This window comes from Hordeum vulgare, chromosome 3H, assembly GCF_904849725.1.
Source record: "Hordeum vulgare subsp. vulgare chromosome 3H, MorexV3_pseudomolecules_assembly, whole genome shotgun sequence".
In the NCBI taxonomy this organism is placed as follows: domain Eukaryota; kingdom Viridiplantae; phylum Streptophyta; class Magnoliopsida; order Poales; family Poaceae; genus Hordeum; species Hordeum vulgare.
Window position 1 is genome coordinate 335138061 of NC_058520.1, and position 72089 is coordinate 335210149.

Consider the following 72089-nt stretch of genomic DNA (forward strand, 5'->3'; position numbering starts at 1 on the left):
TCATTGGGGCGTTTTTTCAACCAAAGTAGATTCATATCCAGCCCCTCCATCAATAGGTTTGACATGCGAAAACAAAGATTCATGAGGAGACACACCAAGCACTTTAAGATCTTCATGATTTGCATCACAAATTTCAGGTTTAGCTTCCGTCTTATTGACTAAGGTAGCCTGCTTGTCAGAAATTTGGCCCACCAATTTTTCAAGGTGAGCAATCTGAGAATTAAGTGCAAGGAAATCATTGGCCATATCATCAACCTATTTATTCAAACAGACCAAAAAGGAATTTTGCTCTTTTAATTCCCTACGGAAGTAACTATTTTGGTCAAACTGAGAAGACATGAAACCTTTGACATTAGTTTCAATCTCCTCCAATTTTCTGAAATAGTTTGGTTTGGCCATGAGGAAAGGTCTCTCACGAACAAACCTAAGAGCAAGCGGGCGAAAAGGGAACGGCAAAAAGGCAAAAAGGCAAATGAAAACGGCAAATGTGAAGTGGGGAGAGGAAAACAAGAGGCAATTGGCAAAAAAGTAAATGCAAGAGATGAGTTTGTGAGACCTACTTGGATAGATCTCTCCTCCCCGGCAACGGCGCCAGAAATACTTCTGCTACTGCAAAAAAAGACCTTCCAATGGTGCCAGAAATAGGTGTGTCGACGGCACCAGGAATCCTTCTGCTACGGCTACGCTTTAAGGGACTTCCTAGGAAAATATGCAAAGGATTTCCCCCATGGCCTTGGATCCTTGCGTTGGTGTTCCCTCAAAGCGGAAAGGGTAATGTAGCACAGCGGTGGTAAGTATTTCCCTCCGTTTGAGAACCATGGTATCAGTCCAGTGAAGGAGTACCACAAGAGCCTGCACAAACACAAAAAGCTTGCTCACAACGCTATGAAGGGGTTGTCAATCCCTTATAGATTGTTCGCCAAGTAAGAACTGAAAGCAACAAAGTAACAAAGCAAAGTAAAAGCAAAAGTGGAAACGATAGGTGTGAATAGACCCGGGGGCCGTAGTGTTTACTAGTGGCTTCTCTCATGAAAGAAAGTAGACGCTGGGTGAACAAATTACTATCGAGCAATTGATAGAACCGCGCAAAGTCATGACGTCATCTATGGCAATGATTATATCTATAGGCATCACGTCCAAAACAAGTAGACCGATACTTTCTGCATCTACTACTATTACTCCACACGTCGACTGCTATCCAGCATGCATCTAGTGTATTAAGTCCAAAACAACAGAGTAACGCCTTAAGCAAGATGACATGATGTAGATGGACAATCTCATATCTACGACAGATCCCACCTTGTTACCCTTGATGGCAACTACACGATGTGTGCCTTGCTGCCCCTATTGTCATTGGGAAAGGTCACCACACGGTAAGAACCCAAAACCAAGCACTTCTCCCATTGCAAGAATCATAGATCTTGTTGGCCAAACAAAACCCAAGACTCGGAGAGACTTACAAGGATATCAAATCATGCATATAAGAAATCAGCAAAGACTCAAATATATATCATAGATAATCTGATCACAAATCCACAGTTCATCGGATCTCGACAAACACACCGCCAAAGAAGATTACATTGGATAGATCTCCATGAAGATCATGGAGAACTTTTTATTGAAGATCCAAGAGAGAGAAGAAGCCATCTAGCTACTAACTACGGACCCGTAGGTCTGAAGTGAACTAGTCACGAGTCATTGGAGGGGCGATGATGATGATGAAGAAGCCCTCCAACTCCAAAGTCCCCTCCGGCAGGGCACCGGGAAGGGTCTCCAGATGAGATCTCGCGGAAACGGAAGCTTGCGGCGGCGGAAAAGTATTTTCATGGATCCCTAGATTTTTTTATTTTTAGGGAAAATATAGGCGCAAGATCTAGGTCAGGGGGGCACCAGGGAGGCCACAAGCCTGCCCACCGCCGCCCCCCTGGTGGCGGAGTGGGGGCTTGTGGGCTCCCTCTAGCCCTCCTAGCTTGGCCCACAAGCCCCCTGATCTTCCTCCGTTCGGGAAAAAATCATTTCGGAGATTTTATTCCATTTGGTCTCCGTTCCAAATCAGATCTGAAAAGAGCTAAAGACACAGAAAAAACGGGAACTGGCACTTGGCACTGAATTAATAAGTTAGTCCCAAAAAAGATATAAAAGGTACATCAAACATCCAAAGATGACAAGATAACAGCATGAAACCATCAAAAATTATAGATACGTTTGAGACATATCAATAGGCAACCCCCAAAATCCAACTGTTACACCATAATTGACCAACTCGGTGACACCGACGTTACAATCTCAATGGTACCGACTTGCTCAAAAGGTAGGAACTTTTGAATTTCGGTGTAACCTATATATGAATCTTGCTGGTACCAATACGATGACCAAGACTGGATTTCCAAACTCGATGAAACCGACTTCAAACTCAGAATTTCCGAAACTTGAAATTGGCTTAACCGAAAGTTGGTCACCCAAACTCGGTGGCACCGATAGGAATCTTGGTTGTACCGAGATGGTGGGTTGGCATAGGATCTGTCTAAGTGTAAAATCGGTATGGCCAAGTGAGAAATGTTGGTTGCACCGATTTTCAATATTTGGCTTGGGACAGATATACTTTGTGGAAGAGTGGCTGAGTATCTTTGGTGGCTATATCTAAGCACTTGAGCAACCAATTCATCATAATACCTCATCCCCTTTTAATATTATTGGGTTATCTATGTACTCAAATGTGATTTCTCACAAAGTGTGAAATGAAGAGTCTTCTTGCTTGAAGCTTTAACCAATCATATTCCTTCCTTCATCAAAGGTGCATCTCCGCACATTCATATAGCCAAAGTATCTTTGAACTTTTCTGAAATGTACTTGGATAAATTCATTAGTCCAATGATGCATATGTTGTGATTAATTACCAAAACCACCTTAGGGGGCAATTGTGCTTTCAATCTCCCCCTTTTTGGTAATTGATGACAACATATTGATCAAAGCTTGATAAAAGATATAATCAATGATTAGCATCAACGCTTTGAGAGGTATGTGAAAAGTAAGAGCTCTCCCTAAATTTGTGCATTATTTTAAATTCGCGTTTGAAAGCAAATGCACAACCAATTAGGATCATGGGTTACTCTTCCATGTCACATACAACTTGGTGGTGCGCATAAAATATAAGAATGAATAGTAATGCACATAGCACCAAAAACAAGTGAATGATCGTGATGTAGATAGCTCAAAAGTAATAACGTGGTAGCATCAAACAATCAAAGCGCATGATCAAACACACATATAAACAGATAAACTCATCCAAAAGAACAAATCAAGTTTTGAAAACCAAACGAGAGCAAATAAATTCAAAAGCTCTCCCCCTCTCAAAGCCCTATTGATCTATACACTTCTCCCCCTTTGGCGACACGTACAACAAAGCTCAAAGGTCTAATCTAAGCGTCTTTGTGGGCATGATCTCCTCCGATAGAAGATGTTGGAGTAGGCAAGAGAGCATCGACAAAGGCTTCGGCTAATGTCGCTGGAGCAGGAGCTAGAGGTGTAGACACTGGAGATGGTGGAGCAGGAGCTGAAGCTTGAGCTAATTAATATGGTCTATCTTCTGGTACTAGCACGGCCGCTGACTTGGTCTGGGTCGAGAACTGTGTGGTAGTACGAAGAGATGAATCATCATCATCATCATCATCATCATCATCTTCATTATCTCAGCATGGAATCTGCACTGAGTCAACTTCATGCTCAAGCTGCTTAACTCTGGTGGTCAACTATGTAACCTTCACATCGAGGTCATGGAACTTTGTTTCCACGATCCTCTCTAGGCTCTTATGGTTTAGCAAAATCTCAGAAATATTATTCTCCATCCCTCGGATGGTGCTGACAAAGAACGACATATGTTCATCTCTGGTTTTTAGCTGGGGTGGTGGAGCTCGAGCATTCTTAGCGGACCGAGCTGCTGCTACCTCTGCAGCTCTCTAGCTATAGCTGAGCTTGGATGAGTGTCATCCATCACAACTTCATTGTCCTCGAACTCTGGTTGAAGTGGCAAATGGGGACGATCAAGATGATATGCATGCTTGGCAATCTTGGAATTGATGAGCATCTGAATGTATGGTGCATATCCGCAAGATCTCTTCTAATCTACAGAAGTTCTCCTTATAGTCTCAGCAATCAAATCCTTGACTTTGAAGCGGGTGTGGGTGTCTAAATGAAGCAGCATGTTGATGGAATAGCCTCTAATCAGTTTTTCATCACCTGATTTGGGCATCAGGGTATGCCTCAAGATAGTGTTGGTAGTGGCTATTCCACCTTGTAAGAAATAGACAGACCCTAGCTTGTGAGATGGCAGGTACTCACTAGGCACTGGCTTGTACATATTGGAAAGGAGTTGTGATTCTTCTTAGGTTCTGAATACCCATCCAAGTCCTCTGCTCGTGACTTTGGACCACCAATGTTAGTAGCCCATTCTTCAATTGTGGCCTCATATCTGTGGCCATCAGTCATCCAAACAATTGTGCCATCAAAATAGAAATGAACTATTGAATAGAATTGCATCATCATTTCATCATTTCAAGCAATCATCTCTCTGCCAACAAACTCTTCAATGTCAACAAGATTCAAGTTCTCTCTCACATGAGGAAAGAAATCTTCATTAGCTTTGATGTAATTCCAGTCGACATATCTCATGTCACTGACTGCTCGACATTTGTCATACAGAAACGTCTCATAGAAGTCTTGTTGTTCTCTTGTATGAAACCTGGGGTCAACTGTAGTCCTTATCCTCACATCATAAGGATCAATAGCTCACCACTTCCTCAACCTGCATCTCTTATTTTCTTCATGTCTCCAGCTATTGGATGAGCCTCAATGTGAAGTGGCAAATGAGGCCTCAACTTCATGAGAATAGGTGTATTCTCAACATCTTCCTCTGCAGCAAAGGCTCTGGAAGCAGTGTCTTTCTCTTTAGCAGCTGTAGGTATGTCCTTTGTAGTCCTCTTGGGAGCTACATGCTTCTTTGGAGCTAAAGGCTTTGGAGCTGAAGGCTTCATAGCATCTGCCATAAGCTTCTTCTTCTTCTTTGGAGGAGGGGCCTTAGCTGGTACTTCCTCTTCCTCTTCCTCAGCAGCAGCAGCAATTTCTGTTGGGTCTTCATACATGTAAGTTTCTCTACCAATGACATGAATAGTTCTGTTCCTGGCTCTCTTCACACCTAACTCCTTAGGAGGTCTCTCAAGGGTAAGTGTCATCCCTTGCCTTACAGACTCTAGAGATCTCATGTTAGAAGGTTTAGAGTACTCCTTCCTGACAGTTTTCTTGACAGCGAGCTTCTCTATCTGCTTCTGGGGAGCAGACTCTACACAATCAAAATCTGAATCTTCTTCATCTGAATTTAGCTTCCTGCTGGTCCTTGTGGCAGCCTTGGGCAAGCTATTGGAGCAGGGGGCGCCTGGATCAGAAGCGGTCCTCTCAGGACTAGTGCCTCAATCATACTCAGTATGGGGCTCACTGAAATTGTTGTGACTGTCATCGAAACCTGACATCTTGCAAACCAAGCAGACAAGCTAACACACAAACTGGCTGACCCTATGGAAAGATATAGAAGAGCTGGAAAAGATAAGCATCACAAAATTGCAGAATTTTTCAAAATTTTAGCTTAGAAACTTTGAGGATGATCTATTGCAAAATAAATTTCGGTAGCACTGGGTTGAATTTTTCGGAGTCACCGAGACTGGCCACTTGTATTAACAGATACTTGGGCAGCCTTTTCGGTGTAACCGAAAAGAACTACTCGGTCTCACCGAAGCGGTTCTCAGTAACCCTAAAAGCTAAATCGGTGGAACCAATTTTATCAACTCGGTATCATCGAGATGCATGTAGCGGGAGATCAGATCCAAAATTTCTTTGTTCTCTATTCTATGGAATTTTTAGTGGCGAAGAATAGTTTCACAGTGTGGATTGTAGATGGGAGTGGCCTAGTGCGCATGAATCGGATAGAGGCGCACATAAGGTGTCGGATTCATACCCTTGATCGGTGATGAATCCGCTAGGCGACAACGGCGGCAAAGATTCCGTCTACGGTGGCGAATCCCAATGGCGAAGGCACACGGGGATGCAATGGGGCGACCAAGGGGGTCCTGGTGCAGTAGTTTAGGGTTGCGAACTCGACGTCTGAAGATTGAAATTCAAAGCGTCGGGTCCTCAGGTATAAATACCCCTCAGTGTCGCTAGGCCTGGGCATTCAGTTAACCCGAACCGATCGGTTCGGTTCTCCGGTTTAATAAGAATTTCAGTTTTGCAAAATTGATGACCGATCGGTCTTCTAAAATTGTGCTAACCGAGAATTCAGTGGACCGGCATTTCGGGTCGGTCTTCGGTTTCAGACCGAAGAGACCAAGAAAAAGTCAAACACCATATGGAAGAACACAAGCACTCATCATCAATGGAATGAACGGCTTGCCAAAGAAAACCATGAGAAAATACATGCATGACTGAAAGGAATACGAGAGGAGATGCAGATGTAGCCTATATAGGAGCATCTCGGTAGACAAAAGTTCAGCTTGCGGGTGGGAGAAGTACGAGGAGGAGGAGGGAGGAGATGCTGCGGTGCCGGCGGCCCGACGTCGGCACGGCAGGATCAAACAGGAGCTTGGAGCATCGGCTGGTTGGCAGCTTCTCTAGATCTAGAGGTGTCTTTTTTTTAAGAAAGATCTAGAGGCGTCTGGGATGTGGATGAGTGTGGCGAGGGAAACTCCATTTTTAGCGGTGAGGACCAGCGTGAAGGCCGTTACCTTAGTGGATGCTAAAACGAACGCATGTACGAGAATGGGCTATGGGTCTAATGCATGAGTTGGCATGTTACTAATTTTTCTCGGTTACTTGGGTAATTCGGGTACTCGATGGTTAAAACCGAAGCGAACGATGCAATTTCGGTTATACAAAGTTGCTGACCGAATTTAGTATAAACATTTTCGGTTTCGGTCTATTTGGCTTCGGTCTCGGTTTTTTCGGTTCGGTAATTTGGTCTTCGGTTAAAATGCCCACCCCTAAGTGTCGGTGTCACCGATACTAAAATTTTGGAACCACCGAGTTCCACTGCTGTGTGTTGACACGGAAACTCGGTGAAGCCGGCATTATGGTATCGGTGGTACTAATATGAAAACCTAGATTAGCTTTGAGAATCGATGGAACAAAGAATTTTGGGTTGGTTACACCGATATTCACAAAGAGGTTTTCTAAGGCAGCCCATATCGACACGGAACTCCGAGTGCTCCTCGCACAGAGGGATCTTGAAGTGCTTTTTCAACTTTTGTGATGTATCATGAATAGAAGTTGAGACGAGAAAGTGTAAATAGATAGGGAAGGGTCCTAGGCATTCTTGTCTATCCAATTGGCAAAAGATAAATCAAAAGCCAAATAGCAACAATTAGATATCCTCGAATGAGAAAAGATATGCAGACCAACATGCACGAACATCCTAGCATCTATCAAGCACTTTGGCGATGATGAAGTCATCTATATATGAGTATATTGACTTAGGAGTGAAGTAAGAATACTTGATCACAGGTCATACTCATTGATTAAGCACAAATGGGGTTACCACTTTTACATAATGCATTAATATGTTCACATCATTTAGGAGACGCTTGTACTCAAGTCTTAGAGTAAAGCTCCCCCTACATGTCACATCCCCCCTAAGAGGGATCAACTAACCTAAGGTTTTGTCGTAGAAGACTTCAAGTAGGTGAAGTAGTGGTGGATGCTCATTTTTATGAAGTTCATCTTGATTTGGGAGCAATCCTTGTTGTTTCTTACTCTTCTCAACTACATGGGTTAGTCCCAAAGCAAAAGGAACAAACACAAAGATATCTATGGACATGGAGTGAAATACATGGGAGGTGATGTCCAAAGATGCTTTAATTACCTTGTCCCTTGCTCACCTCTGAGGGAATGTGTGACTCCTTGAACTAATGCATATGGTTGAGGTTGATTGCATGTAGTTCTTGCCAAAATGAATGGGGGTGAATTTCATTAGCGGAATCACCTCTCAAGAACTTTCTAGTTCTTCCTCTTGGTGACCCACATCACCTTGATGGGGATCCTCGGATTTGTGGTAGCACTATATGAGGTAGTACTAGAAGTGTCCTTGGGAACCCACTCAACCTTGGCTTGGGGTTCTTCAAATGAGTCAATGTCCTCTTGAAGCTTCCCCTTGCCCTTGTGGTCTTGTGGTAGAAGGCCATCTTGTGAGCTTGTTCCCCTGGAAGGAGTAAGATTATACTTATCCTCTTGAGGAACAAACTTGGGAATGGTATATGGATCTTCTTTCCAAACATCTCTGTTGACGTTGAAGTAGCCAACACCTTGCTTCTTCCGATGTCCTCCTTGCTTGTGCACAATTCCCTCAAATTTCTTACTTCTCGCAAGACTCTTGAAGACACCTCTCTCTATAATCCCTTTCAATAAATTGTTTTCTTGCTCAAGTGTAACTTGGCTAAGAGAATCATTAGTGGAATCAAGAGAGCTACTAGCAACAATATCATTTGATTTAGCTTTAGCATTGTCGTTACTATATAAAGAAACTTTCTTGCCTTTGCTACTAGTGTTCTTAGGTTTAACTTGTGGAACAAAACTAAATAAGAGTAATCGTTGGGATAAATAAGAAGAACTCTTCTTCCAAAGATCATCATTGATTGCTTTTAGAAACTCATGCTCTTGCTCTAAATTTAGCTTCTCATGACTTCTTGCAATCTCTCTATGATCTTCTAGTGTAGTTTCATGAACTAACTTAAGAGTGTTTAATTCTTTGGTTAGGCATTCAATATCTCCCTTATCATCATCACTCAATTTCTCTTGACTAGCATGAAAATTAGCAAGTTCATTTTCAATATTATCACTAGTCTTATCAAGGAGCAATGCATCTTCTCTTAACAAGTCATCCTCATCACTATCAAAGTCAAAATACTCGGGGTGTGATACCTTGGGGCCTTTTTCCATGAAGCAGTTTCCAATCCATTCATTTTGTGAGTCAAATAAGGCATAGGAGTTGGAGGAAACAAGTGCAATGTCGGAAACAACTTCATCTTGGCTGTAGTCAGAGTTCGAGTGATAGCTTCTATCAGAATGGTTGTCAGACTCGACATCAGAAACCCATTCACCAACATGAGATTGATGTCTTCTTCTAGAACTGCTCTTGGTGTACTTCTTCTTCTTGTCCGATTCTCTGCTTCTCCAGGGAGTGTCTTCGTTCATACTGATCCTCTCTACTCTTTCTCTCCCTGTGAGGTGACTCATCTCTTGAGCTTCGTCTTCTGGGTGACTCTTCTCTTCGTTGGTGGGGAGCCGAGCACTCATTTGAAAAGTGTCTAGGCTTTCCATAGTTGTGGCAGTTTCGGTCACGACTAGATGAATGATTCTCATCATATCTTGAGCATGAGCTTCTCCCTTTGCTCTACTCTTGTAGAACTTGTTGAACTTTCTGACCATGAGGCCGATCTCTTCATTGGTAACAAGGTTGTCACTTGAAGTAGTGGGAGCACGACTGAAGCTTTGTAAGCACCGTTTGACTTGTTGTGCAACTCATCTTTGTCTTTTAGAAACATTTCATGAGCAGCAATCCCTCCAATGACTTCAGTAGGCTTGAGATCTTTGTAGTTGGGCATCATTTGGAATAATGTGCACACGATGTCGTATCTTCCATCCAAATCTCTAAGTATCTTCTTGATGATGAATTTGTCGGTCATCTCTTTGCTTCCTAAGCTGGCAATCTCATTTGTGATGAGAGCTGGCCTAGAGTACATCTCAGCGACTCCTTCACCATCCTTCATCTTGAACTTGTCAAACTGACTTTGAAGGACATCCAACTTAGATTCTCTGATGGAATCAGTACCTTCGTGCACATCAATCAGAGTATCCCAAATTTCTTTTGCATTCTCAAGGCGACCGATTTTGTTGAATTCTTCGGGACACAAGCAGTTGAACAGGATCTCACAGGCTTGAGCATTGAATTGAAGCATCTTCAATTCTTTCGTTGTGGCATCACGATCCGGTTCTTTTCCTTCTCTGAAGAAATCACCTTTCACACCAACACGAACAACAACCCAAACGGCAGGATTATGACCAAGAATATGCATTTTCATTTTATGCTTCCAACTAGCAAAATTAGTGGCATCAAAATATGGACCTCTACTAGAAGCCATACTCTCCTAGGTTGTGAAACCAATGTAATGGATACCAAAGCTCTGATACCACTTGTAGGATCGAAAGTATGTATATAGGGGGTGATTAGACTACTTGACAAGATAAGAACTTAGCCTTTTCCCAATTTTAGTGTGGGCTAGTTTTAGCAACTATGACTAGTCAAGTACACCATACACATGCATATATAAGAGTATTGCAGTGGAAAGTAAACATGCAAGTGTAAATAGAGGGTAAGGTAGGGAGATCAAACGCAAAGGTTGGCACGGCAATTTTTGGCATGGTTCCAATAGGTGGCGCTATCGTACATCCATGTTAGTGGAGACTTCAACCCACCAAGGGTAACGGGTGCGAGAGTCCATGGAGGGCTCCACCCACAAGGGGTCCACGAAGAAGCGGCCTTGTCTATTCCACCATAGCTTCCGTCCACACAGGACTAGCCTCACTAACAATAGATCCTCACGAAGTAAGCGATCTCCTTGCCCTTACAAACATCTTGGTTCAACTCCACAACACGGAGTAGGAGTTTCCCAAGCGACCCCTAAACAATTTAGGAGGCACCACCCTCCAAAAGGTAATAGATGTGGTAGAACGATGAACTCCTTGCTCTTGTACTTCTAAAGATAGTCTCCTCAACACTCAATCACTCTCTCTCAAATTTGGCATGGGTAGGAGAGATTGATCTTGTGGAAAGCAACTTGGGGAGACTAGAAATCAAGGTTCAAATGGTAGGAATGGAATCTCTTGATCTCAACACATGAGTAGGTGGCTCTCTCTCAGAAAAATGGATCTGGCAAGTGTAAGTGTGTTCTGAGTGCTTTCTCTATGAATGAGAGGTACGTGGACGGGTATATATAGGCAACCCCAAAATCCAACCATTACACCATAATTGACTAACTCAGTGACACCAAAGTTACAAATTCGTTGGTACCGACTTGCTCAAAAGGTAGCAACTTTTGAATCTCGGTGGAATCGATATATGAATCTCGGTGGTACCGATATGATGACCATGACTGGATTTCCAAACTCGGTGAGACTGACTTCAAACTCATATTTTCATAAATTTGAAATTATCTTAACCGAAAGTTGGTCACCCAAACTCAGTGGCACCGATAGGAATGTTGGTTGTACCGAGATGGTGGGTTGGCATAGGATCTGTCTAAGTGTAAAATTGGTATGGCCGAGTGAGAAAGGTGGCACCGATTTTCAATATTTGGCTTGGGACATATATATTTTTTGGAAGAGTGGCTGAGTATTTTTGGTGGCTATCTCTAAGCACTTCAGCAACCAATTTATGATAATACCTCATCCCCTTTTAATAGTATTGGCTTTCCTATGGACTCAAATGTGATTTCTCACAAAGTGTAAAATGAAGATTCTTCTTGCTTGAAGCTTTAGAAAATCCTATTCCTTCCTTCATCAAAGGGGCATCTCCACACAATCCTATAGCCAAAGCATCTTTGAACTTTTCTAAAATGTACTTGGATAAATTCATTAGTCCAATGATGCATATGTTGTGATTAATTACCAAAACCACCTTAGGGAGCAATTGTGCTTTCAGTGGATCACAAACCTTAATATAATTATTCTTACTAATTAATTTCCACAAGCTAGTAAGCGTCCCTGTTATAAACCGAATACCGTTGATCATACGTTTCGCATTTAGTGATCTACATGCAAGTTTTTATTATATCCCTCTTGTATACCTATCCTTTTCCGACTAAACATATAACTAGTACAAATTATCACTTCCTATTTTAAAGACTATCAAAGAATTATTTAGGTGAAGCATGAGAGTGCTAAATATTTATACAAAATATAATTTACGTAGATCTCTAAAGATATAAGTGAAGCACATGAGCATAATTGCCTTAACTCAAAAGATATAAGCGAAGCATAAAGAGCATTCTAATAAATTATGATGTGTGTTTGTCTCTCTCTCTCAAAATATGTGTCCAGCAAGCAATGATTTTGGGAAACCAAAAAGCAAACAAACTATAATACACGATGCTTGAAGCAAAACTCATATCATGTGATGAACAAAAATATAGCTCCAAGTAATACACCGATGGATTATAGACGAAGGGGTGGACTCCATATGGGGAATCCCGAGCTTAGATGCTTGGGTCTTCCTTGGATATTACTTAGTGGTGCCTTCGGAATCCCCATTCTTATGGTCTTACCGCTCCTTGTTTCTTTATCCATTGTGATCTCACCCAAAACTTGAAAACTCCAGCACACAAAACTCAACACAAACCTCATGAGGTCCGTTAGTATAATAGGTAAATCATAAACTTTAGGCACTGTTGTAAATAGTTTCATATTATTCTTGCATAATACATACTGAATTCTAACACTTTCATGACTTATACCCCCTATGCAATCCATAGAATCATTAAAATAAGCACACTATGCAAGCAAAAATAGAATATGTCTAAAACGGAACAATCTGTAATGATCTATACTAAAACCATATTTACGTACCTCCATTTTTTTGAAACAATAGAACGTCATGGAAAATTTGTATAGAAATACTCTGTATAAAATTCATATAAAAAATACGTCCAGCAAAATCATGGAAACTAATTACTTGATTTAAAAGTTTATGTTTTTGCACCGTATCAAGTATATTATCACCCAAATCATACCAAAGGCTTTAATTAGCACAAGCAATAAATAAAACATAAAAACACAATAACTAAAGCAGAAACAATCATTTCATCACACAAAACAAAAAGTAAAAGAAAATAATTAAGTTAAATATTTTGTTGCCTTCCAACAAGCGCTATTATTTTATGCCCCTGGGTAGGCATAATGCAAAGTTTCACGTTTTTCATTCTTCAAGTTAATTCCATAGGTGGATATCATAAAAAAAATAATAAGGTGTTTTAATTATCTTCCGTATGAAGTGTTCCATTCCTTTATTTATTGTAAGTTGGAACGTTACGTTTCCTTCCTTCATATCAATAATCGCACCTATGGTTCATAGGAAAGGCCTACCAAGTATTATAGGACAAGAAGGGTTTCATTCAATATCAAGCACAATGAAATCCACGGGCACATAATTTATATTTTAAATTATGAGAACAGCATTAATTCCACCTCATGGTTTCTGAATAGTTGAATCTTCAAGATGCAAGTTAAGTGAACATTCATCCATATCGGTGAGACCTAGAACGTCACATAAAGATTTTTGGTATAGTAGAGACTCTAGCACCTAAACCACACAAAGCATTGCATTCATAATCCTTAACTTTAACTTTAATAGTAGGCTCCCATTTATCTTGTAATTTCCTTTTTATAGAGACTTCCAACTCTAGCTTTTCCTTGTTGGATTTTAGGATAGAATCAACGATATGTCCAGTGAAGGCTTTATTTTGTTCATAAGCATTAGGTGAATTTACCATGGATTGCAATAGACAAATACACTAAGTTAAATAACAATTATCAAAATTGACTCCTTTACAATCCAAAGTGGTGGGCACATCACTATTTGAAGTCTTGACCTCTTCAAACCCACTTTTGATAGTTATTTTCATTAGAATCATCACACTCCGAAAAATACGAACGCCTATCTAGATAAAGTTGATTCGTCTCCAATCCCCTTTGATCAAATTTATATTACTAAACAATGATTCGATAGGTGAAACACTCATCATTTAATATCTTCATCATGATTACAATAAAAATCAGGTTGATATACTTTTTAGGAACTCTTGCTTAGCTTTCAACATAGCGGTTCTCTCTTTACTTTCATTACTAGATACTTGGGTAGATTTTATTGACTCCTTAATATAATGCTTAGGTGGTAAAATTTTAATTTTAATAGTTTCCACATCATGAGCAATTCTATCCATGTTTCAAGCCATGTAATCCATCTTGTGAAGTTTTTCTTCTACCATGGCATTAAATATCTTTTGAGAACTAATAAATTCTTTAACAATGTTCTCAAGTTCAGAAGGTATCCTATTATTATTATAAGAATTTCCATATTAATTACCATAATTGTTAGAGGGATTACCGGGATACGGTCTAGGATATTATTGTTGTTGAAATTATTTCTAGCAACAAAATTCACATCTATAGCATCACTATTTTGCTCAACTAAAGTAGATAAAGGAACATCATTGGGATCGGCATGAGCATTTTTACTAGCAAGCCTATTAATAAGAGTATCCATTTTGTCACTCGGAGTAGAAACTTCTTCAACGGAGTTTACCTTCTTACCAGTTGGAGCTCGCTCGGTGTTCCACTCGGAGTAATTTGTCGTTATGTTGTCGAGAAGCTTTGTGGATTCTCCGAATGTTACTTCCACAAATGTTCCACCTACAGCTACGTCTAGAAGGTTTCTCAAAGCAAAGTTCAATCAATCATAGTAGTTTTGTATAATCGTCCATAAATTCAAACCATGAGTGGGACAATTTATAATCATGAATTTCATTCTTTCCCATGATTGTGCAACATGTTCTTAATCAAGTTGTTTAAAGTTCAATATTTGATTCCTAAGAGATGTTATCTTGGCAAGAGGGAAATATTTAGCAATGAAGGCATCCTTACATTTATCCCAAGTACCAATACTATTACGAGGCAAGGACGAAAACCTACTTTGACCTTTATCTCTTAGTCACAAAGGAAATGATTTAAACTTCACAATATCATTATCCACATATTTTTCCTTTTGCATATCACATAATTCGACAGAAGTATTAAGATGGGATGCAACATCTTCATTAGGATTTCCACCAAATTTTTCTTCCAAAACAAGATTTAGCAATGCGGCATTAATATAAAGACTCCGCACTAGTGGCGGGTAGTATAGCGCACTCCAGCTGGTCATGGCAAGGGCTCTATCAAATCACACTCGACAAAACTCTCCTCTCACATCTCTCTTCTCAAAGGTTTAGTGGCCCTAATATACCCAGATCATGCAAATCGCACAAATCAATTGCTTCTCCGAATCCACTCATCTGGGACATGTCTCTTTCTTTTGGTCCCATCGGTCCTTCCCTCCTTAGAACTTCATTAAAGTAACCAATGCAAATCCAAGGGACGGTAGATTTCCCTCTTAGTCAAACCATCTCGTCCCAAGTTTGTTGACGCAAGCTACGATTGGCTTCCCCATAGCAACATGTAAGGCAACAATTATCTTTTCCTTGCTCAAAAACCCAAGTATCAATACGATCTCTCGATAATATTTTAACATGTCAATTAAAGTAACTAATTTTTGGAGATACATACGTACACTTTTTAAATAAATTTATACACACTATTCTATTTGGATAGATTTGTGTGAAAGTTTTGTTATCTACTTATCCTAGAGTTTTCATGGCTTATATTACTGGAAATAAATTGTGGAAATGATAGTATACACTACCTAATGTTTGAAAACTATATGCAACATGTTTTGGCAGTAGATGAAATGTTGATTTATTCTTATGTGTACTAACCTATCTCACGAGTTCTTTTCAAGTTTTGAGAGGGTGAAGTTTTTGAGACTTAGGTGAAACCAGGATTTGAGAGGATTGAACGAGATACAAAAGCTCAATCTTGGGGATGCCCAAGGCACCCCAAGTAAATATTACAAGAATTTTCAAGCATATAAGCTTAGGGATGCTATGCATCCCACCTCTCTTCATCAAGAACTATCGGTTAGCCAATGTTGATCCTAAGTTTTCATTTGTTCACATGTGCTATTCTTGGAGCAAATTTTGTTTTTAATATTCCCTTTTGTTCTATGCACCATGCTGGTATGATATGATCTTTGGTTGATTTATAGAATGCTTCATGTGCTTCACTTAAATCTTTTGAGTATGGCTTTATAGAATGCTTCGTGTGCTTCACTTATATATATTGAGCTTGGATATTGGTCTCTCTATATTCACTAAACAAATGCTCTATGAATTTCACTTATATCTTGTTGAGATTAGTATGATTATCACTCTTTTGCTTCACTTATATCCTAAGAGAAAATTTTAAATGAATTGAATGTCATAAAACATGAAATTATATATGCTTCATATGCTTCTCCCGCTGGGAGTAGTGACTTCACATACTAAGAGTATAAGCAATAAAATGTATTGGAGGTTAACAAACCTAGCATTAGTCACTTGAACAATTCATTAAATAATATTGAAGGGAGAGAGATTTCACGTATAAATATACTATCTTGGACATCTTCTATGATTGTGAGCCCCCATTAATTATTTTCAAACTTGATCAAGTAGTTGATGTTGTACAAGGAAGAAAACGTAATTGTTATGTTTGCTTATATTCACATAGAAGTTATATTGTCATGGATCCTCTAACATGTGGTGATTTCTTTAGATCCTTTGCTAGCCCAAAATTTGCACTAAGTAGAGATACTACTTGTGCATCTGTAACACTTAAACCCAGTTTCTTGCCATGAGAGTCCACCATACCTACCTATGGATTGAATAAGATCATTCAAGTATGTTGTCATTGATGCACAAGGCAATAAAAATTGCTCCTAAACATGTATGATGTTTTTATTTTTGGCAAAACAATCTTTGTATGATCTTGTGATGGCAAAGAAATATAAGTTACGGTCTGCATAATAAAGTTTACTATCACAAGGAGAAATATAAAGTGGCGTTACTTTTCATTAAGAGATTGCACATACAAAAATAAAAAGCGCATGACAACCTCTCCTTCCTTTTGCGAAGGGCCTATCTTTTACTATTCTGTTTTTACTTCTATGCAAGAGTCAATCATGTTCATCCCTATTCCAATTTAGTAATTATTTAGTTAGAAAGCGTCATGTTGTGGGGAAATATCCAGGCATATATACCCAAATTGATGTAGGTGATCATGATTCATTATTATTGACATTATCCCTCTGATAAATAAGTTGGGAGGTGAAACATTAAGCCCCTATCTTCCTATGTGTTTGATTGAAACCCCTTGTTCTAAAAATATGCCTTGAGTGTCAACAATCATGGAAGACTAAATGATAGTTGATTATGTGGAATTTGCTATATCAAAGCTCTTACATAGACCCTTCCTGAAAATAAGATGAATTGTAATTGTTTGAGGACTGAAAATATAGTTTGCTAGCTTTCAAGAAAGTGTATGGTATATACTTTAACATGTGAATAGCTTGTAACTTGATCATGAGAAGTTCTACGAGAAAACAGTTTTGTCTTATAATGTTATAAAAAGTGATTGGAAGTAACATTGGTCAAACTTATATACTATGCTAGCATTCACACTTCATAAATTATTTGTTTTATCATTTACCTACTCGAGGACGAGTAGGAAATAAGCTTGGGGATGTTGATACTTCTCCAACATAAGGATAATTTATGAAGTATTCATTCCATGTTTTCCTATGTTTACAACACTTCTACATGGTTTTTATGCACTTTATATGATTTATTTAGAACTAACCCGGACTGACGCTGTTTTCAGCACAATTAGTGTGGTGGTGTTTTTATGTAGAAAATGAAAGTTCTCGGAATTGCCCAAAACTTTTATATATTTTTTCTGGAGGAAATAAGCAATATTGGAGTGAAGAACCACCGGAGGGGAGCCACGAGTAGTCCACAAGCCAATAGGTCACGACCCCCTCCCCCCGGTCGTGGTGAGATGGCTTGTGGGGCCCACATGACTCCATTTGGCATGATTCCAACACTGAAAAATCCTATATATATATACAAGAAACTCTAGAAATAAGGAGAGACCTTCTGCTTCACTGTCGCGACTCTTTGTATCGATGAAAAACCAACATGGAGAGAAAACAATAGCGAAAACTTGAGAGAAAGAGAGAGAGAGATCCAATCTCGGAGGGGATCCTACCCCTCCGGGATCCATGGTGGCCAAGTACTAGGGGTATAATCTCTCCCCATCTAGGTAGAGGCCATGGAGGAGGAAGCCCAAGGAGGGAGACTCTATCCCCCTCTCTTCCGACGACGCTGAGTTCCGCTGGAGGAACCATCACCGTAGTGATCGTCTTCATCAACATCACCGTATCCATCACCTTCCTTCACCTACCTATGGATGTCCACTCTCCCGCACTTCAATGTAATCCCCTACTTGAACATGGTGTTTCATGCCACATATTATTAAGCAATGATGTGTCGCCATCCTATGATGTTCGAGTAGAGTTATTTTGTCCTTTGGGTTGATTAATGGTCTTGATTGATTTGAGTGTATGTTTTATTTTGGTGTTGTCCTAAGGTGTCCTAAGTGAGGCACACACGTGAAGGATTCACGTTGGAGACTATTGCAATATATTTATGATTCGCTTACAGTGGGTGGCTAGAGTGTCAGAAGCTTATACCCGAGTAAGGGGTTGTTTACGTATGGGAGTTAAGGGGCCTTGATGTTTAATGCTATGGTTGGGTTTACCTTGATGATTTCTAGTAGTTGCGGATGCTTTCTAGAGATCCAATCATAAGTTCATATGATACAAGTATGGAAAGCATGCTAGCACATGCCTATCCCTCATATAAAATTGCAAAAATGATTACCAATCTTGTTATTAGTTGCCTAGGATGATTCCGCACTCCATACCATCATTATTGCACACTCGCTATTCTTACTCTATTTTTTGATGCAACTATTTTCATATTTTAGTTCTCCAATACCATGCAAAGCTATCCTCTTTATTCCCATAATGCAATTTTATTTCTCATTACTAGATAGAAGAAAACATTCGATGTATGTAGAGTCATATCGATGGCAGATAGGACTTGAGAGAATATTGATCTTACCTTTAGTTCCTTGTGGGTTCTACACTCCATACTTACCACTTCCATCTTTGGAAAGTGCTACAATGATTCCTTGCACTTGGAGATTATCAAGCTCTTTTCTGGCGCCGTTGTTGGGGAGCAATAGCGTGGGGTTAATATTTTCGTGTATGCTTGTTTGCTTCTATCACTAAGTAGATTTTTTTGTTTTGTTTCTATTTTCTTGCTTTATTTCTTTAGTTGTGGGTCAAACAAAAAAATACAAAAAAATACCAAAAAAATACTTGCCTTTTATAAGAGAAGCGATTGGAAAGTTGTGCACTGAAGAAGTGAGGATCGACCTTGAACACGTGTGTTCATGCTCATGGAAACAATGTATAATATTTCATGGAAGCTTCTCATAAAAACAATTATCCCCTTTTATTTACCATTGTACCATAAAAATAATGTGCTTGTCATAATATTCATGATTCTCTTTTGCATGTTTCATCAACTATCCTTATGTGAGCATCATTGAAATTATCATGCCTAGCAAAAAGGCTTTAAAGAAAAGCACTTGTTGGGAGACAACCCAACACTTATACTTCCTGTTTTTGTGTGTTCACATGATTAAACTACTGTGTGAATCATGTTTTGTGTCTTTTATTTCAATAATGTCCCAAGTAAAGCCTTTGGGATAGTGTGGATACTTGCTTGTTTGATTCTTCGCAAAAACACAAACTTTTATGTCCAGTGCAGAATTTCTTCGATTTTACTGGTGCGTCAAAAAATTCTGAACTTTTTACAAAGTTTTGGTATGCGTATTCTCTGCGTTTTCCTAAGTTTTCAGAATTTTTAGAGTTAGGGAATTGTGGTTTTCATTCTCATCTTCATATACTGTTCTATTTTTGACAGATTATGTTTTGCATGCATAGTTTGCTTGTTTTAGTGTTCCCATAGAATATATTGATTGATATAAATTATGGTAATGATAGGATAAAGTAGGTATTATGTGAGTAGAATTATTAATATTGGATTGGCATTACCTAAGTGAATGATCTATATTTATCATACTGACCCATCTCACGAAGTTCCGTTAAGTTTTGTGTGGTTGAAGTTTTCAAGTTTTGGGTGAGATACCAATATGAGGATAATAAGGAGTAGCAATAACCTAATATTGGGGATGCCCAAGGCACCCCCAAGGTAGTATCCAAGGAATACTCAAGCGTCTAAGCTTGGGGATGCCCCGGAAGGCATCCCCTCTCTATCTTACTTGGAGCTATATTTTTATTCATCACATGATATGTGTTTTGCTTGGACCTACATTTTATTTTATTTTTATTCTATGTTATATGTTCTTTATAATCTTATTTTTCAACGAAAGGCTTTAATAATTGCCTTTAGAATAATTGAATTGCATGTGTGATGTGTGTTGTACAAAAACAGAAACTTTTGTTGTAGTATTTGAATTATCAGCTTTTACTTGGACATGGAAAGTTTCCAAAACTTTTAAACAGTACTTTCATACAATTTATTTAGCTTGTCCTAAAATTTCAGATTTTTTGGAGATACATAAGTACATGTTTTAAATAAGTTTCTATAGATTGTTCTGTTTGGACACATTGTTGTCATAGTTTTGTTATCTACTTATCCAAGAGTTTTCATGGATTATATTAGTAGATATAAATTGTGGAAATGATAGTATGCAGTACCTAATGTTTGAAAATTATTATGCAACTTGTTTTGACAGTACATGAAGTATTGATTTATTCTTATGTGTAGTAACCTATCTCACGAGTTCTTTTCAAGTTTTGTGTGGATGAAGTTTTTGAGACTTAGATGAAACCGGGATATGAGAGCATTGAATGAGATACAAAAGCTCAAGATTGGGGATGACCAAGTCACCGCAAGTAAATATTCTAAGAAGTTACAATAATCTAAGCTTGGGGATGCTACACATCCCACATCTCTTCGTCAACAACTGTCGGTTAGCCAATGTTGATCCTAAGTTTTCATTCGTTCACATGTGCTATTCTTGGAGCATATTTTGTGTTTACTATTCCATTTTATTCTATGCACCATTATGTTATGAGATGATCCTTGGTTTATTTATAGAATGCTTCATGTGCTTCGCTTAAATCTTTTGAGTATGGCTTTATAGAATGCTTCGCGTTCTTCACTTATATATTTTGAGCATGGATATTGGTCTCTCTACATTCAGTAAAAAATGCTCCATGAACTTCACTTATATCTTGTTGAGATTAGTTTGATGGTCACTCTTGTGCTTAACTTATATCCTAAGAGAAAAAGCTGTATTAATTGAATGTCATAAAACATGAAATTATATATGCTTCATATGCTTGTCCCACGGGGAGTAGTGACTTGACATACTAGGAGTATAAGCAATAAAATGTATTGGAGGTTAGGAAACATAGCATTAGTCACTTGAACAATTCATGAAAGAATATTGAAGGAAGAGAGATTTCACATATAAATATACTATCTTGGACATCTTCTATGACTGTGAGCCACCATTAATTATTTTCAAACTTGATCAAGAAGTTGACGTTGTACAGGAAGATGACATAATGGTTATGTTTGCTTATATTCACATAGAAGTTATGTTGTCATGGATCCTCTAACATGTGGTGCTTTCATTAGATCCTTTGCTAGCCCAAAAATTCACACTAAGTAGAGATACTACTTGTGCATCTGTAACCCTTAAACCACTTTCTTGCCATTAGGGTCCACCATACCAACCTATGGATTGAATAAGATCCTTCAAGTAAGTTGTCATCGGTGTATAAGGCAATAAAAATTGCTCCTAAGCATGTATGATCTTTTATTGTAAGGGAAAATAATCTTTGTACGATCTTGTGATGGCAAAGAAATAAAAGCAACGGACTGCATAATAAAGTTTACTATCACAAGAGGCAAAATAAAGTGGCGTTCCTTTTCATTAAGAGATTGCACACTACTTCCATGTGCGAAGGGCTTATCTTTTGCTTTTCTGTTTTTACTTTTATGCAAGAGTCAATAAGGTTCATCCCTATTCCAATTTATTAATTCTTTAGTTCTCAAGCATCATGTGGTGGGGAAAGATCCAAGCATATATATCCAGTTGGATGTAGGTGATCATGATTCATTGTTGTTGACATTATCCCTGAGATAAATAAGTTGGGAGGCGAAACATTAAGCCCCTATCTTCCTATGTGTTTGATTGAAACTCCTTGTTCTAAACATATGCCTTGAGTGTCAATAATCATGGAAGACTAAATGATAGATGAGTATGTGCAATTTTCTAAATCAAAGCTCTTACATAGAACCTTCCTGAAAATAAGATGAATTGTAATTGTTTGAGGACTAAAAATATTGTTTGCTTGCTTTCAAGAAAGTTTATGGTCTATACTTTAACATGTGAATAGCTTGTTACTTGATCATGAGAAGTTCTATGAGAAAAGAGTTGTTTAATAATGCTAGAAAAAGTGATTGGAAGTAACACTGGTCAAACTTATATACTATGCTAGCATTGACACTTCATAAATTATTTCTTTTATCATTTACCTATTCGAGGACAAGTAGGAATTAAGCTTGGGGATGCTGATATGTCTCCAACATATCGATATTTTATGAAGTATTCATCCCATGTTTGCCTATGTTTACAACACGTTTATATGGTTTTGATGAAATTTATATGATTTATTTAGAACTAACCCAGACTAGCATTGTTTTCAATAGAATTGTCGTGGTGTTGTTTTTGTGTAGAAAATGAAAGTTCTCGGAATCACCCGAAACTTTTATATATTTTTCTGGAGGAAATAAGCTATATTGGAGCGAAGACCCACCGGAGGGGAGCCACCAGTGGGCCACAAGCCAACAGGTCGCGACCCCCCCCCCCAGGTTGTGGTGAGATGGCTTGTGGGGCCCATCTCGTTCCATTTGGCATGATTCCAACACTAAAAAATCCTATATATACTAGAAACTCCAGAAATAAGGAGAGATCGTCCGCTTCACCGCTGCAATTGTGTGTACATACAAAAACAACAATCTGGAGAGAAAACAGTAGCGAAAACAGGAGAGAAACAAAGAGAGATCCAATCTCGGAGGGGTTGCTGCCCCTCCGGGAGCCATGGCAGCCAAGTACTAGGGGGAGAACATCTCCCCATATATGGAGAGGCCATGGAGGAGGAAGCCTAAGTAGGGAGACTCTCTTCCCCTCTCTTCAGGCGGCGCGGAGTTCCGCTGGAGGAACCATTGCCGCGGTGATCGTCTTCATCAACATCGTCATCTCCATCACCTCCCCTCACCTACCTATGGCGGTCCACTATCCCGCACTCTGGTATAGCCCCCTACTTGAACATGGTGTTTCATGCCACATATTATTAATCAATGATGTGTCGCCATCCTACGATGTTCGAGTAGAGTTATTTTGTCCTTTGGGTTGATTAATGATCTTGATTGATTTGAGTGTATGTTTTATTTTGGTGTTGTCATAAGGTGTCTTAAGTGAGGCGCACACGTAAAGGATTCATGCTGGAGAGTGTTGCAATATATTTATGATTTGCTTATAGTGGGTGGCTAGAGTGTCAGAAGCTTACACCCGAGTAAGGGGGTTGTTTACGTATGGGAGTAAAGGGGACTTGATGTTCAATGCTATGGTTGGGTCTACCTTAATGATTTCTAGTAGTTGTGGATGCTTGCTAGAGATCCAATCATAAGTTCATATGATCCAAGTACGGAAAGCATGTTATCTCATGCCTCTCCCTCGTATAAAATTGAAAGAATGATTTCCGATCTTGTTATCAATTGCCTAGGATGATTCTGTAGTCCATACCATCATTATTCCACAGTCACTATTTGTAATATATTCTAGCTCTATTTAATGCAGCAATTATTTTAATATTTTAGCTCTCCAATATTATGCAAATCTATCCTCTTTGTACCCACAACCCAGTTTTATTTCTCGTTACTAGATAGAAGCAAACGTTCGGTGTATGTAGAGTCGTATCGATGGCAGATAGGACTTGAGAGAATATTGATATTACCTTTAGTTCCGTGTGGGATCGACACTCCATACTTACCACTTCCATCTTTGTAAAGTGCTACAATGATTCCTTGCACTCGAGGATTATCAAGATGTTAGGCCTACCACTCATTCCTTTGATAGCAATGTTTTCACCAGACACACCACTTACAACGCACATAAACAAATGAGCTCGTGCTACTTTGTAGATGTGCTAGGTTTTTCCTCGAAGAGGAAGGGACTGATGTAGTAGAGTAGCAACAAGTATTTCCTCAGTGAGAACCAAGGTTTATTGAACCATTAGGAGAAGCACGCAATAAACTAGCAACAACTACTACACAAGAAAGAGAAAATACTTGTGCCCAACCCATGCAAGAGGGTTTTCAATCCCCTTGTACGCGTTAATTGCAAGGATCAAATCTAGTAGTGATAGATAGATAAAATACAAACTAAAAAAAGGTAAATAAATTTCAACAAGTAAATGTCGTTTACGTAAATATGTGGAATAGACCACGAGCCATAGTTTTGACTAGAGACATATCTCTCAAGAACATGGCATACAGTGGGTAAACAAATTACTGTTCAACAATTGGTAGAAATGCGGATAGTTATGATGTTATTCATGGCATTGATCATGCATATAGGCATCACGTCTGTGACAAAGTAGACCGAAACGAGTCTGCATCTACTACTAATACTCCACTTCAAGAGCGCTTCTATGCTTGCCTCACTAGGTATAAAGTTCATAACAAATAGAGTAACGCATTAAGTAAGATGACATGATGTAGACAAAGCATGACAAGCACTATGTTCAGACCCCCATCATTTTATCCTCAGTAGAAACAATACAAATACGTGCCTCACTACCCCGTCTGCCACTGGGTGAGGACACCGCAAGATTGAACTTGCTACTATGCACCACTCCCTCTTAAGATCTACTCATCTAGTTGGCCAAAGAAGACTCATAGATCGGAAAGCATATATTGATATGATAATCATGCATAATGAAGTTTAGAAAAGACTCAGTTACTTTCAATAAATAACCTGATCATAAACCCACAATTCATCGGATCCCAACAAACACACCGCAAAAGAAGATTACAACGGATAGATCTACAAGAAGATCGAGGAGAACGTAATATTGCAGATCAAAGAGAGAGAGAGAGAGAGAGAGAGAGAGAGAGATCTGTTCTGAACTACTCACACATCATCATGGAGGCAGCAAGGTTGATTTAGATGGCCTCCGTGATCGATTCCCCTCCGACAGAGTACCATAAAATGCCTTCAGATGGGATCATGGTGGAAGAGAGACATCAGATAGCGGAAAAGGTGTTTTGGGGCTCCCTCTGATGTTTTGGGAATATTTGATAATAGACAGAGGTGGAATTAGGTCAAAACATGTTACGAGGGAGTCACGAGCTCAGGGGCACGCCCTACCCCCTAGGGCGCGCCTTGTGAGCTCGTGGCTCTCTCGTAGGTCTTCTTGTCTCCTCTTGAACCTTCTAGGGGGCCTTCTAGTCCAGAAAAAATTATTGTAAGGTTTTATCGTTTTTGGACTTAATTTGGTATTAATTTTCTGGAAAATGAAAAACAAGCAAAAACATGAAATAGCACTCGACGCTAGGTTAATATGTTGATTCCCAAAAAATGATATAAAATGACCTTTAAAGTATATAAGATTGATACAAAAGTAGCATGAAACAATAAAAAAAACATTGGAGACATATCAGCCCGCAGAGCTCTCGAAGTGTTGCAGGGTCGCCAATCCCATGTAAGTTCCAACATAGGGTCCTCATTTCGCGTGCCGGTCCTCCGCTTTGGAGTCTGCCTCATTCATCATATCACAATCATCCCCTCTTCACCATTTCCTTGCCTCTTTCTCTTGACAATAGGTACCTTGCCCAAAGTATCCAATGTCGATGCTCCCTCAGTGCTTGTTGCATTGCTTTGAATCATGAACATGGTCCCCGCCACTTTGTCTGCCATGTTTGGTAGTGCTTGTCCCTACATATTGAGTGCTTCATTTATGACACAAGACGCTTCCTAGAAATTTTATTTTTGTCAAGATCATTTGCTTGATTGTGCTGAGTAAAACCCAAACCATCATTATTCGTGTCATTCCACTCACCTCTACCTCTTCATGCTCCCCCACACCCACTTCTACCACTCCCATCTCCTAGACCATGATCTCCTCTTCCCTAGCCTCTCTCACGACCCCTTGTCACTTTATCACCGCCCGCTCTACCAGCATCTTGTCTTGCAATAGTTGTGCCAAAGTTCTATCTAAGCCAATCACCCCACTCGTATTTTTCTTGTTCATGAACTCCATCTCCACATTCGTCTACTACATGACCCCATCGAACCACAAAAGAAGAATAAATCAGGAAAGTTCTCATATAAAACTGGATATTTCTTCCTCTCCTTTATTTTTATCAACATAAATTTGAACAACACGCTATTGACATCAAGATAGACCTTAGCTCTGAGAAACTTGATTTATAGTGCCTTAATTGACAATCACTATGATAGGTGGTTCCCCAACCTTGCTTGCCACTTTCTCCCACAATTCCTTCTTCCTCATTGGTCCATCAGGCACCCCCTGAATTCTTGTCCAAAGGGGAATTGTGTCCAACTTGTAATTATTCACATTACTAAACCCATCATACTCCTATATAACAACTGTTGCACCACGGAACAGCCAAGGGACCATATCCATGTCTCTTCCAATAACCCAAGCAACATTTTTTCGCAAATGCGCATAGCTTGCATATAATTCCATTGATAGAATAAGTTAAGGGTGAATACAATAGGCGGTACAAAAAATGGAATGAACGCATGAGGCATGAACATGGTGCGCGAAGCAAAGAGGCATGTGATGCTCGACAAAAAAACATAGCTAAACTTGGGAAGTAGCCAAACCAAACCAATATGGCAACCACCATCTCTAAATACATCGCTAAGGATGCAACGAGCAAACAAGACAGTGCCTCAACGAAGGAGAACGACACCGAAACGTCGTCGCGTGGTCCGAATAACTGGACCTAGAGTTTCCCGTGATGCTTGAAGGTGGCACGAATGAAATTGGACAAGAACAAATTTGATCCCAACATTTTTAATGTGATCTGTTGACCAACAACCATGTCGTACACATAGCATTAAACAATGGCGCATGGCTGAAAGCATGAATGATATGAACCTTGAAAATAGCCAACCATCTAACTTCGTTGATCAACTCTTCAAGTTCCTCTCCGAAATCAAGATCGGTCTCCTCCTTACCGCATAGGTTTAGGCCTTTAAAGGGATCCTTTAGGCTTGGTTCTAGGGCCCCTACCCATACTCCTCCTCCTTCTCCTCGGATCTTCATCTGTATCTACTTCCTTCTCCTCTCATCATCCTTCTTCTCCTGAAGTGAGACAGCGCTTCCTCCAAGATACGACTTATCTTCATGAATATCCTCACATTCGTCTACCTTCTTCTCCCCATCGTCACCATCTGTGAGAAGCAGTGGCTACGCCATACAGATGAATGACAAAGAACCCTAATGGACTCCGATGTAGCTCGTCGGAGCAAGGGTAAACCCTAGGGGGAAATACAATCAAGCATAGGTGGGGGATAGCAAATGGCGACCCCGATCAAGCAAAACGGCATGTCTGATATGACTATGAGCTTCAGAATTTAAAGTTATACATTCGAACCCAAGTGAACAACTACCAAAATAACTAGACCTAAGAATAAAGTCTTTAATGATGGGTAAGAGCCTCCGGAATCACCTTTGATATCAGCCAGAATTTGTTTTTCAGTCACCTGCAATAACCACCTTAGCCATCATCTAACCCCGTGGTTCGCGCGCAACTACTCCCTCCGTTCCTAAATATAAGTCTTTCTAGAGGTTCAACTAATGGACTACATACGGATGTATATAGACATACTTTAGATTCATTCATTTTGCTCCGTATGTAGACACCTAATGAAATATCTTAAAAGACTTATATTTAGGTACGGAGGGAGTAGTACAGTATATTTTTTCTTGAAAAAATACGGAGTAGAAAAGAAATAGTCCTCCGATCCACCACCACGCCACGCGCGGCATGAGGAGGGTGACGAGGTCCCTCTCCCTCCACGTTGCCGACGCGGGGGTCCCACGACAGCTTGCTCGGTCCCGCCCAGCACGACGCGACACGAGCACACGAATCATCCAAAATCACGGGAAACACAGACATTTTGTAAAGTGGAAACGGTAGGGGCAAGATCTGCCACGACTCCATTTTAACTGGTCGCCGCAGCCTCCGCACGGCGCTGCCGCTTCTTCCCTGCGATCTCTCTCCCGCTCTCTTCTCCCCACCACTGACCACCAATTCGTCTCCGTCGCCGGCCGCCATGGCTCCGGGCCTCTACACCGACATCGGGAAGAAGACCAGAGGTGCCGCCAGCCTCTCTTCCCTCCTCTGATTCTGATTCTGATTGCTTCTCCGGTGCCGATCTTGATGATGCTGTCATGTGATGGTTTGCACGCAGATCTGCTCTACAGGGACTACTGCACGCACCAGAAGTTCACCCTCACCACATGCACCCCCGAGGGCGTCGTGAGTACCACTATCATCCTCTCCCCCGCGCTTCTTCCGTAGCGATCTCACTATTTTGTGTCCCGTAGAGCAGCGTCTCGGTTACGGTCCGCGTCGCATTCCCCACATTGATCCACTACTTACTCTGCAAATGCATGTTAGAATCAGGCCCCGCCGATCTCTATTTTGTGCCTCTGTACCGCCGTTGCCCTGCCGACACAGATCGCCGCCGTGTGCCACTCTGTCGAGCTCTTCTCATTCCGTGTGACTATGGATGGACCCTCATGTGTTACCATACCAGGGTATTAAATCTCTATTTAGGGACCATCTCTTCACTCTCGCAGCGAGCTGCCAGAACTTCCCTATTTTCCCTTCCACGGATTGTGCATCTTTTGATTCCTTTAGACGAAGCATTTCTTGAGGAGATGAACTCATGATGGCTTAGGTAACCATGTCTCTCGATATGATTTATGCGCTCCATATTGATGGTTTGGTTTTACCTGTATGGCTTCGGTAACCGTGTCTCTGTCTAGTATTTGTGCGCTAGCGCTACTACATATTAATGATTTTGGTTTACCTACAGGCAATCACAGCTGCAGGGACTAGGAAAAACGAGTCAATCTTTGGCGAGCTTCAGACCCAGCTTAAGAACAAGAACTTGACAGTTGATATCAAAGCAAACTCAGAGTCAGATGTAAGCCGCCTCTGCTCCAACTCTCCCTTTTTCTCTCACATGAATCATGTATAAACATCTGATTGCTTGTTTTTCCTTGATGTTATTTCTCACATATTTGGCTTTTCTGTTATGCTTCATAATATTAATTCACAGCAATGTACAGTTCTCGAGATTTGTTTGATTCGCTGATGAATATTTCACATCTTCCAGCTTCTGACAACATTCACAGTTGATGAGTTTGCAACTCCAGGGCTCAAATCAATTCTCAGCTTGGTTGTTCCAGACCAGAGGTCAGGGAAGGTATAGTTTTCTTATCACTCCGTTTGCTTAAACTTCTAATCTGCAATATGGTGATCACCGCGATAGGAGATTTAATTTGTATTTTTCTGCCTTGACAGCTTGAACTCCAGTATCTCCATGAATTCGCCAGTGTGAATGCAAGTGTTGGGCTGAACCCCAGCCCTATGGTTAACCTTTCTGGTGTATTCGGAAGCAAAGAACTATCAGTTGGTGTTGACGTTTCATTTGACACGGCAACTAGCAATTTCACTAAGTACAATGCTGCTTTAAGCCTCGCATATCCGGATCTTATTGCTTCACTCCACCTGTAAGTATCTTCTCTATGCGCAGCTATCATATGTAGTAATTCTTTCAAGATTGATAGATAATGCTGATTAGCAATCTGGTTCCATACTGAGGTGTCAAGTGAGGTGCTTCATCGATATTATAGTAGCATTTGCTCTGGTAATGAACTTTCAAATCTCATCCAGGAACAATCATGGTGACACCTTGACTGCGTCTTACTACCACTTAGTAAAGTCACATTCAAGCACTGCTGTTGGAGCAGAGCTGTCCCACAACTTCCCAAGGAACGAGAGCACATTGATATTTGGATCGCAGCACTCATTGGACCCGCACACCAGTGTGAAGGCACGCTTCAACAATTATGGCATGGCCAGTGCCCTTGTCCAGCATGAATGGCGACCAAAGTCACTCGTCACCATCTCCGGCGAGGTTGACACCAAGGCAATTGAGAAGAGCACAAAAGTTGGTTTGTCATTGGTGCTAAAGCCTTGAGATGCATGGCTGGGACCAATGTTTTGGAAAGAAAAACAGTTCTGCTGGATTGGAATAACATGGCCCCAGGCCATCTCTTGGTGCATTCATTTTGATCTTGAATTCCTCCTTTGTCCACATAATCTGTTTCCTAGGCAAATGTTAGCCTTGACGAGCTCATTGTTTTGATTTGATGAGCAGCGCCTGTCAATAATTTCTGGTGATTAAGATCTATTGTGAATCTTGTAAAATGTGACTGATTGACGGTTACGGACAAGTGTGTTCATTCATTCCTTGATGCCCTTGTTCCAGTTGATCCACTTGGATGTGTGTCCTCGTCTATGCATGCTTACAGAAGTACCGAGACTACATACGGATCAAAATAGATGAATGAAGTACTGAGACTACATACGGATCAAAATAGATGAATTGAATCTATATTTTAAAATATGTCTATATATATCCATATGTAGTCTTCTGGTGTAACCTCTTAAAAGACTATACTGTATTTAGGAACAGAGAGAGTAGTAACATTGTTTGAGGAGCTGCGTGTTGTGGTATACTGGTAAACGATACTAGAAGCTAAAGAACAAAACCTGGAACAAAAGTTATCATACTTGGGACAAGCTGTTTATTTATGTGAGGTATGAGGACGTTGGGAGAGAATGGTAAAAAATGTCGATGGTTTAGTTGTGCGGGTTATTTTGTTGCTTTGACGAGACGGAGTGAGGATGGCGCACGCCGGAAGTTAAATGAGCCCAAGACACGTTAGACGTCTACCCCCACGATGAATTCTCCTTGTGCCAGCCCCTCAAGAAAAGCTTGGAATAGTTTAGCCTTACCGACGCAAGGAAGCAAGCAAGCGCTGCGTACATGGACATGCTATATATGAGGCGCGCGGCACCTCCAACCCGATCGATCAGTACGCGGCTGAAGCTAGCTAGCTAGCAAGCATGGCGAGAGACATGGCGAGCAGGCAAGAATCGCCAGCAGCGGCGGCCGACTGGGACTACGAGTGGGTCCACGGCGACGGCGGATATCTCCTCCGCCTCAACCTCCCAGGTACGTAACGTACGCTACGATGCGCGTTGGTGACTGACTCCTCCATCCTACTGAGATGAATCAACCTCTGCACTTGTACCTACTGAATTGTGTGACATTATGTTGATCAAGGGTTGAAGAAGGAGGAGTTCCGGGTGCACGTCGACGCCGCCGGCCGGCTTGACATCCTCGGCCCCTCAACGGCGGATGGAGGAGCCGGGAAGATGCGGCTGCACCAGGTGTTCCAGCTGCCAGCCACATCCGACCTCGACGCAATCACCGGACGGTACAACGCCAACGTGCTCACGCTCACCGTGCCCAAGCTGTCTTCCGCCCCGCCCAAGGGCAAGGAGGCCTCCAACTCGAGCGACGTCGGCGACCAACCAACGGATAAGAAATCCAAGCTTAGCCGGGAGGCGGAGCGGCTGATCGAGGCGGCCATGGCAAGGTTGCAGGGGAGACACAAGCAGGAGACGGCCAAGGAGCAAAGCAGCAAGGAACCCCCGGCCACCAAAGTGGACCAGAGGGAAAAGGAGCCCAAGGCAGAAAAGGTGGTGAAAGGAGATGATGGTCAGGACGGCAAGGCCAAGGCCGCGGCCGCTCCTCAACACAAGGAGAAGCTCGAGTGTGAGACGACGCAGAGACAGAGGGAGAAGAAAGGCTGCTGGAAGGAGCGGGCGGCAGAGGAGGGGTTCAAGTGGGCGGATGCCATAGGTAAGAACAAGGAGGTGATCGCCGCCACCGCCGTTGCTGCCTTCACGCTAGGCGTCTTCGTCTCCCATAGGCTCTTCTCCAGAAACTGAAGAAACTGAAAATGCAGCCGCCTTCACGCTAGGCGTCTTCGTCTCCCAGAGGCACTTCTCCAGAAACTGAAAATGCTCTTCCCCAGATATATACGTGAGGAATAAATTCTCGTGGATAATAAAGAGTTTAATGATACTATCACATACGTACATGACTAAAACATACTGTACATGAAACTTAAAAATAAAATGGAACTATCACATGCTCCCTCCGTCCAACAAGTATTTCAGGATGGAGGGACTACATGACCAAAATACATACTCGCATGGCCATCTTATTTTTCATATTCCTGCATTTTCATGATTTATTTCTTTTTTTTCCTCCACGAGGCTTGGGAAAATACACAATAATTAACGACGATGCCCAACAATTTCCATGCCCTTTCTAAGCTGCACAAGTTACATTTTATAATAATGGAGTAAAAGAGTTTTGCCAACAAGCCATTTGATATCTTGGGTGTACATTTTACATTGCCAACAAACTGCACAAATAGTGCCACCCACTACGGAAATAAACATCATTTATTTAGTTTACCGTACAACTGCGCCTTTTATTTTGCTACAAAAACAAATAATGATACACTACTCCAGTTCTAGCTTTTCAGCCGCATAGAAAATAGGAACAAGGGGAATAACAAATCATGAGCTTATAAAGAGTGCAATCGATTGTGCCATCATCAAAGCGGGCCTTTTGTACAGCCATATGCACAGTAATAGGGGCCGATTAAAAGATCGTCACGACGCTGTCATGGACCCTGTTCTTCTGGTTCTGGGCAACGCATTCGGAGATCCACATCAAGTTCCTTATCTCCTGCTCTCGTAGCCTCATGTACGCAAAGAAAACAGCATAGTGGAACTGCACAGACAAGGAGAGAACATCAGAGCTCCCACCTTCAATTCTAGAGTAAGGTCTGAAATAGTGGCACACAGAGGTCACAAGTTTTCTCAGACAAAGGCACTAGCACTAGCACTAGCACTTCGGCATTTTTTAGAACTACCCAGACAGATCTATAGAATCATGTGCAGAGCTGTGGCTTGTTGGCACATACTCCCTCCGTCCCAAAAAGCTTGTCTTAGATTTGATGTATCTAGACACGTTTTACAAGCATGTATGTATGCATCACAGCATCAGTACTGCATGTGGCTGGACGTGTCATAGGCCCTGTTTGGAACCACCCAGATTATATAATCCAGTTTTTATAATCTATTCTGTCTCCAAACATGACAGCTTATGGTGTAGATTATAAAAACTAGATGGATAGATTATTAGAAACTCATAATCTACTCTACACCAGCTAAAATCAGATTATGAATTGCTAATGACCCATTACCCTTGTAAAGTTGGAGATAATTACATTCCTACCATCGCCACCCTCCTCTTTTTTTAAAAAAAAAAAGAGGGCAGACAGGTCATTATGCAATGTAAGACCTGGATTACAGTTTATATAATCTGGCCTCCAAACATGTTCACCTAGATTATTTTTATAAACCAGATTATATAATCTATCTTCATAATCCAGATTATCATAATCTATTATGGTTCCAAACAGGGCCATAGCCTTTGACTAAATCAGTCTACCAGTATAGTTGAGTGTATAACGTACTGACTTGCAGAACTTCGCATATATCCAATGTACAATATTGGATCTCTTGCATTTTGATCATCTGTCGTCATTTTAGTCAGATATCTTATACTACCTCCGTTCCTAAATACTCCCTCCATCCGGAAATACTTGTCATAGGAATGGATGTATCTAGATGTATTTTAGTTCTAGAAACATCTATTTTTATACATTTGTGAGGGACTATAAGATGTTTTAGCTTTTCTCTATTTTCTCAGATTCATATGCATCTACATGCGTTTTAATGTGTATATTCACTCATTTTAAACCATATGTAGTCCATATTGCAATATCTAAAACACCTTATAATTAGAAACGGATGGAGTATAAAGTATCTTGTGTAAACCTACATACTCCCTCCGTCCGGAAATACTTGTCCTAGAAATGGATGAATCTAGACTTATTTTAGTTATAGATACATCCATTATATCCATTTTTAGGACAAGTATTTCCGGACGGAGGGAGTACAAAATAAACCTAAAAATATGTACCTGCTGTTCGAATGACAGGCGCAGCCTCTTTACTTCCTCCTCATAGAAGGCCTTGTCCAACATCTGACTTTCCCCATATGATATCTTTGCAAAAATAGACTGGTATGGGGGGTACTTCTCCATTACACCACGCACCTGCAGGATGAGGACGAAAAAATTATGACGGCAGCCTGAATAATTAATGTGCGCGTACAGATCTCACTTTGTGAAGAGGGCACTGGTCTCAGTTCCAGTATAACTTAGATGCAATCCCTCTTGAAATACTACATGCTTGTTAAGATTTCCATATGCTCTTTTTAATATCATCTCCACAACAATAAAGCACACATCTAACTTTCAAGTGAGAACTTCCAGAATGTAGTACATATCACACTCAAAACTACAATACATCCTAGAGAGCATAAATCAGAACAGGAAAACATACAGTCATTTTGTTTTCCTTTTTTGTTAAGTGTTATAGCCTAATGGAAGCTTAGGAACACGAAATTTGCAGGCAAATTCCTTACCTGGGCGTCCTACCATCAACAAAGCGGTACACGCTTTTGGCAGTACTTATCAACATATAAAATAGACTGTTGCCACTATCGAAGTGAAGTATCACCCCATAGCCCCCCCCCCCCCCCCCTCCCCTCTTTTTTATCCTCATTTTAAGCCACTCGGGAGAGGCAACCCCATTCCTTGACCCTGATGACTGGTAAGTATGAAGGTTCTCCATTCTTAAGGAGGAAGTGTTCAGCCTAGGGCGCATGGTATGTTCAAAAGACCTCACGAAGTTAATTATTATCAATGGTCCTATCACAAACATTTGAAAGAGATATTTATGATGAAATAACCATATTAACAAAACTTAAGGCTGAAATACTGAGCAATATGCACAAAATTGGGTAATGAAATGAACCAGTTCACGGCATTATAATTTCGTGTTTAGACAACTGAAAATATTTATGTAGTAGAATGACGGGCATTGAGCTTAAAAGCAGAACTTGGATATACCTGGTCAACATCTTCACAGACAGCCAACTCTTCATGACCATATGGAAACCTGGAAACATCAGACTACTATAACCACATGCAAAAGAGGCATATTTTAACTAAAAGTAATGCTAGTGCTACTTCCAACCGAAACCTACAATAGACCGAAATTGGAGTACAGCTTCCTGCGGTCATCTCTAGTCAGCTCAGTCCCAATACTGAGAAAAACATGACAAGGAAATTACCAGTCAGATGTCTGTGAATGAAATAGCAAACAGGGGGATCTGTCACACAGAAAGATGAAATGTTTAGTTTGTTACCTGTTTATTGTAATGTTTACAGCTCTTCTGTCAGCTTCAAATGAAAGGAGATTACACATAATGTCAGCCGTCGCACCACCTAGTTTCTGTTGCGAAGAAGTTATTTAGAAACCAAACAATACTAGGCAAAACAACGTTTTCAGTGAAAAATTGTACTCCCTCCGTTCCTAAATATAAGTCTTTCTAGAGGTTTCACTAGGGGACTACATACAGATGTATATAGACATATTTTAGAGTGTAGATTCACTCATTTTGCTCCGTATGTGGTCTTTTAGTAAAATCTCTTAAAAGACTTATATTTCGGAACGGAGGGAGTAGAAGCCACCATATTTTAGTTCATACCGCACAAAATTTGTAAAAATCCTGAAGATACGCTTTGTAGAGTGTGTTCCTCATGATCTCAATATTCATGTCATCCAGATCCTACACAATAAACATGAAGCTCGAATAACATACCAAGGTATACTTAACCGTTTTAACAAAAATGAACAGCACAATGGTTGCAAAGTTTTTACCTCAGATGTAATGCACTCTGAGAAGTACGGTGCTAAGGGTGTATCAACTAGAACCAGCCTGTAAAGCTCACGCATATTTTGAGCAACTGCAAGCGATGCAATGCTGTTGATTGACGGGAAAAAAATGAAGAGTCAGTATTTGATAGATATCCATTTAACAGAAACGAGAAAGGAACCACAAGAATACCTATCAAACATGCCCAATGGATGGCATTTCTCCAACAGTTCATTGACATCTCTTTCATGCAATGTCCCAGTAACAATAAGGACAACATTATCGATCATGTGTCCATACCTGTGGAAAACATTATCCCGTTAGGATCAAACTGAACTCCACCCTGCAGTGGTTTGATATGTTGTTGGCTTGTGCAAACGAAGCAGAAACAAATGGCATCCTAGCGGTGCTCCATTACTTACGTTATGTATTGTAGGAATGTAGATAGAGGTTCATTCGCCTGGCACAACATGTGTTTGTATTCATCAACCAACTTAAGAGTGCACTTCTCGACGATTGTTGTTGTGTGCAAGGGAGAAGGTTCTGCAATTAATCAAAAATAAGATGACAATAAAGAGGTATCGAAAGAAACGCGTAGAACAAGCATACACAGCAAATATATCATAGCACAACAGCACATTGATGGAAGGGCATTTAGCACCACATGGCGGGTGTGACGTAACAGATGAGAAAAAAAATAGACTAATCTTCTTCAGGAAGAAATATGATGTAATAAATTGAGTGAAGTCGTCTTGGAACACATGACAGATAGCTGAAAAAGTAAGGTGGGAGTGGAGGAATGAGGATTGTAGTCCAGGGGGGTCAGGCTGATGCTACAGATTTGCGATGACATGTGGGCTGTGGGAAATATAACCAACTTGCAGGCACTGCGTAGATTAACACTGCCCGTTTGGTTGCTCATCAAACCTGTTCCCAACGATTCCCAGAGAGCAGGCCTAGCTTAAGAGCTTCCCTCATGAGATCCCAACTCGAGAAGGAAGAGCCGAGCACGGTGCAGTCTTATTATCCCTAACTAAATCTCTAATTGGCTAATCGAGATCGCAATTCGCATGGACGGGATCAGGAATCGGGAACCTTACCCAATCCAATCCAACTCAAAGAAGACAAGGAAAAGATCCGAGCTAGGTGAGAGAGAGGAATCAGGCCATACCGTTCTGGAGGTATGGACCGTACTCGGTGGCGGAGAGGTGCATCTTGATGTCGTCGAGGGTCTCGCACTGGCAGAGGTTGTTGTAATCGGCTTGGGTGAGGAGTCCCGAGCGGTTCCCCCGCACGATCGCCTCCAGGAACCCATCGTGGATGTTGAACGACAGCATCTCCCACGAGTACATCTTGGTTCTCACCGGAGGAAGGATCTCGGCCGAGGCGAGGGGGATCGGGAGGCAGCTAGCTGCAGATCCGGGAGGGAGTTCGCGCTTGCGGATGCGGTGGAGATTTTTATCTGTCAGCCAGAATTCGTCTTCACAAGGCAAGGTCGTGCCGGGCTCAGCGTACCTCTCAGATCCGGCTAGGCACGTCGCCACGCCTGTGCCCTGTGGCTGTGGTTTCTTTTGTTTTTCAGAGGAAGACAATGCCAACCCGGAGACAAAATTTTAGGACGCCTTTGCTAAAGTGCATTAGCCCAGCCAGGCCTACGCAATAATTCTACACCTACGTGAACTTACGAAAGTTCTACGTAAATCCTTCTCGCTAATTATAAATTGTCCCTTAATTTAAGAGGGGTGAAGTCTCAAAACAACCCTATCTTCTTGTCGGATTCAAACCTTCACCTTCTAATCCATGGAATCTGCACCCCCACCTTTCAAATCCCGGTTGTAATGGCCCTTCAGCTCGTTCCCAAACAAGGGATTGCGGATGTGGCGCTCGGAGAGACCGGGATCGCTGAATATGTGCGCTGGAGAAAACTGGTTGAGCCAGACCAGCTTTGTTCGCCTCCCCTCGCTCTGTTCCCTGCGGCTGGACGCATGAACTTCTCCGCGGCGTCCATGGCTAACGACGACTGATCCCGGCTGCTCTCCGACAAGAACTACGGCAGAGCAGAATCAGGTACGCGATAATGCATCCGTTCTGAGCATTTGGTGTTTTCCCCCTCTGTATGGATGCTAGGTTTAGGGTTCTACAGTGAGGGGAAGTTGGGGTTTTTGTGGGTGGGCATTTGTTGGGGTTTTGATTATCACTGTTGCATCAGTAACTTTGATTATCATGTAGGTGTTTGTCGTTCAAATCATGGACCCGGCAGAGATCTTGAATGTCAGATTCCACTTTGGGGGGAAGTTCATCAAGATTGGTCCAAGTCTTGACTATGTGGGAGGAGATTCTGGATTGTCAGAGATCGAGTGTGACAAGCTCTCTTTACAGGAGGTGAAAGGGTTTTTAAGAGATCGTATGGCAGTGAAGGAGAGCATGAAGTGCTATTTCTTGTTGCCTGGCAGAGATTTGGCAGATGGATTGATCTTTTTACATGATGATGTTGGCTGCATCAAAATGTCTGACTATATTACAGATGGAGGAGTTGCTGACATATATGTGGAGTATAAAGGTGAAGAAGATGAAAAGGAAGAAACAGACAATGGTTCAGATTTTGAAGATGAGCTAGATGAAGTGATGAACTTGGGCAGTGAAGAAGAACCTGATGCAGTTATCACAACAGAAGAACCTGATGCATTTATCACAACACAAGAACTTGCTGTAATTATCACATCACAAGAACCTGGTCATATTCTGAATGCCATTGAACAGAGTGGTGCTGCTGGATAAATTCTTGAGCATATACTTGTTCCTGATGTAGGTGGTGTGATCACTCAAGAGATACTACTGAAGGGGGCACAAGATACTGCTAAAGTGCCGCAAAATGGTTCAGATTCAGAGGAATCAGAGGACTATGAGTATGTTCCACATAGTGATGATAGTGGGGAAGAATCAGAGGTTGTTGAGATGAGAAAACATGCAAGAAAATTCAGGAAAAAGATGAGAGATTCCAAGATGTGGGCTGATACAAATGCAACACGGGCAGTGCCCATTGATTTGGTAGCAAATGTGGAGGAAGTTGTGGAGGACATGGAATTTGAGTCATCAGACGAAGACTACTCCTATGATGAGGATGAAGATGGCAACATAGGTAGGAGGAAGAGCCAGTTTGTGAGGTTTAACTCAAGATCTGACATTCCTCATTTTAGTCTCGGAATGGTTTTCAAAAGCAAGAAACAGTTGACTAGAGCTATCAAGAGATATGGGCTTGCTACCAAAAGAAGCATTTCATTCTTGAAGTCAGAGGAGGTCAGAGTTAGAGCAAAATGTGATTGGCCTGGGTGTCCCTGGATGTTATATGCAGCTAAGACCAGTAGGTGTTCTAGGTTTCAAATCATCACATTTGAAGATGAACACCAATGTGCACAAAACAGAGACAACAGACTGGTTACTGCTAAGGTCATTGCCAAAAGGTATGAGCACTTCATCCTGGCAAATCCTTTGTGGAAGATTGATAGTATGAATTCCACAATGATGAAAGACATGTTTGCTGATGTGTCCATTTCAAAGTGCAAGGCTGCAAAAAAACTTGTACTTGACAAGCTGATGAGTGGTATGCAAAGTGAGTACAGCAGGGTGTTTGATTATCAGTTGGAATTTCTTAGGAGCAATACTGGGAGTGTTGTGGCTATTTGCTTGGATCCAAAAGAGATGGAGAAAAATATTTTTCAACAATTCTATGTATGTTTCAATGCTATGAAGCAAGGGTTTAAAGCTGGTTGTAGGAAAGTGATTGGACTAGATGGTTGTGTTGGAAATATGCCATAGAGGCAATAATAAGATGGTTATTATCATATTTCCTTGTTCATGATAATCGTCTATTGTTCATGCTATAATTATATTAACAGGAAACAGTAATACATGTGTGAATAAATAGATCACAATGTGTCCCTTACCGACTTACCGCCATCATTTTGGGGATACGCATTAGAAACTGCAGCATTCACTTTAAATAGGGCACCGTCTAAATCCATTGAGACGACACCGTATGAACTATGGTTTGGCAAGAAACGTAAGTTGTCGTTTCTTAAAGTTTGGGGCTGCGATGCTTATGTGAAGAAACTTCAACCAGAAAAGCTCGAACCCAAAGCGGAGAAATGCGTATTCATAGGATACCCTAAGGAAACTATTGGGTATACCTTCTATCTTAGATCCGAAGGTAAAACCTTTGTTGCCAAGAACAGGTCCTTTTTAGAGAAAGAGTTTCTCTCGAAAGAAGTAAGTGGGAGGAAGGTAGAACTTGATGAGGTAATTACACCCCCTCTTGAACAGGATAGTAGCGCAGCGCGGGAAGTTGTTCATGTGGCGCCTACACCAACTGAAGAGGAAGTTAATGATGATGATCATGAAGCTTCGGATCAAGTTGCTACTGAACCGCGAAGGTCCACAAGGGCACGCTCCGCAACAGAGTGGTACGGCAACCCTGTGATGGAATCATGTTGTTAGACAACGGTGAACCTTCGAACTATGAAGAAGCGATGGCGGGCCCGGATTCCAACAAATGGCTTGAAGCTATGAAATCCGAGATAGGATCCATGTATGAGAACAAAGTATGGACTTTGGTGGACTTGCCCGATGACCGGCGAGCCATAGAAAATAAATGGATCTTCAAGAAGAAGACTGATGCAAACGGTAATGTAACCGTTTACAAAGCTCGACTTGTCGCAAAGGGTTTTCGACAAATTCAAGGAGTTGACTACGAAGAGACTTTCTCTCCCGTAGTGAAGCTGAAATCAGTCCGAATTATGTTAGCAATTGCCGCCTTTTATGATTATGAAATTTGGCAAATGGACGTCAAAACAACGTTCCTTAACGGGAACCTTAAGGAAGAGTTGTAGATGATGCAACCAGAAGGTTTTGTCGACCCTAAGGGTGCTAACAAAGTGTGCAAGCTCCAGCGCTCCATCTATGGGCTAGTGCAAGCATCTCGGAGTTGGAACATTCGCTTTAATGAGGTGATTAAAGCGTTTGGGTTCATACAGGTTTACGGAGAAGCCTGTCTGTACAAGAAAGTGAGTGGGAGCTCTGTAGCTTTCCTCATACTGTATGTGGATGACATATTATTGATGGGGAATAATATAGAGATGTTGGAGAGCATAAAGGCCTATTTGAACAAGAATTTTTCGCTGAAGGACCTTGGAGAAGCTGCATACATATTAGGCATCAAGATCTATAGAGATAGATCGAGACGCCTGATAAGTCTTTCGCAAAGCAGATACCTTGACAAGATATTGAAGAAATTCAATATGGAAAACTCAAAGAAAGGGTTCTTGCCAGTTTTGCAAGGTATGAGATTGAGTAAGACTCAGTCGCCGACCACGGCAGCAGATAGAGATAAGATGAGTTATGTCCCCTACGCATCAGCCGAGGGCTCTCTAATGTATGCCATGCTGTGTACCAGACCTGATATAAACCTTGGCATAAGCTTGGTAGGGAGGTACCAAAGTGATCCCGGTATGGAACACTGGACAGCGGTCAAGAATATCCTTAAGTACCTGAAAATGACTAAGGAAGTGTTTCTCGTTTATGGAGGTGACGAAGAGCTCGTCGTAAAGGGTTACGTCGACGCTAGCTTTGACACAGATCCAGATGACTCTAAGTCACAGACCGGATACGTATATGTGTTGAATGGTGGGGCAGACTGGACAGCAGCAAGCAAGAAGTCGTGGCAGCATCTACATGTGAAGCGGAGTACATAGCTGCTTCAGAAGCGACTCATGAAGGAATTTGGATGAAGGAGCTCATCACCGACCTTGTAGTGGTTCCAAGCGCGTCGGGTCCAATGACACTCTTCTGTGATAACACTGGGGCCATTGCCATAGCCAAGGAGCCTAGGTTTCACCGGAAGATGAAGCACATCAAACGCCGCTACAACTCCATCCAGGACCATGTCCAGAGTGGAGTGATAGATATTTGTAAAGTACACACGGATCTGAATATTGTAGACCCGTTGACTAAACCTCTTCCACGAGCAAAACATGATCAACACCATAATGCTATGGGTGTTCGATACATCACAATGTAACTTGATTATTGACTCTAGTGCAAGTGGGAGACTGTTGGAAATATGCCCTAGAGGCAATAACAAGATGGTTATTGTCATATTTCCTTGTTCATGATAATCGTCTATTGTTCATGCTATAATTGTATTAACAGGAAACAGTAATACATGTGTGAATAAATAGATCACAATTTGTCCCTAGCAAGCCTCTAGTTGGCTAGCTCGTTAGTCAATAGATGATCATGGTTTCCTAATCATGGGCATTAGATGTCATTGATAACGGGATCACGTCATTGGGAGAATGATGTGATGGACAAGACCCAATCCTAAGCATAGCACTAGATCGTGTTGTTCGGATGCTAAAGCTTTTCTAATGTCAAGTATCTTTTCCTTTGACCGTGAGATTGTGCAACTCCCGGATACCGTAGGAGTGCTTTGGGTGTATCAAACGTCACAAGTAACTGGGTGACTATAAAGGTGCACTACGGGTATCTCTGAAAGTGTCTGTTGGGTTGGTACGAATCGAGATCGGGATTTGTCACTCCGTGCGACGGAGAGGTATCTCTGGGCCCACTCGGTAGAACATCATCATGACCTCAATGTGACTAAGGAGTTAGTCACACGATGACGTGCTACGGAACGAGTAAAGAGACTTACCGGTAATGAGATTGAACAAGGTATTGGTATACCGACGATCGAATCTCGGGCAAGTTCTATACCGATAGACAAAGGGAATTGTATACGGGGTTGATTGAATCCTTGACATCATGGTTCATCCGATGAGATCATCGTGGACCAAGTGGGAGCCACCAAGGGTATCCTGACCCCGCTGATGGTTATTGGCCGGAGAGGTGTCTCGGTCATGTCTGCATGTCTCCCGAACCCGTAGGGTCTACACACTTAAGGTTCGATGACGCTACGAGGTTACCGAAAGTTGTTCGGAGTCCCGGATGAGATCCCAAACGTCACGAGGAGCTCCGGAATGGTCCGGAGGTAAAGATTGATATATAGGATGGATGGTTTTGGACGCCGGAAGTGTTTCGGGCGTCACCGGTAACATACTGGGACCACCGGGACCACCGGAGGTGGCCCCGGGGGTCCACCGAAGGGGGGCAACGACCCCAATAGGCTAGATGGGCCAAGTGCGGGAGCGAACCAGCTCCTAGGTGGGCTGGTGCGCCTCCCACACCCATCCCAATGCGCAAGTGGTGGGAGAGGGGGCAACCCTAGGCGCAGGTGGGCCTTAGGCCCACCAGGTGGTGCGCCACCCCCTCCCACCCTAGCCGCCGCCCCCCTTTCCCATCTGGTGGCTGCCGCACCACCTAGGGGTGAACCCTAGGGGTGGCGCACCCCCCTCCCCTCCTCCTATAAATAGAGAGGGGTTTTGGCCCTTGGGAAACAGACTTCTCGCTCTCCCTCGGCGCAGCCCTGCCCTTCTTTCTCCTCCTCTTTGCCGGTGCTTGGCGAAGCCGTGCCGGGAGACCTCGTCTCTCCATCGACACCACGCCGTTGTGCTGCTGGAGTTTTTCACCAACCTCTCCCTCCTCCTTGCTGGATCAAGGTGCGGGGGGACGTCACCGGGCTGCACGTGTGTTGAACGCGGAGGTGCCGTAGTTCGGCACTAGATCAGAATCACACCGCGATCTGAATCGCTGCGAGTACGACTCCATCAACCGCGTTCTAGTAACGCTTCCGCTTAGCGATCTTCAAAGGTATGAAGATGCTCTTACCCCTCTCTTGTTGCTGGTCTCTCCATAGGAAGATCTGAATATGGCGTAGGAAAATTTTGAATTTATGCTACGTTTCCCAACAGTGGCATCCGAGCCAGGTTTTCTATGCGTAGATTCTATGCACGAGTAGAACACAAAAGTTGTGGGCGATGATTTGTCAATTTGCTTGCCGCTACTAGTCTTATTCTTTTCCGGCGGTATTGTGGGATGAAGCGGCCCGGACCGACTTTACACGTACGCTTACGTGAGACTGGTTCCACCGACAGACATGCACACCGTGCATAAAGGTGGCTAGCGGGTGTCTGTCTCTCCTACTCTAGTCGGATTGGATTTGATGAAAAGGATCCTTATGAAGGGTAAATAGCTTTGGCATATCATCGTTGTGGCTGTCATGTAGGTAAGAAGGCGTTCTTGCTAGAAACCCAAATCAGCCACGTAAAACTTGCAACAACAATTAGAGGACGTCTAACTTGTTTTTGCAGGGTTTGACATGTGATGTGATATGGCCAAAGTTGTGATGTTGCATGTATGATGTATGAGATGATCATGTTATTGTAATAGGTTTCACGACTTGCAAGTCGATGAGTATGACAACCGGCAGGAGCCATAGGAGTTGTCTTAATTTATTGTATGAGATGCAACGCCATGTGTTTACTACTTTTACTTCATTGCTAACGGTTAGCTATAGTAGTAGTGATAGTAGTAGTTGGCATGACGACTTCACGGAGACACGATGATGGAGATCATGATGATGGAGATCATGGTGTCATGCCGGTGACGATGATGATCATGCGATGCCTGAAGATGGAGATCCAAAGGGCAAAGATGATAATGGCCATATCATGTCACTATATGATTGCATTGTGATGTTTATCATGTTTTTCATCTTATTGCTTAGAACGACGGTAGCATAATAAGATGATCCCTCTTAAAATTTCGAGAACGTATTCCCCTAAGTGTGCACCGTTGCGAAGGATCGTTGTCTTGAAGCACCACGTGATGATCGGGTGTGATAGATTCTAACGTTCGCATACAACAGGTGTAAGCCAGATTTACACACGCGAAACACCTAGGTTGACTCGACGAGCTTAGCATGTACAGACATGACCTCGAATACAAGAGACCGAAAGGTCGAACATGAGTCGTATGGTTGAATACGATCAGCATGAAGTTGCTCACCATGGTGACTTGTCCGTCTCACGTGATGATCGGACACGGGTTAGTCAACATGGATCATGTATCACTTAAATGACTAGAGGGATGTCGATTTAAGTGGGGGTTCATACTTAATTTGATTAAATGAACTTAATTGTCATGAACTTAGTCTAAAAGTTGTCTTTATAAATATTGTAGATGGCCAACGTCAACCTCAATTTCAACGCATTCCTAGAGAAAAACAAGCTGAAAGATGATGGTAGCAACTATGCGGATTGGGTTCGCAACTTGAAGCTCATCCTTGAAGCAGCTAAAAAGGCTTATGTCCTTGATGCGCCGCTAGGTGACCCTCCCGCTCCCGCAGCAGCCAAGGACATTCTGAACGTCTGGCAAACGCGGAGTGATGACTACTCTCTGGTTAGGTGTGGCATGTTATACAGTTTAGAAACGGGGCTCCAAAGACATTTTGAGCCACACGGGGCATATGAGATGTTCCAGGAGCTGAAGCTAGTTTTTCAAGCTCATGCCCGTTTCGAGAAATATGAAGTCTCCGACAAGTTCTTTAGCTGTAAGATGGAGGAGAACAGTTCTGTCAGTGAGCACATACTCAAAATGTCTGGGTTACACGGTCGTCTGACTTCACTTGGAGTCGAACTTCTGGATGATGCTATAATTGACAGAATCCTCCAGTCTCTCCCACCAAGCTACGAAGGCTTTGTGCTTAACTACAACATGCAAGGGATGGAGAATACCATTCCCGAGTTGTACTCGATGCTCAAGTCTGCAGAAGTAGAAATGAAGATAGAGCATCAAGTGTTGATGGTCAACAAGACCACTAGTTTCAAGAAAGGCAAGGGTAAGAAGAACTTCAAGAAAGACGACAAAGCTGTTGCCGCGCCCGGTAAGCCAGATGCCGGGAAGAAGAAAAAGAATGGACCCAAGCCTGAGACTGAGTGCTTCTATTGCAAGGGAAAAGGTCACTGGAAGCGGAACTGCCCCAAATACTTAGCGGACAAGAAGGCCGACAACGTTAAAGGTATATGTGATATACATGTTATTGATGTGTACCTTACCAGCGCTCGTAGTAGCTCCTGGGTATTTGATACCGGTGTTGTTGCTCACATTTGCAACTCAAAGCAGGAACTGCGGAATAAGCGGAGACCGGACAAGGACGAGGTGACGATGCGCGTCGGGAATGGTTCAAAGGTCGATGTGATCGCCGTCGGCACGCTACCTCTACATCTACCGTCCGGATTAGTTTTAAACCTTAATAATTTTTATTTAGTACCAGCTTTAAGCATGAACATTGTATCAGGGTCTTGCTTAATGCGAGACGGCTACTCATTTAAGTCAGAGAATAATGGTTGTTCTATTTATATGAGTGATATGTTTTATGGTCATGCTCCGCTGGTGAATGGTTTATTCTTGATGAATCTCGATCGTGATGTTACACATATTCATAGTGTGAGTACCAAAAGATGCAAAGTTGATAATGATAGTCCCACATACTTGTGGCACTGCCGCCTTGGTCATATCGGCGTTAAGCGCATGAAGAAGCTCCATACTAATGGACTATTAGAGTCTCTTGATTTTGAATCATTTGACACATGCGAACCATGCCTCATGGGCAAGATGACTAAGACTCCATTCTCAGGACTAATGGAGAGAGCAACCGACTTATTGGAAATAATACATACTGATGTGTGTGGTCCGATGAACGTTGAAGCTCGTGGTGGCTATCGTTATGTTCTCACTCTCACCGATGATTTGAGTAGGTATGGGTATATCTACTTGATGAAGCACAAATCTGAGACGTTTGAAAAGTTCAAGGAATTTCAGAGTGAGGTTGAGAATCAACGTGACAGAAAAATTAAATGTCTACGATCTCATCGTGGAGGAGAATATTTGAGTCACGAGTTTGGCACACACCTAAGTAAGTGTGGAATCGTTTCACAACTGACACCGCCTGGCACACCGCAACGCAACGGAGTGTCTGAACATCGTAATCGCACTTTATTAGATATGGTACGATCTATGATGTCTCTTACCGACTTACCGCTATCATTTTGGGGATACGCATTAGAAACTGCAGCATTCACTTTAAATAGGGCACCGTCTAAATCCGTTGAGACGACACCGTATGAACTATGGTTTGGCAAGAAACCTAAGTTGTCGTTTCTTAAAGTTTGGGGCTGCGATGCTTATGTGAAGAAACTTCAACCAGAAAAGCTCGAACCCAAAGCGGAGAAATGCGTATTCATAGGATACCCTAAGGAAACTATTGGGTATACCTTCTATCTTAGATCCGAAGGTAAAACCTTTGTTGCCAAGAACAGGTCCTTTCTAGATAAAGAGTTTCTCTCGAAAGAAGTAAGTGGGAGGAAGGTAGAACTTGATGAGGTAATTACACCCCCTCTCGAACAGGATAGTAGCGCAGCGCGGGAAGTTGTTCATGTGGCGCCTACACCAACTGAAGAGGAAGTTAATGATGATGATCATGAAGCTTCGGATCAAGTTGCTACTGAACCGCGAAGGTCCACAAGGGCACGCTCCGCACCAGAGTGGTACGGCAACCCTGTGATGGAATCATGTTGTTAGACAACGGTGAACCTTCGAACCATGAAGAAGCGATGTCGGGACCGGATTCCAACAAATGGCTTGAAGCTATGAAATCCGAGATAGGATCCATGTATGAGAGCAAAGTATGGACTTTGGTGGACTTGCCCGATGACCGGCGAGCCATAGAAAATAAATGGATCTTCAAGAAGAAGACTGATGCAAACGGTAATGTAACCATTTACAAAGCTCGACTTGTCGCAAAGGGTTTTCGACCAATTCAATGAGTTGACTACGAAGAGACTTTCTCTCCCGTAGTGAAGCTGAAATCAGTCCGAATCATGTTAGCAATTGCCACCTTTTATGATTATGAAATTTGACAAATGGACGTCAGAACAGCGTTCCTTAACGGGAACCTTAAGGAAGAGTTGTATATGATGCAACCAGAAGGTTTTGTCGACCCTAAGGGTGCTAACAAAGTGTGCAAGCTCCAGCGCTCCATCTATGGGCTGGTGCAAGCATCTCGGAGTTGGAACATTCGCTTTAATGAGGTGATTAAAGCGTTTGGGTTCATACAGGTTTACGGAGAAGCCTATCTGTACAAGAAACTGAGTGGGAGCTCTGTAGCTTTCCTCATACTGTATGTGGATGACATATTATTGATGGGGAATAATATAGAGATGTTGGAGAGCATAAAGGCCTATTTGAACAAGAGTTTTTTGATGAAGGACCTTGGAGAAGCTGTATACATATTAGGCATCAAGATCTATAGAAATAGATCGAGACGCCTCATAGGTCTTTCGCAAAGCACATACCTTGACAAGATATTGAAGAAGTTCAATATGGAAAACTCAAAGAAAGGGTTCTTGCCAGTTTTGCAAGGTATGAGATTGAGTAAGACTCAGTCACCGACCACGACAGCAGATAGAGAGAAGATGAGTTCTGTCCCCTACGCATCAGCCGTGGGCTCTCTAATATATGCCATGCTGTGTACCAGACCTGATATAAACCTTGGCATAAGCTTGGTAGGGAGGTACCAAAGTGATCCCGGTATGGAACACTGGACAACGGTCAAGAATATCCTTAAGTACCTGAAAAGGACTAAGGAAGTGTTTCTCGTTTATGGAGGTGACGAAGACCTTGTCGTAAAGGGTTACGTCGACGCTAGCTTCAACGCAGATCCGGATGACTCTAAGTCACACACCGGATACGTATATGTGTTGAATGGTGGGGCAGTGAGCTGGTGCAGCAGCAAGCAAGAAGTCGGGGCAACATCTACATGTGAAGCGGAGTACATAGCTGCTTCAGAAGTGGCTCATGAAGGAATTTGCATGAAGGAGCTCATCATCGACCTTGTAGTGGTTCCAAGCGCGTCGAGTCCAATGACACTCTTCTGTGATAACACTGGGGCCATTGCCATAGCCAAGGAGCCCAGGTTTCACCGGAAGACGAAGCACATCAAATGCCGCTACAACTACATCCAGGACCATGTCCAGAGTGGAGTGATAGATATTTGTAAAGTACACACGGATCTGAATATTGCAGACCCATTGACTAAACCTCTTCCACAAGCAAAACATGATCAACACCATAATGCTGTGGGTGTTCGATACATCACAATGTAACTAGATTATTGACTCTAGTGCAAGTGGGAGACTGTTGGAAATATGCCCTAGAGGCAATAACAAGATGGTTATTATCATATTTCCTTGTTCATGATAATCGTCTATTGTTCATGCTATAATTGTATTAACCAGAAACAGTAATACATGTGTGAATAAATAGATCACAATGTGTCCCTAGCAAGCCTCTAGTTGGCTAGCTCCTTAGTCAATAGATGATCATTGTTTCCTGATCATGGGCATTAGATGTTATTGATAACGGGATCATGTCATTGGGAGAATGATGTGATGGACAAGACCCAATCCTAAGCATAGCACTAGATCGTGTTGTTCGTATGCTAAAGCTTTTCTAATGTCAAGTATCTTTTCCTTCGAACGTGAGATTGTGCAACTCCCGGATACCGTAGGAGTGCTTTGGGTGTATCAAACGTCACAACATAACTGGGTGACTATAAAGGTGCACTACGGGTATCTCTGAAAGTGTCTGTTGGGTTGGTACGAATCGAGATCGGGATTTGTCACTCCGTGAGACGGAGAGGTATCTCCGGGCCCACTCGGTAGAACATCATCATGAGCTCAATGTGACTAAGGAGTTAGTCACACGATGACGTGCTACGGAACGAGTAAAGAGACTTACCGGTAACGAGATTGAACAAGGTATTGGTATACCGACGATCGAATCTCGGGCAAGTTCTATACCGATAGACAAAGGGAATTGTATACGGGATTGATTGAATCCTTGACATCGTGGTTCATCCGATGAGATCATCATGGACCAAGTGGGAGCCACCAAGGGTATCCAGACCCCGCTGATGGTTATTGGCCGGAGAGGTGTCTCGGTCATGTCTGCCTGTCTCCCGAACCCGTAGGGTCTACACACTTAAGGTTCGATGACGCTAGGGTTATAGGGAATTGTTATACGAGGTTACTGAAAGTTGTTTGGAGTCCCGGATGAGATCTCGGACGTCACGAGGAGCTCCGGAATGGTCCGGAGGTAAAGATTGATATATAGGATGGATGGTTTTGGACGCCGGAAGTGTTTCGGGCGTCACCAGTAACATACCGGGACCACCGGAGGTGGCCCTGGGGGTCCACCGAAGGGGGGCAAAGACCCCAAGAGGCTAGATGGGCTAAGTGTGGGAGGGAACCATCCCCTAGGTGGGCTGGTGCGCCTCCCACACCCAGCCCAATGCACAAGTGGTGGGAGAGGGGGCAACCCTAGGCGCGGGTGGGCCTTAGGCCCACCAGGTGGTGCGCCACCCCCTCCCACCCTAGCCGCCGCCCCCGTTTCCCATCTGGTGGCTGCCGCACCACCTAGGGGGGAACCCTAGGGGTGGCGCACCCCCTCCCCTCCTCCTATAAATAGAGAGGGGTTTTGGCCCTTGGGAGACAGACTTCTCCGTCTCCCTCGGCGCAGCCCTGCCCTTCTTTCTCCTCCTCCGTGCCGGTGCTTGGCGAAGCCCTGCCGGGAGACCTCGTCTCTCCATCGACACCACGCTGTTGTGCTGCTGGAGTTCTTCCCCAACCTCTCCCTCCTCCTTGCTGGATCAAGGTGCGGGAGACGTCACCGGGCTGCACGTGTGTTGAACGCGGAGGTGCCATAGTTCGGCACTAGATCGGAATCACACCGCGATGTGAATCGCTGCGAGTACGACTCCATCAACCGCGTTCTAGTAACGCTTCCGCTTAGCGATCTTCAAAGGTATGAAGATGTTCTTACCCCTCTCTCGTTGCTGGTCTCTCCATAGGAAGATCTGAATATGGCGTAGGAAAATTTTGAATTTATGCTACGTTACCCAACAGGTTGTTTCTTCAAGGGAGCCTGCCAAGGTGAGCTACTGGCTGCAATAGCTAGGGATGCAAACAACCAAATGTATCGAGTAGCTTGGGCTGTTGTGGAGAAGGAGACAAATGAGAGTTGGGCCTGGTTCATTGGTCTTTTAATCAAAGACTTGGACATTAATGATGAAGGTGATGGATGGGTCTTCATTTCTGATAAGCAAAAGGTTAGATTTATTTACTGCCTTATTTACTTGTCAAGTAATCATGTGATTTGACTAATAAATACTTATGTAATACAGGAGCCAGGAAACCCGAGGCCTGTACCACCTGGCTACATTGCCATGCCAGGAGCCAGGAAAAAACAATGATAGGAAGAGAGAAGAGGGGGAAGCACCCAAGGGGAAGAAACTGAGCAATCATGGCATACACTTCACATGTGGAAGTTGTGGTGGTCATGGGCACAATAAAACTTCCTGTAAAAAGAATGGAGATAACAGCAAAAAAACAAAGTCATATCTTGGGAAGAGAGGGAGAAAAGTGAGGGAAACAAAGGTAATTTTATTTTCATGTTGTGTTGATTTTTTACAAAAAGTGCAATTGTTGTTTGACTGCTCTGTTTTCCTTGCAGCAAGCACAGACAAATGCATGTACAAGTAGGGTTGCATCAGCTAGAGCTTCAACAAGGTCTCAAGCTGCAGCAAGATCCGAAGTTGCACCCTCTCAAGCTGCAGCTAGAGGCAGAGGCAGAGGAAGAGGCAATGATGTCCCTGGAGGTAGCACAACTACAAGCAGAGGGAGAGGGAATGCTGTCCCTAGAGGTAGCACAACTACAGGAAGAGGCTCACAAACTAGGTTTATGGCATATTTTACAGCTAGTGGTAATTACTGAAGCTTATGGTGGATGGAGTTCTGCTTATGGAGTTGCCTTTTGGATGCTAAAGTTAGTGTGTACTAGTTCCTATTAATAGTTTCAGTCCCTGGTTATGTGTGCTTCTTTGGTCATGTACTGGATATGTGTTTCTGCTACTCTGTTCTTCTGTGGTCAAGTGTAATATTGCAACCTGGTACTGTCAAAATATTTATTCCCTCTCCTCTTGTGTGTGGTTTCTGTAAAAGAAGTGCAGAATTTAAGAGCTCTACTTGCTATCAAATAAGTGCAGAATTTTAGAGCTCTACTTGCTGTCAAAAAGTGCAGAATGTGTGGTTTCTGTAAAAAAAGTGCAGAATTTAAGAGCACTACTTGCTGTCAAATAAGTGCAGAATTTTAGAGCTCTACTTGCTGTCAAAAAGTGCAGGATTTTAGATCATATTTGCTGTCAAAAAGTGCAGGATTTTAGATCATATTTTCTTTCAAAAAGTGCAGGATTTTAGAGCATATTTGCTGTCAAAAAAGGCAGAATTTTAGAGCTCTACTTGCTGTCAAAAAATGCAGGATTTTAGAGCATATTTGCTGTCAAAAAGTGCAGGATTTTAGAGCATATTTGCTGTCAAAAAAGGCAGAATTTTAGAGCTCTACTTGCTGTCAAAAAATGCAGGATTTTAAAGCATATTTGCTGTCAAAAAAGTGCAGGATTTTAGAGCTCTATTTGCTGTCAAAAGTGCAGAATCTGCTATGCAAAGAGAGAGGGTTTGGGGGTGGGGCTGAACACACGTGACGCAAGTAATCAGCAAACTCTGCCGCCCGGGGTTCCACGTCACTGATCCCACTCTTAATATGGGCTTAGGGGCACTGACGGTCGGGATTTGAGAGATGGGGGTGTGGGTTTCAGGGATTAGAAGTTGGAGGTTTGATTACAACAGACCCAACGAAGACAAGGTTTATTTCAGACTTTACTCATTTGAGAGGGGTCCTCTCCATAGCTTCAATAGTAATCCTTCACGTACCTTTTCCCGTTAACTTAAGTAGAAGTCTTCCGTACATGGGCATAAGTTGGGTCGGGCCAAAAAAGCTCGACGCTAAAAACCCAGGCTCGAGCCCGGCCCGGCTTGGCCGTCGGGCCTAAATTTTGGGTCCAAACCCGGCACAACCAAAAAAAACCCGACTAGGCCCGACCGCGTCCTAAATGGTATATTCGTCAAGTTTGAACCCGGCCCGAGCCAACCCGCGGGCTCAAATTTCACGCACGAGCCCGGCCCGACGAAAATTTAGGCCCGGCCTGGTCCGAGATTTTTGGGCCGGGTTGGGTCGGGTCGTCCGGGCCGGGGTGTCCATGGCCATGTATAGCAAAGCTCATACCTACGTGGTTAGTTTTTTATTTGTTCATAGGATGCATTTAGTAAAGTGCATTAGCCCAGCCAGGCTCACATGGTTAGTTTTTGATCTGTTTCTAGGATCACAACAAAATATTGACCCTCATTAAACTTAAAACACATATGATCATGTATCCACAGTAATGGCCGAACAAACGCTTTTTCAGAGTGAGGTCCGAGCGGTGTAACAAGGGGCACGTAGGCGTGGGTGGTTGCACACGTGAATGGGATTTCGAGAAGTCCTGTTGTTTCTTGAAGCCGCGTCATAAATTACCCTCGCCGCTCGTTGTCCTCTCTTCCCCACTCACACCAACAGCGACAACACCGGTGCGACTGACTGCAAGATGATCCTAGTCGGTGGCGAGCACTATATCAACCAGCGCATCGACAATGACGGTAATCCCTTATCATGTCTCTCGATTCACTACTTTACAGTCACGGTATATTTGATTTACGGACATGATTGCAACGTCTCGAAGGGGATTGAACATGTAGTGGTGGGGGACTGAACACACGGTCGATGAACCCTCGAATCCATCATTTTGGTCAAATGGATTCGGGGGTTCTTACTGTTTTTTTTTATTACATAGGTGGTGGGGAATGGGGGTAAAACTAGTTTACAAGCACCTAATCCTACTCGCGATGACCTTGGAGGCGCTTCGAGCGACGGGACCAGTAGTGTAAGTGCATCTACTGCCCCTTAGTGATTTTGGTGTATTGAAGACTTATAGGTTAAGAGACTGATGTGTTTGTGAGTGTACACAAGGTCTATAAATCTCTCAGGAGTTTGAGTTAATCAAAGAATATCGACCCCTAAAAATGTATGTCTTTGACTCAAGACTTTGACATTTCCTCCGAAGACTTTGAAAGTGGGGAAATTGATGTGTCCGTGAAGAAATCGATGTGAAGACTCTCAAGCGTGAAGACTTTCATTTTCATAGGTTCATTTTCTGTATTCTATGCCATAGGACCACCGTACTGTTAAAGGGGGTCGAGGTAAACCTAAGAAAAAGTTTCCAAGTGATGCTCATCTCAAAGCCTACACATTCAAACCCTTCGGATGAAGCCTTTGGAAATCTTCAACAGTATAGTCAAATTCTTACGTGACAGAGACGAAGATCTTCTGGTCTCTGAGGAATTTGCTCTAACTGAGGAGTTAGGTATTTGCGAGTGCGAACCACCTACCTATATACCTGGCCATGGGCAGCACGGCCCGACCGGACCCAACCCGAAAATCTCGGGCCAGGCCGGTCCTAAACTTGTTGTCAGGCTGGGCTCGGGACTAGAATTTGAGCCCGCAGGTTGGCTCGGACCGGGTTCGGGCTTGACAAGTATACAACTTATGTCGTGGTCGGCCCGGTACTGTCGGGCCTAGTCGGGATTTTTCTGGTTTGGCCCAAGATTTAGCCCAAAATCTTGGCCCGACGGTCAGCCCGGGCCGGGCTCGGGCCTTGGTTTTTAGCGTCAGGCTTTTTTTTGGCCCGACCTGACTTATGCTTAGGTATACCTACCTATGAGGAACATGAGTGACATGATGACTTCTATAGCTGAAACGTTCCCACTGAGGCTGTGTTGCGCGCCACCTGTCCCCAACCTTATCCACCTAGCGGTCGTATCACTGGGGCATTTATATTAATTCATGTCGGGATTGATCCCCGGCTATAAATAGCCCCCCCTAACCACTAGCTGGTTGGCTGCTTCGCGAGAGAAACTAACACTTGCCATTTGAGAGCAACCCACTCCTCTAAGACTTTGAGAGAAAATCATGAGTGAGGAAAAAACACAAACACCCCAACCAAATCCCAAAACCCAAAGTGATTGAGCATCACTTAAGAGATTGTTCCTGTGTGGAACCGGCGTTTGTTACCTTTGAGGACTGTGCATCCTCCAGACGGTTAGGCGTCATGGTCTAAAGCATCCAGCAGTAAATTGTGGATCGCTGGGTGACCAAGTTTGTGAGGGTTTGGAAGTCTGCCCTGAAGACTTACCACGAGTGTTGGGCGAGGACTGTGTGTTCTTAGCCCAAGGAGAATACGGACTTAGTGTCCTCGGACTGTGTGTCCTTTGGTTTAAATACCAAGCCGCTCCAAACCAGACGTACGACTGTCACAGCAGTTGGAACTGGTTCATCAAATCATTGTCTTCATCCAGCACCGGATTCTAATTCCTCAATCCTTTCATGTCCTCAATTGTATGTTGACGACTTTGATCATTACTGTTTGAAGAATTTGATTAAAGACTTCCTCAAATTCCTCACCTCAAATTCTTCACTTAAGTTATTCGTCACGTGCTTATCCTGATCACGCTACATGTGCTACCTCGACGTTTCGTTTTACTTCGACGACTAAGCTATCACTGGTTTTGCACATCTGTTTGAGTACTTATTCCGTTGCACTCAGTTCGTGACTCGGGACTTTCCTCACTAGGAATTTACCCAGTGGCGAATTTGTAAAAATCGCCTATTCACCCCCTCTAGTCGATATAACACACTTTCAGTTGGTATCAAAGAAAGGTACTCCCTTGTTCTATGTGATTTTGGTTTAACCACCCGGAGTTTTAGTTATGTCGACCGCAAGTATGATCAAGGTTACTGCGTGTTGTCCTACCTTTGAAGGAAAGGACTTCCCCTACTGGAAGAACAAGATGTGCATGCACCTTGAAGCAATTGACAATGATCTCTGGTATGTTGTGGAAAATGGTGTTCCATGTGTCACTGCAACTATCACCGCCTCTGATGTGAAGAGATTCAAGCAACTCGACTCTCAAGCAAAGAATATCATCTGTGGCTATCTAAGAAAATTTCAGTATGGTAGAGTGAGTGCTTTGGGATCTGCAAAGCTGTAATGCCCCAAGAGTGTACCTTGCCATATTTGGAACCTTCTGTATGTGGGTCCATCTTGTCATTGATATGAGAGTCAATGCATGTGTTATTTCATGTGTCACCTTGATTTGTTTTCCTTTGCATGCATGCATCTATTTCTTTCCTTGCCTTGTGTTTGTTGCCTTGTGATCATATGTGATGGTGTGATGACATGTATGTGATGTGATGATGATATGTGATGTGTTGATAGGTGTTGCTAAGTGATATGTTGTGGAGTAGTGCATTTGAAAGTAGAGAGCACTATGTTGGTTGCTTATAGGATTCAAAATCGTCTTCCTCTTTATTTATCTCAAAGCCAAGATTCTCTCGCTCCATTCATGTTTCAAAAATGCCCATGTTTTAGTATGTTTTGTGGTGGATGTGATGATATGGTTTTAGTGATTTGAAACTTAGTTTGAGAGGTGCAAATATTCACAAAACAGAGGATTAAATTCTGTTTTGTAAATATTTAGTTGCTCCAAATATTCCTTTTATATTTTATTCAAATAGGTCATAATTCCTTATGACCAGGGGTATGTTTGCTTTATTTTTTTAGCTTCAGTAGTTGGCCTGTGCATTTATCTTTTTCTTTGTCTGTGTTGGGTTTAAATAAGAAACCCCAGTGGGTTCTTTTCCTCTATCAGGCGCCAGCTTGGGCCTCTCTTCTCCCTCCCAAGGCCCAGCAGTCCTCTCTATTTCCTAGCGGCAGCCCAAGCGCTCCTTCTCCTTTCTCTGACGGTATCGTCCCCATGCTCTTGCTTTCCGTCTTAACTTCAGGAGAGAGTGAGCGACGCCGTGAGGCTCACGGACGTCGAGGCCCCTATTAATCCTTGGCGTGCGTGCGTGCCTAGGGTTCCGCGATCCCCCTCCTAGCACCGCCACCTCCCTCCATCTCCTTATTCCTCCCCAGGTAAGGTTGCTTTAGATCGGGCTAGCAGAGACAGAATGTCACAGCCCTAGATTGTAGCTTGTAGTTAGTTGCATCAGTGAGCATTCATGCATGCATTCAAATCAACTTATAACAATGGGGATGATCTACAATTGGGAAGTGATCAAAACCCCAATGATTTGAAAAATTGACAACAAGGCAATAAAAAAATTAATACCTTAAAAGGGACTAAGAAAATGTTCCACATACTTGGCAAAATAGTGACATAAAATAAATTTGTCAAACCAAAATTTTAAGTCACAGAAACATTTTGAAATGGATTTTTGATTTGACCAAATAGCTATTTGGAATGGAGTTATTTTGATTCCTTCTATTTTAAAGTTTCAAAAATGTTGAAACTTTTATGTGGCATTGGATATTATTATCTCTGTCACATAACACTAATTTAGGGTTTTATAAAATATTTAAACATTTTGCTTTAAACCTAAATCTAAATGCCAGAAAGAAAATAAAAGAAAAATAGGAAAAGAGAGAGAGAGAATTTACCTGACGCTTACCTCTAGGCCCAGCCCACCAGGGGCGAGGAGGTCATCTTCCTCCTCTGCTAGGAGGACGGGTAGAGCCGTGGCGAGCTCGCCGTCGTGCCTTGCCACCTCGTGCTTGTCGTGTCGCCTCCCCCTTGCTCTCTCTCGCCAGCGCGACGTCAAGCCCTCCTTATCTCCTCCCCGTTCTATTCCCCTCCTCTCTTCTCTATCTCTTGCTCATCCCGCCGCCATTGCCGATCGGCTCAAGCTCGCCTCCAGCTCGTCTCCGGCCACCCCTCGCCTCCCCGGTCGGCTCATTAGCTCCGCCTCGACAAGAAGATCCTCACCGTCAAACACCCCGAGCACCCGAGCCACCGTAGCGTCGCCATCGCCGTCTTCTTCCTCCTCTGGTCGCCGGGGCTCCCCACCTCGATTCGCCGGCCAACGACTCTCTCCGACCTCCATGTCGCCGCAAATGGGTTCTCCGTGAGCTCCTCCTCCCTTCCCCGTGTTTTCCCCCCTTTGTCCCTGCCCCTAGCGCCAACCCCCACCATGGCCGACTCCGGCCACCGCACGAGGTCGTCGTCGGCCTCGCTCCGGCCACCTCCTGGCCCGTGGCTTGGTCGGAACGGATGCGGCGCACTTCCAGCTTCCCGTAGAGCCTCTCCGCGCGCCGTTTGGTCAACGGAAGGAGTTTTCTGGCGAGCTCCGCCGTGCCTGGCAGCGCCGGCGGCTCAATGCCGTTGAGGCCGACCCCCTTTGACCATGGGTTGACCCCCTGGGTCACCTAGAGGTGGGGCCTAGCCCGTGTTATGTTTTAGTTAATCACAAAAATTAAATAAATAGGTTAACTAATCTAATGACTCACTAACACTGGGCCCAGACCCTAATTAGGAATAAAAGATTAAAAATTAAACTCTTTTTAACACTTGTGTCACTCACTAGTGGGCCCTGGCTGTCAGGTTTGACCTGGCCGGCCAGTTGACCTGCTGGCGTGAGTGCTGATGCAATAATAGTATTTTCTGATTATAAAATAATTCAAGAAAAGGCATACAACTTCTAAAAATCATAGAAAATAATATGTAAGTCCAATGAAAATAATTTATATATGAAAGAGGATCAGAAAAATCCAAAGAATCTGATTATGGAATTTTCATGCACTTTTGAAAAAGTTAACAACACCAAATAGGCAAAATGATGAATAGGATAAATTTAATAATTAGTTTGGAGTTGGAATTCGATTCCTATTTGGATTCCACTCCAATTGTTATGACCAAACATTGATCAAGGGAAACCAGTACCTCAAAATACCATCCTCTTGCATGATAAAACAAATTATGCATGAGCATCAGGTCGAATCAATTAAAAGGGTATCCGGAAAATACCTTGTTGAAGTGATGTTTGAATCCTAATTCAAATCCAACTTCAACTTAAGAAATGATAGCCACATTAGACCCGCCACCTTTCATTTCATGTCTTGAGCATGCATCATAGTGTTGCATTTCCGTGAAGTAATTGTTGTTCTTTCTTGTTTGCCGGTGTTGTTCCCTCTCGGTAGACGATGTTTCCGACGATGTGATCGTTGACATTGATGAAGACTCATTGCTATCTTCAGACGTGTCAGGCAAGCAAACCCCCCCTTGAGCATATTGATATAAACCCACTCTCTCGCTCATGCTCTCTTTTACTGCATTAGGACAAACACGATTCAACTGTACATGTCATCGGTAGTTGAACCCGTTCCTGTGCATGACCTGATTTTGTCACAGTAAATAGTTGAAACCACTTAGCATGAGTAGCAACTGCTTGAGCCTTGTTGTGCTTACTCATCCATGTTTGTTTACAATGCCTGCTATGCTTAGAGTCGTGACGGGTCTGATCCATCTGGATGATGAATCGGAATGGTTGTGATCATGTCCTCCAGTGTGAGAGTAAAAGTGTGAATCCAATTTGGTAAAGTTAGCGATGAGAGGCCATGTAGGAGTACATGGTGGGTTGTCTCATTGGGACCGTCCCTAAGAACTGAGTTCTGTGTATGTTATCCAAGACAAGATACCACCACACATTGGGATACTTAATTGACCCTCTTGGCTTATTAATTGCCTAGATCTCTGTCGAGGAGTTGCAACTATTTTCTAGTGTTTGTAGGAAAAGTGTTGGCGGCCGTGTTTAGCTCTGCCCGACGGGGTAGGCTTCTCTGCGGTAGATACACAGTGGCACGGTGTACCAAGTGGCACCCGGATGGTGGGTTTGGAAACCCTGCGGACATCGTTTGGGGCCATAGAGGAAACCTCGGCCGGACTTCCTTGCGGGTTCAGTCTCAAATAGGCGATAAACCTGGACTAGGGTCTTGTGTGATTAACGGTCGTGGCTGACACCCACGCTAGTGCTTCCGCTTGAAGGTTGTCGAGATGCATGACGTGCACATGGTGATAAGTGGTGGGAGCGTGTGTGAAGAAGTATACCCCTGCAGGGTGATTTAATCTGTTTGAGTAGCCGCGTCCTCGGATATGGACTACTTGGAAGCATTACATGGTACATAGACAAGTTAAATGGATACTCTAAAACATGCAAGATAAGTGTGAGTGCTATGGAAGGCTTTCTCGTAGGGAGACGAGAGTGGATCCATAGTGGTGTATTGCATTGGTGAATATGTGGACTCGTGTGCGCTATCCCACCTCAAAGAAAGAACTGGTAGTCGTAGTACATGTTAGCTAAGAGTCAAATCTGGCTTGCTGCAATCAAACCCCACAATCCTTTCACTGAAACATGATGCATATGTAGATAGTTCTGATGTAAGACTTGCTGAGTACCTTTGTACTCACAGTTGCTTTATTTATGTTTTGCAGAGAAGACTTAGACTCATTAAAAGGTTCTACGAGATGTGTTCGATGTTGACCGGAATAGCTTGGGAATCCCAGACAGAGGTGTGGCTCCTTTGGTAGGGTCGTAGTAGCTTTTTCAGGCTCTTCCAGCCACTTTTAGTAGATGTCTGTACCCAGACATGATTTGCTTCCGCTTGTTGTTTGTATGACTTGAGTGTCGGGTCACGGGACCCCTGTTTGTAATAACACACTATATTGATTCTTATGAGTCCTTAATAAAAGCTTGAGTCGTAGAGTTATGTTGTGATGCCATGTTGTATCTACACATATCGTGCATATTGTGTGTATGTTATGAAATGCATTATATGTGTGGGATTCGACACCTAGTTGTGTGCCTTTAGTAGTACTCTTGACAGGGAAATGCCTCTTTGTGCTTCTATCGAGCCTTGGTAGCTTGCTACTGCTCTAGACACATTGATTGACCGGCGTGTATCCTTCTTTGCTGCTGTGTCTGTCCCCTGGGGGAAATGTCACGCGGTGTAATGGAGTCCTTGTAGCTTGCTACGACTCGTCTACACACGTTGTTGATCGACACATGCTTTGCTGGGTTATGTATGCCTGTCCCTGTATGGATGTACCGCTTGGGTTTATAACTAGTCATGTCGACCCGGGTTCTTTGTCGTTTGAATGCTAGCAACATATTCATATACGTGAGCCAAAAGACGCAAACGGTCCCGGCCAAGGTAAGGTGGCAGCCGTGGAGTTTACCGTGCGTGAGGCCGCAAAGTGATGTGATGTGTTACACGCTAGGTCCTTATGACTCAGGATCGGGGTCCCGACAGCTTTGGTATCAGAGCTTGACTACCTGTAGGATAACCAAGCCAAACTGGTCGATGTTGAGTCTAGCAACTCTTTAGTTATATAAGGGAATTATTTGTGGAAGGGAACGTAAGGCTCTTTTTACTCCTTTCCTTGTGTCATTTTATTCTGAGTCATCCTCCTGTTTATTCTATGAGGTTTAAGAATTAGGCTTTCTCATCTATTCATTAGGATGACGAGTTATTATGCTGGAGACTTATAGAAAAGTTATTGTCTTCCTGGATCAGTGTCTCCATAAGAATTCAATTGTTATGTTGTTAGTTTTCTTGCAGGTTGCCTCATATTTCATGCCCGTACAGCCGTTATGCTGTCCGAGTTTTCCGAGGTTTCTAATTAATCTGGTGCAATTGCAAATCCTCTCATCTCGACTTAATGTCTTTTGGCCAGACCAAGCACACTAATCATCGTGATGAGGTACTCTATTACCTCGACCTATTGTTGATGTATTAGGAAACCATGTCACCTCGAAAACCACCCAATAGTCTAGATGTGTTCTATGTTCCAGTGAGATAATTCTGGCCATCATTTTCGGAAACATCTCGTGATGTTATTTAGTTTTTAGGTATTCTATTTCTGGGTCTTTGAATCCAAGAATCATTCTGCTCATCTCTGTTGATAGTGTTGTTAGTTCCTTTAGAATGATTAGTAACCTTGTTGTAGCTCCCAGGGTTCATGGTATATCATTCTTCCAACACCATGAATCATCTTTGACAGAAGTTCTCCGTGAACTAAAAATCATAACAAGAGTGCTCGTGATGAGTTCTCTACTCCATATCATGATTCTGCCTACTTCGCCCTTCTGCATGGGTTATATGGAAGAATTATGTTGAACCACTTCGACATTCTAATCCATGTATCCACAACTCAAGAAATCATGTGCTCTTGAGTTGGCCCTATCTAGTTGTATTTTGACCTTCATCATTGAAAGGATAGTCGAGAGTAGTTGTGCATTCATGTCATCGATGTCTTCTATTTCGTGGTCTGTCAAGTTGTTCTATTCTCGAATGACCGGGAGAAGCAAACTGCAGTACCACATCCATTTCTTGGATTGGGTCAAAGTAGTTGTAATCCACAGATCAAAATGCCAATCTGGGTTTTGTTCTGTTCTATCTTGGAGTATTATCTTCTTTTGTCAAGAATATTATGAGAATTGCACCATCTCTTAGGAACTCTTGATGTAGTGATACTTATCGCTATCATTGTTCATCCCTCGGTTTTCGTGTTGGTTGTAACCGGAATATCGACAAGTGAACCATGATGTGTGAAATCAATACTCCTAGCAATGCCATTGTTTAGTAGTTAATGGACAATAAATTCACTCTTATGGTGATGATGATTGAATCGTCATCCTAAGATTGAGTGTGCTACCTAGTCCATGTTTCATGGTGCACTTTTCGATCAATGAGTTAGTATTTTGTCAATTCCTCGCTCTATTGATCACATCATCTTGCCCTGAAAAGCGAGATTGTTCCCGAGCTTAATTATATATCGGTGGTTCGTGATTTTCCGAATATCTTCTCGGAAGTATTACCAGGTTATTTCCTGACTTTTATGATAGAGCTCGTGATCAAGTTGGTTTCTTTATAAGCCATCTTCTCCAAGAATCCGTGTTGGATACCCCGAGCTAGTTGGTTAAGCTAAACAACAACTTGGAGAGTTGGAAGATAAAAGCTTCGCCTAAACTTAGCTCATTTAAAAAAGGATATTTTTCCTGTTGTGAGAGTCTTGAAGAAAGATGATATTGTCATCGGTTGATTCGTGTGATCAATTGTTGCATATATTATCTTGTTCATTTTTGATTTGAGCATGGGCTATTGTCAAATCAAACTCAGAACCAAAGATTTTAGTAACGGTGTGTTACTCATGGATTTCTCTAAGCATACACCATTATATTCTTTGATATGACCAATGCTATTATCTTGCTCACATAGTTGTGGAAATCCATTTATATGGGTATCTTGATGAATTGTTGTTGAGCCCATCGGCAACATTCTAATTTGTTCCATGATCTATGTTGGATATTAAGCTAGTGTTGGAAACTTTGTAGACATTGTCTTCGTGTCTCGTGCACGAGGTATATGTTAGGTGTAAGAAGTGAATTCCTCTAATTCATGTGCATCTGATGCAAGCTGTCGCCGTGAATTCAAGAAAAGTTAATTTGTTTTCTTCGGAATCATCTCAAGTCAGTCATGCACGTGCGAAGTATTCTATGGTCTGAGAGATTAGCTACCTCCATTCCATATGTACCTCCTAGCACACCAAGCCACTGATTGATTTGTTCAAGGAAAAGAAGCTAAGTGCCATTCCTGAAGGTACCAGACGGACTTGCACATGGCTTCGTCATCCTCAATGATGGTTCCCATCCAGAACTTGGTAGTGTTTTGATTGTAATATTTTTCATGTGCTCATCATTGTCTTGGGCAGTGTGTTCACGTGGGTTTTGCAATCCAGCTCATGTTTTGGAGTTGTCTCCCGTAGTTCATTTCCTGAGAATCATGCAACATTATCTCGTCGATTTGTGTTGCAAACTTTCTTTTCGGACATGCTGAGTCTGAAGCATCGTGTCACCAACCAGAGCTGAATCTCACGCAGTTAAAATGGTTGGAACTTTCCCCAAGAATTATAATATTGGTCTCTATGTAACCCGGTAAAGTGATGTTGTGGCTAACACACCTAGCCGGAAGATTTGATATTGTATCTTGTATCAGCAATCTTAGCCATCTTCCGTGAGGTTTTTGTATGACCTATTTTATAAGTTGTTCCTCATGGATTCCCTTTGAGCCCGAAGTCCGACCTATATTTGATGTTCTAGATATAAAGCATGACCTATAATTGGGTTGTGCTAGTACATCAAGGAGAACATTAGAAGCGGAGTGCTAAATGTCTCTCGGTCGATCAACCAGATTTCGTTCCCTTGGCACAGCTAAGGTGAAATCTGAGGAAGTGTTGTCTTCCTTTGTATCTGCATCCTCCATCACTGTTCATCGTGGTAGTATGTTGTGTCACCAAGATCTTGGCATGGATGTTGGTAAAGTTTGATGAATATGGAAATGCTCAAGTTCTTGAGAGCACGCTCAGACACTAGGTTATATACTCGGTAGTAACTCGAATGTGCTTTCCGTTCGCCGAGTTTTTCTATAACCCTAGTTTGTTTCCAACCTGAGTATGCCATTCTTTCAAATTCCTTCAAACAATCATTTGTGAATTGCCTTGCTCTGGTATGAAGAGTTTCAATGATCTTAGGATCAAAAGTAATTCTTTTTGCCACTTAAAGGAATACCTCTATGAGTCATCTTCTAAGGTGCCCCGTTATGGTACGAAGGGAAATTTAATCCTCGCTACTTTGAAACCTCGTCACCATCTGATTTAAGCATGGATTTGTTGCCTACCAATCGTACCTCTGTTATATGTCTCATTTGCTCATCCGTGTTTTGGTGTTGTGTCTCAGCTCAAGGGACGTTCCTATGTCTCATTCTATGAGTTGATCTTGAGTTGCTCGATCTTTGAGGAGATCGAATCTTGTAGAGTCTTCCTATTCTTTTGTCATCGAGCTAGATGAAGACCTCAAAGACAAAGATGTCAAGATCAACATGATGCGATGACTCAATATCCTCGAGAGGAGTAAATGGATCATGAAGATTGTGATAGTTTAGTGTCCCCTGTTCCTCTTCCCGACTATGCTTGAATCTCGGGACGAGCTTCTTGTTTAGTGGGGGTGAGTTGTCACAGCCCTAGATTGTAGCTTGTAGTTAGTTGCATCAGTGAGCATTCATGCATGCATTCAAATCAACTTAATACAATGGGGATTATCTACAATTGGGAAGTGATCAAAACCCCAATGATTTGAAAAATTGACAACAAGGCAATAAAAAAATTAATACCTTAAAAGGGACTAAGAAAATGTTCCACATACTTGGCAAAATAATGACATAAAATAAATTTGTCAAACCAAATTTTGAAGTCACAGAAACATTTTGAAATGGATTTTGGATTTGACCAAATAGCTATTTGGAATGGAATTATTTTGATTCCTTCTATTTTAAAGTTTCAAAAATGTTGAAACTTTTATGTGGCATTGGATATTATTATCTCTGTCACATAACACTAATTTAGGGTTTTATAAAATATTTAAACATTTTGTTTTAAACCTAAATCTAAATGCCAGAAATAAAATAAAACAAAAATAGGAAAAGAGAGAGAGAGAATTTACCTGACGCTTACCTCCAGGCCCGCTCCACCACGGGCGAGGAGGTCATCTTCCTCCTCTGCCAGGAGGACGGGCAGAGCCGTGGCAAGCTCGCGGTCGTGCCTTGCCACCTCCTGCTTGTCGTGTCGCCTCCCCCTTGCTCTCTCTCGCCAGTGCAACGTCAAGCCCTCCTTATCTCCTCCCCGTTCCATTCCCCTCCTCTCTTCTCTGTCTCTTGCTCATCCCGCCGCCATTGCCGATCTGCTCAAGCTCGCCTCGAGCTTGTCTCTTGCCACCCCTCGCCTCCCCGACCGGCTCATTAGCTCCGCCTCGACAAGAAGATTCTCACCGTCAACCACCCCGAGAACCCGAGCAACCGTAGCGTCGCCATCGCCGTCTTCTTCCTCCTCCAGTCGCCGGAGCTCCCCACCTCGATTCGCCGGCCAACGACTCTCTCCGACCTCCCCGTCGCCGCAAATGGGTTCTCCGTGAGCTCCTCCTCCCTTCCCCGTGTTTCCCCCTTTGTCCCTGCCCCTAGCGCCAACCCCCACCATGGCCGACTCCGGCCACCGCCCGAGGTCGTCGCCGGCCTCGCTCCGGCCTCGCTCCGGCCACCTTCTGGCCCGTGGCTTGGTCGGAACGGATGCGGCGCACTTCCAGCATCCCGTAGAGCCTCTCCGCGCGCTGTTTGGTCAATGGAAGGAGTTTTCCGGCGAGCTCCGCCGTGCCTGGCAGCGCCGGCGGCTCAACACCGTTGAGGCCGACCCCCTTTGACCATGGGTTGACCCCCCTGGGTCACCTACAGGTGGGGCCTAGCCCGTGTTAAGTTTTAGTTAATCAGAAAAATTAAGTAAATAGTTTAACTAATCGAATGACTCACTGACAGTGGGCCTAGACCCTAATTAGGAATAAAATATTAAAAATTAAACTCTTTTTAACACTTGTGTCACTCACTAGTGGGCCCTGGCTGTCAGGTTTGACCTGGCCGGCCAGTTGACCTGCTCACGTCACTGCTGATGCAACAATTGTATTTTCTGATTATAAAATAATTCCAGAAAATGCATAAAACTTCTAAAAATCATAGAAAATAATCTGTAAGTCCAATGAAAATAATTTATATATGAAAAAGGATCAACAAATCCAAAGAATCTGATTATGGCATTTTCATGCATGTTTGAAAAAGTTAACAACACCAAATAGGAAAAATGATGAATAGGATAAATTTAATAATTAGTTTGGAGTTGGAATTTGATTCCTATTTGAATTCCACTCCAATTGTTATGATCAAACATTGATCAAGGGAAACTAGTACCTCAAAATACCATCCTCTTGCATGATAAAACAAATTATGCATGAGCATTAGGTCGAATCAATTAAAAGGGTATCCGGAAAATACCTTGTTGAAGTGATGTTTGAATCCTAATTCAAATCCAACTTCAACTTAAGAAATGATAGCCACATTAGCCCTGCCACCTTTCATTTCATGTCTTGAGCATGCATCATAGTGTTGCATTTTCGTGAAGTAATTGTTGTTGTTTCTTGTTTGTCGGTGTTGTTCCCACTTGGTAGACGATGTTTCCGACGATGTGATCATTGACATTGATGAAGACTCATTGCTATCTTCAGACGTGTCAGGCAAGCAAACCCCCCTTGAGCATATTGATATAAACCCACTCTCTCGCTCCTGCTCTCTTTTACTGCATTAGGACAAACACGATTCAACTGTACATGTTATCGGTAGTTGAACCCATACCCGTGCATGACCTGATTTTGTCACAGTAAATAGTTGAAACCACTTAGCATGAGTAGCAACTGCTTGAGCCTTGTTGTGCTTACTCATCCATGTTTGTTTACAATGCCTGCTATGCTTAGAGTCGTGACGGGTCTGATCCATCTGGATGATGAATCGGAATGGTTGTGATCATGTCCTCCAGTGTAAGAGTAAAAGTGTGAATCCTATTTGGTAAAGGTAGCAATGAGAGGCCATGTAGGAGTACATGGTGGGTTGTCTCATTGGGACCATCCCTAAGAACTGAGTTCTGTGTATGTTATCCAAGACAAGATACTACCACACATTGGGATACTTAATTGACCCTCTTGTCTTATTAATCGCCTAAATCTCTGTCCAGGAGTTGCAACTAGTTTCTGGTGTTTGTAGGAAAAGTGTTGGCGGCTGTGTTTAGCTCTGCCCGACGGGGTAGGCTTCTCTGCGGTAGATACACAGTGGCACGGTGTACCAAGTGGCACCCGGATGGTGGGCTTGGGAACCCTGCGCACATCGTTTGGGGCCGTAGGAGAAACCTCGGCCGGACTTCCTTGCGGGTTCAGTCTCAAATAGGCGATAAACCTGGACTAGGGTCTTGTGTGATTAACGATCGTGGCCGACACCCACGCCAGTGCTTCCGCTTGAAGGTTGCCGAGATGCATGACGTGCACATGGTGATAAGTGTTGGGAGCTTGTGTGAAGAAGTATACCCCTACAGGGTGATTTAATCTGTTTGAATAGCCGCGTCCTTGGATATGGACTACTTGGAAGCATTACGTGGTACATAGACAAGTTAAATGGATACTCTAAAACATGCAAGATAAGTGTGAGTGCTATGGAAGGCTTTCTCGTAGGGAGACGAGAGTGGATCCATAGTGGTGTATTGCATTGGTGAATATGTGGACTTGTGTGCGCTATCCCACCTCAAAGAAAGAACTTGTAGTCGTAGTATAGGTTAGCCAAGAGTCAAAGCTGGCTTGCTGCAATCAAACCCCACAATCCTTTCATTGAAACATGATGCATATGTAGATAGTTCTGATGTAAGACTTGCTGAGTACCTTTGTACTCACAGTTGCTTTATTTATGTTTTGCAGAGAAGACTTAGACTCATTAAAAGGTTCTATGCGATGTGTTCGATGTTGACCGGAATAGCTTGGGAATCCCAGACAGAGGTGTGGCTCCTTTGGTAGGGTCGTAGTAGCTTTTCAGGCTCTTCCAGCCACTTTTAGTAGATGTCTGTACCCAGACATGATTTGCTTCCGCTTGTTGTTTGTATGACTTGAGTATCGGGTCACGCGACCCCTGTTTGTAATAACACACTATGTTGATTCTTATGAGTCCTTAATAAAAGATTGAGTCATAGAGTTATGTTGTGATGCCATGTTGTATCTACACATATCATGCATATTGTGTGTATGTTATGAAATGCATTATATGTGTGGGATTCGACACCTAGTTGTGTGCCTTTAGTAGTACTCTTTACAGGGAAATGCCTCTTTATGCTTCTATCGAGCCTTGGTAGCTTGCTACTGCTCTAGACACATTGATTGACCGGTGTGTATCCTTCTTTGCTGCTGTGTCTGTCCCCTCGGGGGAATGACGCACGGTGTAATGGAGTCCTTGTAGCTTGCTACGACTCGTCTACACACGCTGTTGATCGACACCTGCTTTGCTGGGTTATGTATGCCTGTCCCTGTACGGATGTACCGCTTGGGGTTTATAACTAGTCATGTCGACCCGGGTTCTTTGTCGTTTGAACGCTTCTTTGTCGTTTGAACGCTAGCAACATATTCATATACGTGAGCCAAAAGACGCAAATGGTCCCGACCAAGGTAAGGTGGCAGCCATGGAGTTTACCGTGCGTGTGGCCGCAAAGTGATGTGATGTGTTACAGGCTTATGACTAAGGATCGGGGTCCCGACAGAGAAGTAGATCGCCGTCGTCCATCGTGCATCTCTCGCCTCCGGTACCGACAGGCATGTCAGGGAGCTCGGGGAAGGCGCCCGCACTCCATTCCCGTCCTCGGTGAGGTCGGGGAGCGACCACACCGACGGGCAGCTCCACGTCTCCGGCGTGTTCCCGGCGAACTCCTTCCCCTACTTCGGTTCTGCAGCAGGCCTTCTTCAGATCGTCTTCGCTCGCCTTCGTCTCCTTCCTCCGATCGGCCCTCTTCACTCCTTCTCTCGGTGAGCCTAGATCCTCCTCCCTCCCCCTCGATAGATGCGGAGTAGGTGCTCGTGGCCGGACCTCTCTGTTCGAGGAGGTGTACGACAAGGGCCTGTGTGATCTTTGTGGGTGCTTGGGCTTGTGCAGAGAGCAGAGCAGGGGCCACCCACGCTGCAGTAGTGGATGTGTAGATGTTCCCCATGGCGCAACAACAGTAGTAGAGATGCTCCGGTGAGCGACACCGCCGGCACCTCTGTGTAGCAGAGCAGGGCGTCCCATGAGTGTGTGTGTTACCTGGTATGTTACCCCTGTTGTGTCAAGTATCGTAGCGCATCGTAGTGGTTTGCGGTGTGGTTGTAGATGCAGGCGGTCGTGGGTTCGAGTCCCCGCTACGCCAACCCCCTTTTTGTGTTATTTTCTCTCGGCACAGGAGCACAGTAGCTTCAGTAGCACTTTACCTTGCAAGCATCCCCTGTTCTGTCGAGCAAGTGGCAAGTAGCAGAGTGGTGTTAGCTGTTGTTGGACACCATGGGGTCCTGGGTTCGATCCCTCCCCCAACCCTTTTATTGTTTTGCTTTTCCTTTGATGTTTTTCCTTTTGGTTGCTAGTCTATTGCTGTGGCATGCTAGGTTAGCATATATGATATTTTTGCTTGCCTCCTTACAGTAGTTTGCCTAGTTATTTTGCTAGTAAGTGTAGATATGCATGTGTAGGTTTGAGTGCAACTGTATTTCTGAGCTAGCCTACATATGATGTGTGTGTGTGTATGAGTGTGTGATGCACTAGGATAGTGTGTTGTGGTGTGAAACCCATGTGCATGAGTGTTGAGCTCATGCACCAGGTTGTGCAAGTGTGTGAGTGTGTGTGTGTGTGGGTTCACCCCCTCCCCACATACTTTGTGGTGTAGGAGTAGTGGCTCTTATGTGTGTGTGGTATAGTCGTTCATGTGATGTTGTGTGTTCTTGTGTGTGTGTGTCACACACATGCCCAAGGCATGATGTGCCTAGTTAGCACTTGTGGCTACTTGTATGTGCAGGTGTATGTTATATGTGCATGTGGGTGTAAGCTAGTGTGTGTGTTCTCACTAGCATGTGTAGGTGTTGGATAGTTGTGCTTGATGTATGTGTGTGTGTGTGGTGGTGTGCTAAGGCACATGAGCATGAGGTCTACCCCTCATGTGCACCATGTATATGTGAGTGTGTGCAAGTGCTTGTGTAGGTGGTGTTCCAGTGGAAGCAAATGTGATGATGCACTATTCATCTGTATGTGATTCCATGTAAATCTTCTTCTTAGTTTTGTGCCCAGTTATTCTATGCAAGTGCCTATGTATTATATATGTTTTGGGGTAGAATCATCCCAGGAATCCAATGGTGGGTTCAGATTCCATTTTGGAACACTTTCTGGGAATGTCATATTTCTGTTTTGATCAATGTTTGGAGCTTGGTTCCATGAGATGTGGTGAGCCCAAGAGGTTGTTTCCTTGTTGTGGTAGTAGAGGGCGACCCCCTCTATAGCATGTTGGTTTTGTTTCATGCTTAGGAGTTCATGTGTGCAAGTTGTGCCTAGTCAAAGTAGGCATGTGGCTGAAAATTCCAGTTTAGTGAAAATCTGTGATTTTCACTAAGTCTGAGAATCTGCTTAAACTTTTTTCTCGTGTTGTTGTGCTTGTAGAAGTCCATGTGTTGGGAATCAGCCCTAGCTATCAACTAGAAAGTTGTAGCTTTTGTATTTGTCCAGCTCTTTGTCAATTTTCATTCCATTTGGATTGCTGTAGCTATTGTTTTGGGTGCTGTCAAAATGCTTCAGAGCATAAACAGCTAGTGAGAATCTGGAATTTTCACTAAGTCCCTGAAAACTGAAGTTTTTGTCCAAGTTAGCTGTTGTAGAACTTTCTGTGTGAAACTCCTTTGTATTATATTTTTTGCTTGTCCTTGTAGAGATTTTGAATAGATTCTGCCACATATTCTATTTGGCACATTTGGGTGGCTGTAGATGCTTTGCATGTAGCTCTCAAACTTCTATGTTGCTGTTTATGACAGATTGTGTAGTTTTGATCTTTTGATGCTTGTGAGTTCATAGTTGGTGGTGTGGTGATATTTCTTTGCACCACCCCGTCCATTCTTGTTTATTTTGTGATTTGGCAACCTGGGAATACCAGAAGTATGCCATTGGAGTGTGTTGTGTTGGATTTGATCCGTAGGACCCCATTTCTTGTTTCGTTGTTTCCGGTTGATCCGTAGCTCCGTTCGTAACGTTCTTTATATGTTTTCGCATTGTTTTCGCATGACGCATCTGTTCATGTCATCCTCATGCATATCAAGATAGCTTAGAGTGCAGTTCTGTCCAGGAGCTTGTATTTTCTTCTCATGCTTGTGCTAGTGACTATAATAGAGATGCATGTTCATTTTCATCTCATGCATCATGTACTTGTTGCATCTTGTTGTGCTGTTGTTCATTGGATGCTATTTTTATGTTGGGTAGCACCGGGATCGGAGAACGAGTACGTGGATCTGGGAGAGTATGTGCTGGACGAACAAGAGCAGTTCCAAGCTGAGGACATCACAGGCAAGATGATATGACCTTGGTTCCATCTCTAGACTTGTTATGCTAGATTCACGCTTCTTTCGTCATATGCTTGCTGCCTACCACTGAAATAATTGCGTCCTGATTTTGCCATGAAACCCAAACACTTGTCCCTTCCTAGCAAATCTTGAATGGCTAAGTAGGCTTTGCCCAGCTTCTAATGTTAGCGTTGCTAGTTGCAGGTGCTTTGTCTCATGTGATAACATGAGTTTGATATCATTATGTTAAATCTGTTATTTAATTAATGCACATATATACTTGGTAAATAACGGAAGGCCTAGCCTTTTGCCGAGTGTTTTGTTCCGTTATTGTTGCCATAGTTATCGGCT

At 42.8% G+C, this 72089-nt stretch overlaps 3 protein-coding genes across 3 annotated transcripts; 2 read left to right on the forward strand and 1 right to left on the reverse strand.

Annotated features, from left to right (window-relative positions):
* Positions 1-28096: 28096 nt before the first annotated feature.
* Positions 28097-30470, forward strand: LOC123443778 (mitochondrial outer membrane protein porin 3). The gene is made up of 6 exons (XM_045120305.1): positions 28097-28306; positions 28402-28469; positions 29032-29142; positions 29335-29424; positions 29523-29731; positions 29895-30470. Exons 1-6 carry the CDS (start codon positions 28264-28266, stop codon positions 30199-30201), a joined length of 828 nt encoding a protein of 275 aa, XP_044976240.1. The 5' UTR covers positions 28097-28263; the 3' UTR covers positions 30202-30470.
* Positions 30471-31130: 660 nt separating this feature from the next.
* On the forward strand, positions 31131-32592 carry LOC123443780 (inactive protein RESTRICTED TEV MOVEMENT 2-like). Its single transcript, XM_045120307.1, has 2 exons — positions 31131-31242; positions 31354-32592. Exons 1-2 carry the CDS (start codon positions 31134-31136, stop codon positions 32022-32024), a joined length of 780 nt encoding a protein of 259 aa, XP_044976242.1. The 5' UTR covers positions 31131-31133; the 3' UTR covers positions 32025-32592.
* Positions 32453-37536, reverse strand: LOC123443779 (probable V-type proton ATPase subunit d). Its single transcript, XM_045120306.1, has 10 exons — positions 37111-37536; positions 36362-36482; positions 36132-36239; positions 35945-36047; positions 35772-35852; positions 35430-35515; positions 35268-35327; positions 35131-35179; positions 34138-34272; positions 32453-32880 (listed from the first exon to the last, which is right to left on the reverse strand). The coding sequence occupies exons 1-10, from the start codon at positions 37289-37291 to the stop codon at positions 32749-32751; spliced, it is 1056 nt and encodes a 351-aa protein (XP_044976241.1). The 5' UTR covers positions 37292-37536; the 3' UTR covers positions 32453-32748.
* Positions 37537-72089: the final 34553 nt, after the last annotated feature.

Bases quoted from the DNA above. Each gene is read 5' to 3' on its own strand.
- LOC123443778 (XM_045120305.1), top strand. From the start codon at position 28,264: ATGGCTCCGGGCCTCTACACCGACATCGGGAAGAAGACCAGAG. The intron at 28,307-28,401 runs GTGCCGCCAGCC...GTTTGCACGCAG, and splicing joins CATCGGGAAGAAGACCAGAG to ATCTGCTCTACAGGGACTAC. The intron at 29,732-29,894 runs GTAAGTATCTTC...AATCTCATCCAG, and splicing joins CTTATTGCTTCACTCCACCT to GAACAATCATGGTGACACCT.
- LOC123443780 (XM_045120307.1), top strand. From the start codon at position 31,134: ATGGCGAGAGACATGGCGAGCAGGCAAGAATCGCCAGCAGCGGCGGCC. The intron at 31,243-31,353 runs GTACGTAACGTA...ATGTTGATCAAG, and splicing joins CCTCCGCCTCAACCTCCCAG to GGTTGAAGAAGGAGGAGTTC.
- LOC123443779 (XM_045120306.1), bottom strand. From the start codon at position 37,291: ATGTACTCGTGGGAGATGCTGTCGTTCAACATCCACGATGGGTTCCTG. The intron at 36,240-36,361 runs GTAAGTAATGGA...TGTTTTCCACAG, and splicing joins ACATTCCTACAATACATAAC to GTATGGACACATGATCGATA. The intron at 35,328-35,429 runs GTAACAAACTAA...TGTTTTTCTCAG, and splicing joins GTAAACATTACAATAAACAG to TATTGGGACTGAGCTGACTA.